Source organism: Abramis brama (assembly GCF_963993115.1).
Source record: "Abramis brama genome assembly, chromosome: 13".
Classification (NCBI taxonomy): Eukaryota; Metazoa; Chordata; class Actinopteri; order Cypriniformes; family Leuciscidae; genus Abramis; species Abramis brama.
Window position 1 is genome coordinate 13642559 of NC_139975.1, and position 71424 is coordinate 13713982.

The 71424-nt window shown below is 37.9% G+C and overlaps 5 protein-coding genes across 8 annotated transcripts in view; 2 read left to right on the plus strand and 3 right to left on the minus strand.

The window, feature by feature from the left end:
- Positions 1 to 5089: 5089 nt before the first annotated feature.
- On the minus strand, positions 5090 to 25551 carry bcorl1 (BCL6 corepressor-like 1). Of its 3 annotated transcripts, none has more exons than XM_084132786.1 (12): positions 25375 to 25551; positions 18303 to 18387; positions 15624 to 18188; positions 13292 to 13427; positions 11213 to 11656; positions 10135 to 10343; positions 9602 to 9871; positions 8943 to 9109; positions 8330 to 8475; positions 8150 to 8227; positions 6915 to 7089; positions 5090 to 6842 (listed from the first exon to the last, which is right to left on the minus strand). In XM_084132786.1, the coding sequence occupies exons 2-12, from the start codon at positions 18306 to 18308 to the stop codon at positions 6530 to 6532; spliced, it is 4509 nt and encodes a 1502-aa protein (XP_083988912.1). In that variant the 5' UTR covers positions 18309 to 18387; positions 25375 to 25551; the 3' UTR covers positions 5090 to 6529. The 3 variants fall into 3 exon arrangements, with proteins under 3 accessions (XP_083988912.1, XP_083988913.1, XP_083988911.1); XM_084132787.1 differs by lacking the exon at positions 25375 to 25551 and adding an exon at positions 22316 to 22429; XM_084132785.1 differs by lacking the exon at positions 25375 to 25551 and adding an exon at positions 22187 to 22412.
- A 6538-nt stretch (positions 25552 to 32089) lies between these two features.
- cstf2 (cleavage stimulation factor, 3' pre-RNA, subunit 2) lies at positions 32090 to 42396 on the plus strand. Of its 2 annotated transcripts, XM_084133270.1 has the most exons (15): positions 32090 to 32246; positions 32596 to 32674; positions 32765 to 32934; positions 33052 to 33188; positions 34321 to 34440; positions 34631 to 34753; positions 36827 to 36929; positions 37016 to 37078; positions 38478 to 38537; positions 39330 to 39474; positions 40130 to 40287; positions 40431 to 40555; positions 41667 to 41705; positions 41911 to 42049; positions 42219 to 42396. In XM_084133270.1, exons 1-14 carry the CDS (start codon positions 32162 to 32164, stop codon positions 42031 to 42033), a joined length of 1530 nt encoding a protein of 509 aa, XP_083989396.1. In that variant the 5' UTR covers positions 32090 to 32161; the 3' UTR covers positions 42034 to 42049; positions 42219 to 42396. The 2 variants fall into 2 exon arrangements, with proteins under 2 accessions (XP_083989396.1, XP_083989397.1); XM_084133271.1 differs by lacking the exon at positions 38478 to 38537.
- Positions 42397 to 42398: 2 nt separating this feature from the next.
- On the minus strand, positions 42399 to 47297 carry nox1 (NADPH oxidase 1). Its single transcript, XM_084133269.1, has 13 exons — positions 47142 to 47297; positions 46936 to 47031; positions 46696 to 46806; positions 46527 to 46611; positions 45742 to 45893; positions 44974 to 45155; positions 44755 to 44881; positions 44572 to 44664; positions 44211 to 44452; positions 43715 to 43877; positions 43424 to 43570; positions 43180 to 43304; positions 42399 to 43088 (listed from the first exon to the last, which is right to left on the minus strand). The coding sequence occupies exons 1-13, from the start codon at positions 47184 to 47186 to the stop codon at positions 42962 to 42964; spliced, it is 1695 nt and encodes a 564-aa protein (XP_083989395.1). The 5' UTR covers positions 47187 to 47297; the 3' UTR covers positions 42399 to 42961.
- A 604-nt stretch (positions 47298 to 47901) lies between these two features.
- xkrx (XK related X-linked) lies at positions 47902 to 56855 on the minus strand. The gene is made up of 4 exons (XM_084133272.1): positions 56715 to 56855; positions 56129 to 56638; positions 50373 to 50638; positions 47902 to 49482 (listed from the first exon to the last, which is right to left on the minus strand). Exons 2-4 carry the CDS (start codon positions 56479 to 56481, stop codon positions 48680 to 48682), a joined length of 1422 nt encoding a protein of 473 aa, XP_083989398.1. The 5' UTR covers positions 56482 to 56638; positions 56715 to 56855; the 3' UTR covers positions 47902 to 48679.
- A 9750-nt stretch (positions 56856 to 66605) lies between these two features.
- arl13a (ADP-ribosylation factor-like 13A) overlaps positions 66606 to 71424 on the plus strand; it is a 6567-nt gene continuing 1748 nt past the window's right edge. Inside the window, exons 1-8 of the mRNA XM_084133616.1 lie at positions 66606 to 66713; positions 67844 to 67957; positions 69210 to 69280; positions 69378 to 69627; positions 70191 to 70296; positions 70507 to 70712; positions 71192 to 71288; positions 71376 to 71424. The exon at positions 71376 to 71424 is cut by the window's right edge and continues 219 nt beyond it. Coding sequence (XP_083989742.1) covers positions 66694 to 66713; positions 67844 to 67957; positions 69210 to 69280; positions 69378 to 69627; positions 70191 to 70296; positions 70507 to 70712; positions 71192 to 71288; positions 71376 to 71424 — 913 coding nt within the window. The 5' untranslated portion in view covers positions 66606 to 66693. The remainder of the gene's footprint in view (positions 66714 to 67843; positions 67958 to 69209; positions 69281 to 69377; positions 69628 to 70190; positions 70297 to 70506; positions 70713 to 71191; positions 71289 to 71375) is intronic.

The window sequence follows — 71424 nt, forward strand, 5'->3', positions numbered from 1 at the left end:
ACATAAACAAGGAGTGTTATTAATGTCTAATAATATGTCTAATATGTATGTGCTTACTTATTTTTATTTTATAGATGAAATATTTCCACACACAAAAAAACTGCCCCTTAGTTGTTAGTTTCCACAACAAACATTTTTACCAAGGAGTTAACAGTGTCAATATGGAGCGTATTTGAGATGAAATGAGAGATTTGTAAAGAAAAGAAAAGAAACTCAAGTTAAATACACTAGTTATTATGCATCATTTCCAAACAAGCTCTAATTTTGTGAACGTATGCAAAGAGTATGAAAATAATATTGTGGATTTAGGATGAATATCTAGGATGCTAGGTTTGAAATCTGCTATTTTTATAGCATAATTGAGGAAACACCTGTGTGTTGCACCGAACCTTGTGAACTGGCAGTGTGAAAGTTTGCACGTGGCCACACTATTCAAGTGTGTGATCTGTGCGTGATCAGTGTGATCTTGATTTGCAAGGGCCACATGTCATGATGTTTGAATGACATTCTATACTTAACATCCAGGAATATTTGTCCCTGGCAGAGATGAGTCATTTAAGAATAGCAACAGATTATCGAGCCATGCTAGCAAGGCTATAAATAATTATAAAGAATGGAATTAGCACTGATCAGTGACAGTATTGCTCAGTCATTACTCAGCATGTCTGGAGAGTTAAACTAATACAAGGTCAGCTCTACAAACATCAGATACATAAGAACAGAGTGTTCCTAAGTGAATAGATCTCTGTGCATTGCTTTAAAATACTGTAAACCCTGATGAAACTGAATTTGGGTTAATCAGGGCAAGGAGAAAGGGTATCTTAATTAACATGTAAGCAGTGCCCGCTCAGGTTGTCTGGCATCTCTAACTGTTGCTGTGTCTCTATAAAAGCAGAATGCTAAAAGGGAAGTTCCCTGGTGGTGTTTGAGAGAAGCAAAGCTGGCAGGACCGCCTCTTTGTGGGAGAGCTCTTACATAATCTCCGTTTGAACAAAGACGAAAACTTCTTGTCCCTCTGTACGCAGATATTTAAGATGGGAGGATAAACCACTGATGTAATCAAGAGACTTTTAGACTTTAGTGTTGGTCAGTTTCAAGGTTTATCTGATGAGTATAGCTTTACCATTAGCTCACTCCAGTAGAGTTTAGCTAATTATATTTAGTCAATGCATTTAGTCAAAGACATGTGCATTATTTTATCATTTTAATAAATAATACTGTATTAGGGGGGGAAATGGCTGGTTTGAAACCTTTTTCCTTTTGTTACGTTATTTTTAACACTGCAGTTACTTCCATATGGCCGCATGTGCATATCTAACTGTCAGTATGTCTTGTCAAGACGTGCCCTAGATTTAGACCAATCACGGTTTAGCTCCAAAAGGGCCAGCCAATGACAGGTAGTAGATCTTGTGGGTTTGGTGAAGGAGTGGCTCTGAAATCTGAGTCCACATATGATGCAATTGCGCCTGTAAGAGAAAAAGACATGACTGGTCATTTTGGTTAATTCTAACACATTTAATCCATAAATGGATTTAATACCATGTCAATAAGCCAAGGTTTGGAACGATAAAGTGGTAGTCTGTTTTATAATAACTATGTGTCACCAGTGAACTGTAGTAACCTCCAGTAGTTAATTTGCTTTGCTTTGTAAAGCAATCCCTTAAGGTTTGCATGCATGTTTTTGTTAACTAAAACTATTAAAAATAATTTTAGGTAACTGAAATAAAGCTGAAATGAAATAAAATATAAATATGAGAAATGAGAAAATTAGAAACTTAAACTTAAATTTTTTTTTTATGGAATATTGTAGAGTTTATTATAAATGATTTATCCGTGCACATCATTATTTTTAAAAACAAAAAAACAAAAACATGTACCTTCTTAATCTTTAATCAAAATAACCCTTGCAGCAACATCTCTTCTCTGATGACGAGTATTCTGGCGCGAGGGCGGGACAACGTGTCTCTCACATGACATCAAAGCAATAGCAAACTACAATGATCCAACAATCCAATCAAACTGATGGACAAAAAAAGACTATGGGCTTGTTCGACTTCATACAGCGCTGCGCAGGCCCATCAGTGTCTGACTTGAGGCAGTGCATGCCGGCTAGAAATTTTGTTTGATTTGAGACAGCGCCGACGGCACGACTGTGACGTATGGCATCAAAGTACAGTGATTCAAGAGCAGACGGTTGACTCAGCCGCCGCAGCTTCTCAAGCGCCGCACAAGCTCTGATGACCGCATGACAACGATCACGTGTTTTCGTGATTCTAACACCTTCAGTTCCACTAATGCTCACATATCTGCATTTTTTATAACAATAAAAGCTCTTTTTATGTTGTATTGTGTCATGTTTATCAAAATAAAACTGATAAAAAACGTGGCCCCACTTCATTGGTAGACTATTTAAATAGAATATAGACCTTATGCACCAGAGAAACGAGGGCGCTGCCATCTTTAGAATATTGTCTTTGAACTTCCGGTTTTGCGGTCGCTCTGTATATTTCTATGCTGTCCAGGAGTAATTAGCTTTTGAAGTGGATTTACGTAATTTAAAGTTAACGAAAGTTGTCATGAGGATTGTAATGTTTAAAGCAGATGTCTTAACAAATGTCAGTAGACCGGGAAGATTTTAAAACGAGTCGTTCATTCATAAATACGCAAGATCGCTGTGAAAATAAAGACCGGAAGACAAAAGACAATGAGTGCAGCGCTGAAAAGGGGCGGGGCTACATAAGGTCTATAGTAGAACTTTATTCTTGTACAAACAGATGCTGTATCAAGCAGTAGGCCTACATAAAGAATTGAATGAAAACGTATCTGAAACTTCTGTGTATTTGATAATAATTGCATTTATTCCACTTCAGCTGTGATAAAGTATGCAGACAGCGCAAGCGTCACTATGGGAAGCAGAAAGTGTCCGACTTCACATCTCCGTTTTCAGCTCTTCGCCCGATGGGTTACATCCTGCAGCAGACGATTTCGAATGCACCTTTCGTCTGGACGTCCAGCAAGGAGGAGTGAATGTAATTTGAGCCTAATGGGTGGAGCTAGAATATCCACACCCTAACCCTACCCACAACTCTATCCCTCCTGTCCATTAGACGTTCAGGGAGGTGGAGCTGGACGTCATTTGACACTGACTGCAGTGAGCACCACTTAAAGTTGAACACACCAAACAGCACAACTTCCTGAATGGACGTTTCGTTGTCCATGAGGCGCCGATACAGAGATACAGTCGAGGTGTTAATTGAAGCATGTCGTCATTGGTTGCATCCTGCTTTAATTCGGTCTCAGCCTGTCCCCAACGGCATCCTTAACTTATCTTCCTCATAATGACTCTCTCCCACACACCTCACCGCTGTACCGTGCTGCAATTTCTATTCGCTCTTTTGCATATAAATGGCCCCCAGCCACTCAGCATTCTCTTCCATCCCACTGCTTCAATTCAGCACCAGGCAACCAAACGAACCGACAGCTGAGAGTCGATGCAGTTGCGCATGTTATTTAGCATTTTCTAGCTAAACTGTGTTTTTTAATGTGAATATAAAGAAGCATTGAGACATTCCAAACTAACCGACTCATAGGCTGAGAAATATATGTGGGTGAACGAAGTTATTTTATGGAGGATTGACTTGAAACTTTGGCATTCGACTTAATTTGTGATTCATTTAGGCATGCTGCGACTGCGTTAGCCTATCTGTTAACTCTCGGATATAAAACGTAGATATAGCGTAAGAGAGGTATATTTTAGGACTGTTTTATTGTTTAATTACTTTTTACAACATTAAGGCATGTGTCCCTACTGCAGAAAAAGCCTGACTCAGGAATGATCTGACTCCCTCACCTCAGCATAACCCGGTCTCCTGAGGCCATAGTCTACGCAGACAACTCTCATTTCTAAATGCTGTCTCGTCTCTTTCCCCATACAGTCCACTAGTTTCTCAACAAATTGATTGTCCTTTCCTCCGAAAACCAGCATCACCTACTTTGACTGACCTTTTACCGCAGCGAACTGCCCTCCAAACCGTTGAATTGGATGATAGGCAACTTTATAGAAACCGATTTTTTTTTTTTTTTTTTTTAAGAATTTTTTTGCTCAAATAGACTGCATTTATTAAATCAAAATACAGTAAAACATTGTGAATATTAGCCTGTAATTTTAAATAACTGTTTCTCCTTATCTTTTAAAATGTAATTTATTCCTGTGATGGCAAAGCTGGATTTTTCAGCATGATCATTAGGCTACTCCAGTCTTCAAAGTCACACGATCCTTCAGAAATCATTCTAATATGCTGATCTGGTGCTCAAGAAACATTTCTAATTATTCTCAATGTTGAAAACAGTTGCGCTGCTTAGTATTTTTGTGGAAACCGTGATTCATTTATTTTAGGTGATGATTCAGAGAATTCAAATGATTAAAATGTGGTGTTTTTATTTGAAATATAAATATTTTGTAGCCTTACAACTGTCTTTAATATCGCTTTTGATCAATTCAATGCATACATGCTGAATAAAATTAATTCCTTTGAAGAAACGGTCCCCAAAAACGTAGTGTAGGCTATATCGTGTTAAAATGTGTAAATATATAGCTTCTTTCATAGTCATGTAATAATTTAAACGATTTCATTAAACAAAATCAATTAAAAATAAATTAATCTTCTTCAGTTTGAAACGTGCACTTTGATTCCCCTCTCAGATCATAGCGCATTTAAAGTAATGTTGTTAGTATCTAGTGCCCCCTTGAGGACAGTGCTCATTTTGATATCGATATTTTCTTTTCCAAAATGATTAAATGACATTTTAATGGTTGGCGACTTAATTTCTAATATGCAGTGTGGGTAAAATCTATATGAATGATTTTTATTAATATAGATTAATACAGAATTTGATTGTAAAAAGCTGAACATCACTTCTGATTTTTATTAATACATTCAATTACTGAACTTTGTCATCTTTAATCATATTGCTCTTAAATCATAAAGCAAAAACGTATTTAATGCTGTCGTTACAGTGGGCTTACTATAAGTAAGTGTGGAAACTTCACCTTATCCAGTGTTACAAACACACAGCAGATCACAAGCAAGACTTGACAATCATGCTTTATTCTGGTTGATTTCTTAAAAAAAAAAAGAATCAAATAAACAGCTCTCCTCTTTGAACAGAGATCACTGAAGCAATATGCCTTCTTTAATCAAAACCCAAGTACTTTCTTCATGTCTCGCGGTATTTCCATAAGTAGTGAAACTAAACTCTATCTTTACATCTCTGTCTCTTCATTTAAATATTTATTGGTTTCAGTTCAAACAAAACTTCATTGATTGTCAACACAAAATCTAGCTTAGCACCAGTACAATAAAACTGTACTTTAGCCTGTTAAAATACTGTTCGCAGTGTGGGAAAACAAAACAACCTCAGGATAAAGGGATCATTATTTGTACACTGTCAAATAAAGCACCAACCATACAAAGCAATTTTCATATATCATTTGTCTGATACACACAAAAAAAGGTCAAATATATTAATGACTATTAAATTAAGCACAAACAACAATCAGTGTAAATAAAACACACCACGCGCCACAAAGCACGCTGGAATCTGGTACACCAGGAAAACCTTGGAGAGGACCCCTTCCAGAAGCACTGGAAAGCAGTTCGAGACGGAATCTAGAAAAACAGCTCTAGAAAAACCTTTAAAAAAAACACACTCCACAGGCTCTTTTTTTGTTTACCACTTAATTGTCAAGGTTGATATCGGCTGATATCTTAAAATAATTAAACCAGTGGATAAAACCAACAGCTCATCAACCTGCCGATTTCCAAAGCAAAAACGAAGCGACGTCAGATGTCACAGGAACACAATCCGGTGCCTGCTACGACACAAACCAAATAAAGAGAAGGTGTAATGATCCTGGCAGAGCTGCAGTGGTGCTGAGGTAAAGAGGGCCGGGGATGAGGAACATATGCTGTAGGTTAGGGGGCTTCTTGGAGCCGAGAGAGGCTTGATGGTTTACACAGGAACCATCTGGCCCAAAGGCATTCCTGCCGCTGTTAGCTTGACGTAAGCCTCTTAGCAACACACATTTAGTTTACCAAGATAAAAAAAGACTTGGATTACCACTCCTTCTAAAGGACAGTCAATAATGAGCGAACATAAAAACATGTTAACGATAAGTTACAACCAGTTGCGTTCACCCTGATGTCAAGATATACATATATATTTACTTATACATATAGGTTTATTTAAAAAAAAAAAAAAAAAAAGATTGAATACTGAAAAAACAAAACCCTACAGAAGGAACCTGAAAGTTGCTTCCCAGTGGAGTCCGTCCCCAGCCTTTCTCCCTGGGGTGAGGGCATGGAAAAGTCGCTCCCTAGGGCCCCTTTCTGTGAGAAGAGTGTCTGTGAGGAAATAGGACCTTTCTGGCTGATTCTGAACATACAAAGTGCTGGTACTGGTAACAGGCCACCGGTTGCAATGGACCTCACACGACTGCGGACGGCACCTCGCTGTAGGGCAGGAGTCGCTATCGACTGCAGGGTCTGGTGTTGACCTCTGAACTGTCGTCCTCATCATCTTGAAGGATCTGTATGGTGGAGCCTAGCAGCCCCTGTAACTCTGGCACGCAGCGCACCAGCTCCACCGTCTCCTCTCCGTCTTCGTCGTCGCCCGGCTGGAGCTCGTCCGAAGCGCTGCATGTTTGACTGACGGAGATCTGCTTCCACAGCTCTGCCTGAGCGATGCTGGCCACCTCGAACTGAGGGTATCGAGCCCGGAAAATGCGTGCCGACATCTTCAGCCGCTTCAGCACGTCTGCCAGCAAGAACCAGTTACAAAAACTGTGGAGAGGAAACAAACAGATTAGGTGTTGTCATGATCATGTTTAAAAAAATATTTCCGCTGCCACTTACCCCTGCGTTAGTGATACTTGGACATGGTAGCAGGGTAGGAGGGGCTCGGAGGAAAACTCGAACAGAAGACAGTCAGTGTCAGCGTCTCTCTCGTTCACCTGCTCGCTCAAGCTGTCCCCGCCTTCTTCCTCAGGCTGAGACAACAGGAAGTCCCAGCAAGGTTCCTTTTCGGTCTCTGTATAAGTTTACAAACAAATAGAGACAGAAGTCAACCTCTAGTTACAAGACCTCACCACAGCGTGTTTACAGTGCTTCTGCTACCCTCAAGTGGGCAGCTATGTCACTGAATCCTTGGATCACTGCCAGCTTGAATTAGGGGACGCTTGGACAATCGATTGTGCTTACTTGGTACACCACCATCATTGAGTGATTTGGAGTAAAGAGTATTAAAAAATTAAATATAATGATGTCTGAGACCATATTAAAATCTGGGATCCAAAATTGAAACACTAAAATTACATTTATTTATTTTTTCTTGGTATTATGTAATGTGAATAAGAAATATTTAATATGCTGCATTATTCATAGGTACTAATCAAAACTATTGTTGGACATGAACAAAATAGGTCAGATTTTCTTGCTTCTATTCTCAAATCATCAGAGCGATGCCAGTTAAAGCCAATACTGAACCAAACTGATGTTCATTTTTCAAATAAACTTTACTTACATTTTTATGCTGCTGATGGAAACAAAAAAATATTTTTGCAATTTAAATCACAAAAATGAAAATTTCACGGGTGGTCTCTGACTTTAAATCCACTACACATTACCATTCAAAAATACAATTTAATTCAAAAAGATTTTTTTAATTGTTTTTGAAAGAAGTCTCTCATGCTCGCCAAGGCTGCATTTATTTGATCACAAATACAGTAAACATAATACAAAAATACAGTTTAATGTTTTATATTTTAAAACTATTTATTCCTGTGATGCAAAGCTGTATTTTCCGCATCACTGATTCCTTCAGGAATCATATTAACATGCTGATATGGTGCTCAAGAATCTTTTCTTATGTTGTAAACAATGCTGATTAATATTTTAGTGGAAACCATGATAAAAAAAACATTTCAGGTTCTTGAACAGAATGTTCAAAAGAAAAGCATTTATTTGCAATAGAACATTTTTCTAACAATCTAAGTTGCTGAATAAAAATACTAATTTCTTTCTTTCTTTTTTTTTTTTACTTACTAACCCCAAACTTTTGAACGGTAGTGTATTTAACTTTAATTTCTTACCAAATACAGAGCTACTGTAGAAATCCCAGTGTAGACTAGGATCTTGGTCTGCTCGTCCCTCTAAATCAGAGAAGTACTCTGTGGATAAACAATCACAAAGACAGTTTAAATCTAAACAATGTTCCAGAAGGATTTTAGGGATCATTTTGCAAAAAAAATTTGAAAATGAAGCGGTTTTACCTTTGAGGAACGTTTTCATCCCGGGACTCTGGGCTAGTTTAACTGCGGTCTGACCAGAGTAGGTTGCCAGTGTGGGATCTGCTCCATGATTTAACAGCATCCAGACTGCTGCCAGATTATCAGCTGCTACAGCATCATGAATTGGGCTACAAAGGTTTGAAAGACGTGTCAGTACCTAATATACTAAATTCCCTATCTAAAATTACGCTTATTGTTACTGCAGATGGGCTGCAATGATGAAAAAAGCATGGAAAAGCAAACTCGGACATCTCTTAAAGGAAGTGGTAGGAGGAAGCATAGTTTCATACAGTATGGTAATTGGATACAGTTTGTTGGACACATTGTAGCTGTGGGTGGACAAATATAATCTTAGTTTGTAGAGTCTGATTCTAAAAATACATCTCCCAAATCTAACATGGCCCATTAGCTACCTAGCTCAAAACTGTCATTATACAATTAAAAAAGAAGTAGCCCTAAGCGGTTTACAGGGCTGAACTGAATTTGGTGCCTTTTAGTGGCATTAGGTACTTTTAATGAATATTTCAAGTAATAAATAAAGCGCTGAATCTAACTGTATCATCCCATCATATCCTGACTGTAACCTGCTGCTCACCGCGTTCCGTCCTGTGCGCTGCAGTTAACATCTGCGCCGTGCTTCAGCAGCACCTGTACAATGTGCGTCCAACCACGTGCACAGGCCTCATGCAGTGCCGTGTATCCCGCATTGTCACGGCGGTTCACCTCTCGCACATCCTTTTCCAAGCAATATAAAACCACATCCTGAAAATAAACATTTATATAAATAATGAGCAATTGATCCAACATTGATATTTTTAGGGCTGTTAAGCAAATTATTTACATAAGTGTTTCCAAAACTGTGGTTTGTGAGGGACCTGCAAGGGGTTTATGAACTGATGAAAAGCTAAATTAAAATAAAAACAATTACTAAAAAGGTAAATGTGTTTACCTGCATGACATACGTGACCATTAACCGACATCAGCGAACAGTCAACGTGCAAATATGTTGTTAAATTACTGAAATATTAACTTAAAATATCAAGGGGTATTTAAGGAAAAGAATTTAGGTTAAGGGGTTCGGCTCACAAAAAATAGTCAATATAAATTTTGTTATTGTGAATTTAATATAATGAATTGAATCACACTGGATTAACTTTTTTAATGACTGGAACTTTTCTGTAATTTACAATAAATATGAATATATTTAATAATTAACATTACAATGTCAGCTAACAACCAAAAGGGTTGCTTTACCTGGTAACCTAATCTAGCAGCTCTCTGTAACAGCGTCTCTCCTGCATTCTTATTCACAATCAATCGACGGACTTCTGGAGGCACTGGACGGCTTGGAGTAGATTCAGGGATTCCTGTTTTCCCAGCTAATCCTTTTTTACCAGAGAGTGGAGAGTTTGACTGCTTGGGAGAAGCATAAGAAAGAGTTGGGGTTTTCTTGGCGGCTGGACTGTCCTCATCTGGCATGAGGGGCCCTGTGCGTTTGCCCAAGCTGCCTTTCTTAGTCTTGAGCTGAAACAAAGACATAAAGACAAAGAGAGTCATGCATGAGGGATGTGACATTGTGGGGAGGGCGACTGTTACATGGTCCCAATAAAAACAGCTGTTGTAGGAAAGTGCTTTAGTGACTCAAAATGCCACTAGGGGGCAGCATAAGACTAATTGAAAATAGGTATATACCTTTGCAGTGAAAAAGAGCCCTTAATATCACAATTTTCCGTTTAATTGCTCTAGTTTAAAAATGCTTGAAAGTTTGATAAGATGCTTCAGCTAACCTTTTTCTGCTCGTCTGTGTCACATAAGTGTTTACTTTTGAACTTCCTCTTCCCTGAGGGTTTGTCATTAGGATGTGTGGCGGGAGGACTCTCTTGAGGTCGTGCCAAGCCAGAACGTGTGAATTGGGTCCGCCTAGGGCTGATGTCTGGACTGGGCACTTCGCTGGTCAGCGTGGCACTGAGACAAGGGTACACGCCCATCTTCTCATCTGCAATGGCATAGACTGACATTTCAGCACCAAACTTTTTATTACATCATTCCTTAAGCAGTGGCATATATCCGAGTGAACCGGCTTCTCGAATGAGTAAAAAAAGCCAGGGCGGGAATTGATTTTGTCCATCGGGAATTGATTGGATCGTTGTCAATTGCTATTGCTGAGATCTCATGTGAGTGACAGGTTGCTGGAGAGGAGAGGTTTTTGTCCCACCCTCGTGCTGGTGAACACATCATCAGAGCAGAGATGTCATTGTAAGGGGAAGTGGGCGGTATATTTATTAAATATTATGTGGGCACATGAATGAAAAAATGTGGATGTGCAAGGGGAAAAAAAATTCTAAAACATTCCAATATTTCATAAAAAACAAGAATTGTCCATTTTTATTTTATGGGAACTTTAAATAAATTGCTTTCAATAATAAGCAATTATCAAAAATAGACTTCTGCTAAATAACCAAAACATGCCTACCTCAGCCCTATTCAAACAGGACAATTATTTTCCTGAGGAGGTCAGGTAAATTTGTAATTCACTGACATACAGACCTTTGGTAACGCCCACATTCAGACATTGGACACTCCTATTTTAGTAATAGCAACACCGATCTTATTCCCAGTACGTGAAATTCACAAACATCTTCACATTGAATAACAGTCAATAATTGTAACTAAAAGGTTTTTTTGAAAGTTTGAATCATGCTAGATATTGCTCCCCAATGGAAAATGTATTTGACATTTTAATTATGCTACCCTCAACTACAGCCCATGGACTAAATATCAAGACCAGGCAGGGAAATTACAGAATGACGTTCTCAGCAAAATGTTCATCAAGCCTCAGACATCTTTACTCAATAGTGGCCTTACCATTTTCCACGCCCAGCTTCTCCTCCTCTCCATCTGCCACCTTATCCTTCTCTGTGATGTATTCCCCGTTCTGATATTTACGATTCTTGCAGCGTTTCCTTTTCTTTATTGAAGAGGTGTCTCCACCCTCAGTGGGCCTGTCCTTGTCCGCATCCACCTCCTCAGGCAGAGGATTGATTCGAGGCCTGCCGCGCGGCCGGCGGACTGGTACAGTAGGGGGTGGTGTAGAGGGGGGATCGAGAGGGGGAGGTGTAGGTGGAGTAGCGAAGCTCCAGTCTCGGAGCAACGCTTCATCAGTCCGTCTGCGCCCTCGCCTCAGCCGTGGAGAGGCCTCCTCCTGGGAGTCTGATTCCTTACTAGGCCAGCCTGGACTGCTGAAAGAGCCCGAATCTCTGTCAACCTGAGGACTTCTGCATGGACTCCTCTCTGAATCGGTGATAAACCCTGGTGACAATTCACAATTATCCATGAGAAATACTTTGGTATCTGAAAAACCATCCCACTGTCTTAAATATGACAAAAAAGCAAAAACATCTTGTCAAAGTATTAAATCACCCCAAAATTTTGATTCAGTCATTTCTTACTCACTCTAGTCATTTCAAACCTGTATGTTGTTATAATGTGAAGGAATCTTTTACACAGGTCTTTTCCATACATGTTTACAGTCACAGCTTTTGTTAAGCTTTAAAAAACTACAATACAAAAAACAAAACACACCAATTTTTACACTAGTTGTTGACTGTATCCAGATCTTATGCAGCAGTTAGAAAGTAAAACTTGATCAGTGCATTAATCGTTCTTTTGAGCTGGTTCTTGTCAATGATCTAGTTCATTGGTTCCCAACCAGAGTTCACAGGGGGGGCGCGGGAGCGGATATGCTTTGAGGTGAATAAAGATGCATAAATGTTCCACTAATAATTTTATATAAAAATATTTTTTCAAAGGTTTTAAAAAATCATATGGTTACAATGCCGATTTCAATTACAATTTCGTTATTTCAAATGTAGGCGCGCTGCGCGTGGCAAGCGCGCTCATAATGTAAGAGACGCCGGCGCGACCACAACATTGCCCAACATCAAATGGCAAACATAATGCAAGCGGAACGAAACTGCTCGTTATTGTGTGGTTGAAGGACCGTTTATCAGTTTGGACCAGTGCAGCGCGAGCCGATCGTGATCATGCGACACTGTTACTACACAGCGCTAATAAGAGATCCAGTAAAGAAAGCATTTGAATTCGCCACTGAAGTAATAACATCGCTGCGAGATCTAGTGAGAAACATTCACATTTCTCCGTTATTAACGGATCAAACAGCGCTGACGTGGAAACCTGGAAGAAACATTGTGCCATGAATGTACTATCCAGTATCCACAGATCAGCAACATTCACCATGGATTTCCTGTAGTAACACTAACTGCACCTATGGAAGTTTGGCAGGAATAGTAGGCTATAATGCTTTCAAGTAACATTAAGTCGGTTTTATTTTTACATTATGAATACAATTGCTGCCCTCAAATGTTAATCTGAAATAAAATAAACCAATTGTTTATAACTACTACAATATTACATTTAATTTTTTCCAAGGAGCTGTTTTGTTTTATATGCTCATAAGAAGAGTGAATTATAGCTCTAGAATTGCTCAAAGTTAAAAAATATCATACTTTATGATGTTAGCTTTAATATAAAAAAAAAAAGAATAAAAAAAGTGTATCATATCGGGGGGGGGGGGTCACGGATTGTTAAATATGTACATAGGGGGGGCCCCAAGGAAAAAGGTTGGGAACCACTGATCTAGTTGAGCCAGCTCACAAATCGGGCTGAACAATTTATTCTCAAATTAGGGTTCACCTTAGTGACTCTTATCATGGTTTTTTTTTTTTTTTTTTTTTGGTCTCTTTTGTCACTTAACAGCCAGGGTCACTATGACCCATCACTGTAAGAAAAAGTGACCCTGCTTAAAAATATCATTTTCTTTTAATACAGAAGATAGGCCTAGGTATGGAAAGACATAAGAGTGAGTAAATGATGACGAGGTGCCCCATGGGTGAACTACCCTTTAACTACGAGCTGGGTCAGTACCTATTTTGTTTGAGTCCGAGTGTTCCATATTAGCTGGACAGATTTTCCCTTTGCGAGTCTTTCCCCCTACTTTGGGGGCTGCGCCTATTCCATCTTGCAGCACATTTTTTCCAACTCCAGGCAATGCATCTTTCTTCTGATAAAGTACAACACAATGGTTTAAAAAAAAAATCATAAAGCATTTCGTCTGTCAATAACACATGCATATTTGTAATTTAGATAAATGGCTATTTAAACAAAGCAAAAATGTAAAATGTAATTGTCTTTAAACCCATCACTGGCTCATAATGGTAATGCTATCATCTCTCACCAAGCGCTTTCACAGGGCTTAGACACATGCAGCTCATTTGCCCAGCAGAACACGCGTCACTAGGCTACTCCCGCAATAATCTCACGAGAACTATTCTAATTTCCCTCCAGAATTCCCAAAAAATGTTCTGTGATCTAGCTGAATTGTGTAGGTCTAAATTTGGGGGGAAAAATGATTTGGATTGAGGTAAAATATTGTTTTAAAAAAATGTTCAAAAAACATACAGAATTATTTTAGATGATTATGCTTGTGAACTATACACAATCAATATTGTTACTATCCACGATACATATCGTTGCATTTTTGTATTGCGATAGGCCTATATTGTGACACGATATATTACGATATGTTACACCCCTAATTGTATCAGAACACATATTATGAAACACAGTTTCAAACAAAGTATAACCACAAAACTTTAACATTGTATGATAAAATTGCTTACTAAACTCCAGTTGTGACCATATACCACAGACTGTCTACATGGGGAAAAAAACACCCATAGGAATTACATTGTAACTCATGATGAGAATAACACCCGAGTACTAAAAGGACAATTTAGACAGATCAAATGAAAAAAAGAATCATTAATATAAACTCTTATAATTAACTAAACCACAAGCTTCCTATTTCTGTTTTAAAATCCTCTAAGATGTCTTGTCAACTCTAAAAGCCATTTACACCAAGAACAATAACTACAAAGATTACAATAACCATAACTATATTAGCGTTCACACCAGCGGGCGATATAGTTCTGTTTATTAGAAGCATGCGTTGGAGTTTTGTCATCTGCCACTTTAAATGCTGGTGCTCTTAAAACAGAATGGATTTTGATTGGTGATTCCAACTATATAATTGTGGTGTGGATTTCACTATTTGTTTGAACTATATCTTTATCGTTATAGTTGTTGTTCTTGACGTGAACAGGTCTTAAGAAAAAACTGACTGACAAATCAAGATGATTTTGTTAATACAGACTAACTTACTTTTAACCCAAAACAGTCCTAAAGGAGAGTTGACTAAACGTTTTACTATGAAGGGTCAAAAGATCTAATTTGACCGGAGGGCCATGGGCTGAAATAAATGTTGCATTATATCAAACTTAATTATTTTAACAATTTCAAATTTACTTATATTCTCTACATTTCAATGCAAAGATAAAACAAAAATGTTAAAACAAAGATCAAAAATGTAATTTCTTTGAATATTATATAGATTTTTCCTATCCCCTGCATGGGGTCTGAGGAGCATGATGATATATACAGACAGAATGTTCAAATGTGGCTCATCCAATCATAATTTTGAATCAAAACAATCACTTTAATATTAGTCTTTTGTTTTGAACTCAAATGTTAATTAAAGTTCTTTTTCATTGACACAGTTTGCATCTTTTCCATCAAAGTCCAAATAAAATGAGAAAATAATCAAATGAGATAAAGCACATTTCATTTTTCAAGTATTTAATTTACTGGATGATAAACAGACGTTATCACATGTTTTTAAACCATTCTTGGCTGAATGTCAAGCAGAAATGATTATTTTGTCATATACTTTTCTTGAGACAAAATCACTTATGCTGTGATATCAGATTAGACTGAATTAAGGGGATGGTTCACCCAAAGATGAAAATCTGGTCACTCACCCTCATGTTGTTCCAAACCTGTATGAATTTAATACACAAAAGAAGGTATTTTGAAGAATATGGGCAACCAAACAGTTAATTGACTTCCATTGTATGGGAAAAAAATCCTATGGAAGTCAATGGGGCACATCAACTGTTTGGATACAGACATACTTCAAAATATCTTCATTTGTGTTCAGCAGAAGAAAGAAATTCATAGAGGCTAAGAGGGTGAGTAAATTATGACATATGACAGAATTTAAATTTTTGAGTGACCTATCCCTTTAAAGGAAAATTTTAACGTAATCAGTCATGGCTTATGCAATTGTTGGAGATATATTACACACACTAGCTATAATAAAAAATGAACCACTAAATGTTCAGAGTAAAATAAATCTTACCTTTTTATGGTAGGGGCCTTGCTTGACTGATGGTCTGTCTTTATCTTTTTGCTTTTTAGTTACTGTAATAGTCTTTTTTTGCGCTTCAGAAGGTGTCTTCTCCTTGGCAGGCTTTTTCAGCTTCTTCTGTTTGGTGGTGGATACTTTGCCTTTGGAAGGTATCTCCTCTTTGGCTCCATTCATTTTTGCCTGTCCTTCTGCTTCTACAGTCTGGCTGGGAAGGAGGGAAAAGGCTTTTCCTTCTACCTTAACATGAGAAGAAGCCTTCCTCTCTGATGCTTTCTCCTCTTTTGTCGTCTCATCCTCTAACTGTTGAGACAATTTCCTTTTAAAACTGGGAGCAGTCCTTTTACTAGGGGTACTAGATTTATTTTTTTGTCTACCATCAGACACTGGATTTTCTGTCTCTTTTGCCTTTTTTTCTCGTCCCTTATCCTTGGTCACAGGAGCGGTTGTGATCTCCGGTCTGCTCAGAGCTGCTGTAGCATCTGTTTGTGGAGAGGTTCTGTCTGACTTGTTGACCTGTTCTTCTATGGCCCTAAATGGAGGAGAACCAGTTGTAAGAGTCTGCTGCAACGTGGAGTCCTGACACCTGTTCTGCACGCTGGCTACCTCAGGCCTCTTGGATCCCACACAAGACAGATTACAGTAGTTCTCACCAGTAAGTGCAGTGGTCTCAAGAGTTTTCTGCTTCACTATCGACTCCAGGTTGGACAGGGGGGATTTGGCCTTCTCCCAGTTTTCATCCTCTACTTTAGTTGGGCTTAAATGGGAGTTATGGAACAGGGCTCTCTCACAACCAAGGGTGGTCTTAGTCTTTGGGGCCTGAGTCTGACTTGGCCTCTTCTGCAGAGATGATCCTTGGGAAAGAACACAAGGTGGTTGCCACAAGGATTTAACTGGAGGTGTAAACAGGGTCCCTTCTTTTCCACCAACAGACTTCCGGTGGGGCTGTGAATTTGCTGTAGTAGATAATTGGGTGGATAAAAAACCTTGTTGAGTACCTGTCGAGAGCTTGCCTCCCTTATTATGCTTATCCTTATTAACAGCAAATGCTGCTTTCCTCTCTATACAAACTGGCTGTTCTCCTTGGTCAATGATGGAGATGGTTTCCTGTTTAGCAAATGTCTGAAAATCTTCAACAAAAGCAGCACTTTTCCCATCTTTGCTACGTAAAGTAGATGCTAGAATGGGGCTTGCCACTCCAACATATGTACCAGGGAGATTGTTTAAGGAACCAGGAGATGAGGCTTTGGCCCAGGAAGCGTTGGGTTCCAAAGCATGGTGATTAGTTAGTTTTGAAGATGATTTTTGTGTTGCACCATTTCTATGGGTGTCATATGTACTGGATGACCCAAAAGAAGCAGAATTAACTTTTTTAGAACCAGCAACGTTTTTCTGATGAGAGTCAGCAGAATGCTGTTCCGTGGCCAATGATGGGTGGTTCTGGGTATCTTTAATGTTTTTTTGTCGCTTGGACTTTGCAGACAGATCAAGGGGCACATCCCTTGACTCAACGGGGCAGGAAACATTATGCTCCTCTGGAGTGGACAGAGTTTTTGGTTTCAGATACGTTAAAGAGGTCTTTTCAGCACCTCGGTACGTCGAACCTTTTTCTACAAGGCTAAGCAGCCGACTTTGAGTGGTGATATTTGCCAGAGCTGGGCTGCAGCAGATGGCAGCAGTGGGAGAAATAGTATAATGGGTTTGTGGAGCCGAGCCCTGTGTGGCTTGCTGTACTGGAAGGGCTAGAGCTGGGGCTGCTACAGAAGACATTGTGGCTTTATGCTCAGATCCACCTTGAAAGCCCTTGGACAAAGAGTCACACCTGACTTTGGATAATGAAGTCTGAGGCTTCTTCTCAGCACCGGGTCCTCTCCCAACAGAAAAGTGATACGGGTATGTTTTAAGCATAGGTGTCGTGCTCGAACAAGAGCTTTGAGCTGGGCAGTCCTTTTGAAACTGGCTAGCAGTGGCTTCTCGCAGTGCTGCAATCTGACCTAACCCTGGTGGCAGTGTGATCTTACAGAGAGGAGAAGAAAAATTTGAAGGGGGAAGGAAAGCAACAGGCTGGCCGGGTTTAAACAGCGTGGAGCACTGGAACCCTAAAGGAACGCTTATCACAGGCTGGGTGGGTGCTGGTGCGTTAGTCTTCTTGTTTAGGTTTATACTAGAATGAACAGAGTTCACAGGGTCCTCTGTAGTGACCTTTTTACCACAAGGCCACTGATGAGTCGAGTAGATACCAGCACTGTCAACCTTGCCTTTGGAAACCTCAGTCCGATCAGGCAACGGTGTGCTCACAGGATCAGTGCTAAACACATTGCTGTGGGGTTGAACTTGGGGACAATGATTTGAATTGCTGGATTCTGAGCAGACGTCTGGCGTTTTACAGTCTGTGGTCACCCTCAGCTTGTTCCGCTGACTTTGAGGTATGTCACCTCTAAGTTCAAGAGGCAGTGTCTGCTGTGGATTCCCCACCATGCTCTCAGACACGTGGGTAGGGGCACTGCTCTCTCTGCTCACCGTCCCTCCATCCCCTACATTCATTGGTGAGGGATCCACCTGAGCAAAGAAACAGGGAAGAAAGTTTGACTTAGGGGGAAAGTGAATTATTTTTATTTTTTTTAATCACGAAAGAGACAAGAGGGGAGACTACAACAATGAAATATATGTTACCTGCATAGGCGTTTTCTCAACACATTACTCAGTGTGTGTGGACGAGTGACTCTTTATGGGATTCTCCTCTGGGTAGTTTGCAGTTCTGTAGTAGAATTAGATCATTAAAAAAAAAAAAAAAAAACAGCTTTAAAATGTGCACAAATTGAGTATGTAAAATTATTTCAAATGAAAAGTTACAATTTGGAACATAAAAATAATAAAGATATTTTAATTGTTTAACGTTAATAGCCTTAAATCTTTTTAAAATAAAGGTAAATCATTCATTGATCAGTCAATAATCTGCTATTGGACAACACTCAAACCTTTCAAATGATGAAAGTTAATATTTGTCATAACAAATCTGTTTGCTTCATCAAACAGAAAAAGCATAGCTAAGCCATACTGTTGATTTTTCACTCATTTCCACTTCATTAATTTTTTAATATACCTATAACTGATTGCAGAGGATAAATGTTGTGTAGTTCAGCCAAGGTCAACTCAGACCTCATTAACTAAAGCAAATGTAAAATATAGATCACTGCACTCTCTACATTACACATTGGAAACAGGGATTTGAACTAAGAGGCAACTAAAATCTTGTTAGCACATTCATTAAAAATGGTTTATTTGGTTATACTTTCCCCTAACATTCTTACAACTGTTACACCCTGTTAGTAGTGCAGAACTACATGTATCATGCACATTACGGTGTTTGGTGTTTTAAGCCCCCAACGGCGCCTTCCAGGCAGCGAGGGGATGGGTAGGTTTAAGGTTGAGGGTAGGGTTAGCTGCCTCTAAGGAGCCATTGGGGGCTTAAAACACCATCGAGCGCACATTACTGTCAAGAACTTTCTAATTATTTTGAGAGATACGAAATATTTCTAATTATCCTTCCCATTTGTCAGAAATAAAATCAAAGCAAACAACTCCGCTCACAATTACTAAATAAACACTAACACTTCTAGAATTTTAACAAAAGATGGACATGGATTAGGCTATAGCTTTAATGTTTTAAATCTCTTTCCCTGTAATCTGACAAAAATGACACTCTAACCAGTGACACAACGTCAGTTCTCTTGTTACAGTCAGTGGATATGAGACAGGCTGGAAACTTCCTGTGAGTAACAGAGGTTTCCTTAGTCAAGATGTCACAATTTCCTTAAGACCACGGCTTGAGTAGGAATAGATATTAAACTTAAAGCATTCAGATTTAAATAATGGATTTGAAAAGAATACAATGATCTCTGAACTGTATACCAGCGATTTACATTTTGAATTTTAAGTTTGCAAATGCATGGTCATAGGAGATGAAAAATGCTGAGTTTGACCCATGACTCTCTCTGAGATTGTGAGCAAATCAATTTCAAGTACACAAGAGTGCATAAACACCAAAAACTCAGTTGAACAGAGAAGAGTAAAAACCTCAACTCCCACAGCTGAAGGGACAGTTTTTACTGCAACAACATCCTCTTAACCCACATTGCATGTGGTCAAAGTCTGCATCCTCTAATTCCCCCCTTTTTTTAAAGAAGCAGAGCACCCTACTGATCAGATCCCAAACCCTCACACAGCTCAATGGAGGGGAATGGTCGAGTGCACGACAGGCCACAAATGCCAGGGGTTGAGGATAAAGGATGCAGGGCCATGCAATAGTTGATGCAGGTTTTACTGCCTGATTACCTCAGTGAGACAAACTGCAGTAGATCAAGACAACATCAACAGTGCAGATAGAACAGAGCAACCATTAATGTGATGCTGTGCCTAACACGGGCGCTTTACTCTTTACAGGCATTAGATAAAGGCGAAGCAACTCATGTCCAGTCACAGAGTGTGCATTACTAAAATGTTTATAATGAGGTGGTCAAGCTGTGATTTAATCTGATTCTAACAGTGCTGTGTGTAGGGCCTTGCAAAACTCCTGTCAGAGCCCAACAGTTCAAATCAATTCATCACACAATTCAAATTCATTTCAGTAACCTTTTTAGTTATGCATAATTAGTGTATAGGGATTTTTAAATAATTTTGAAAAATGTGGTGGTAGATTTCGATTTCTGTGTCACATAATAGCTTTTCAAGTGATCATAATTATTTGTCTCTGACAAAACGGTTTATTCTGGTTTTACTAAATATAAATGCAATGCAATATAGAGCAGAGCATAAAATGAAAAAAACTTAAAACTCACTATAGAAATGTCCATGACTTTTACTCATTGTAATGACTATGTTCGCCAAGAAACATCAATTTTAAAATGTCTTTTTTGTATTTCCATGCAGGTGGTAATCAAACCGAATGTTCCGAGCTCGAAATTAAGTTACACCTTGTTGCATTCGAGACGAAATCATCCAAATCTATCTCTCAAGGTTATGTTCTTAACTGAAAAGAATAAAAAATACATGAATAAGACTGGATATTACTTAGGAAGATCAAACGACATACATAACCGCCACAAATAACCAAATCTGAACAGCCTTGTCTCATATGCAAACAATATGAACACCGTAAACTCGCATCAGAATGCAGGTGAGCGCAGCAGCAGCACCACCTTGACGATACAAGTGACAGCTGTCTTAAAATATGAACTGCTTATCTTTCTGTCTTAAAATGAGATCCAACTGATGTCGGTTCGCTTAAAGTGTCTGTATGGCATAACCAAGCCGTATAGGCCTTTAGCAAAAGTCTGATAATTGGAAAGTTTATGATGTGTTATATGCGTGATTATATCTGCTAAAGATAGAACCGATCATTTTCGTTGAGACATTTTTCATCTCGAGGCATCTCAATTATTGAAAACACAGGATCAGTGGGAGCGGGAGCCCGTGTTTTCTTTAGCCCTCGTTCTTTTGAATGGGGTTACCAGCTCAATGATAAACGGAGACGAGGAAATAAGCATCGTCTCTCCTCTCTAGACTGGAGCTCAGCAGACTCGCGGTCTCCCGGTCAGTCCGTCGGAGCTCCGCAGCCCGGAGCTTATAGATGCACAAAGGATGATGCAGAAAAGCAGTCGATGATCAGCCAATGTCACGTATCCACAGCCAGCTAAATATTAGGACAGAGCATCGTCCTAAAACAGACCAAAATGTTTGTTTCTCTGGCAAACCCACTCGCTCGTTCTAGTGGAGCTACTAAAAAACCGTATCACACAATACAAGAGACTCTCAGGTGACACGAAGCGCCTCGCGTGCTGAAATGGGAGTCAGTGATAAATAACGCCGCTGTTTAAACACAAAAACAACAAAATGTTGGTCCCGCGAGCTGGGATTAGCCGAAAAAGACGTTTCCTTCGGACAGAGAATCGAAAGCCTACACAGTTCGTGTGGCCACAATGTAGCCCAACTAACCGACGTTCGTACTGGCCGAATCCTGTCAAACTATAAAGTGACCGTTGGTTTTTCGCTAAGCGCGAGCCGAGCTATGACGTCTGAATTAGAACTCGACAAAAAAAATACACGGGCAGAGAAATGTCACGCGCACATTTAGGTTGGATGATATATCCTTCACGAGGAAACATCGTACTTTGGTTGTCTCTCTCCACATTGCCCTCGAAAGAGTGTTTGGAAACTAATAGGGTCACCGAGTTTTCCATTCGCTCCTTATTATTATCGTCACTTGTGCTGCGTGACACGCGGGGAGAGCGTTATTTAGTACGGAGCAAGGTGTACGAAACTGAAGGAGCGATTTTCAGATCCCTGCGCAGCGAAGTCTCCCCTCTAACAACTCGGTCTGCATTACTCTGCCACCGTACGACATGAAATGTTTCCATAGCGAAGCAGCTCCAACAATCAAAGTGTTATGACATGCCACAGCCCCAGAACCGACTCCTTCGTCTATACAACCCTGAATAATTCCAAAAGGCAATTAGCGAGCCAAATAACGATGTCAGATTGTACAAACGTGCACCAACCCGTTTGACCGACATTTGGAAGATGTTTGCGCATCAAGATAAGGGCTTTAATCCGGTCTTCCGTTCTTGTCTCTCGCAGTTCACTAATCTCGACGATTTTCGGTTCTGAAAGTCCGGGGGGGTTCGTACCGTATCTCTCTGTCTCTGGTCTGGTGGGAGAGAGAGAGGGGCAGATGGAGCCGAGCTCGTGTGGGAGTTGTAGTGCTCCGACATCCACGCCCTGACCGCGTTCGCCCTAAGAAGGGAGGAGCGAGGACTGCAGGTCCCAGCATGCACCGCGAGAATCCAGCCGCTCAAGGGGAAAGGGGATCGCAACGGTGCGCTAAACTGCAAACCATACCCGAGTAACAAAGTGAAAATGCCCCCTCTCTCTCAATTAAACCGTTGCTCTCGGACGCAACACGCGAGGGTCGCGGAGTAGCACGTGCATGTTTGTATAATCTCGTTTTCAGATTCGCACACGTGGGCCGTCACAAAAAGAGTTGAGACAAACATTGCAGCGGAATTAATAAAAACCCTCCTGAGTCTCGAACTATTCCAGTAGAGCCACGAGACTGATGTCTACTACCGGACACCCACCCAGGGAACGATCATCAATAGTAGAGGCACATGAAAATCCACACTGATGTTTTTATTTATATTTTCAACCTAAATGAAACGAGAAACCTTTTTTTTTTTTTTTTGTTAAAACATGCTGCGCAATACATGAAGAGCTTTTACACACAAGTTAAATTAAAACGCTAACATGAGGCCTAACCAAATCTATTTTAGGTGAACAGGAATCATGCTTAAAGAATTAAAACTGGGATCCTCAGGTGGATTTACCCTTCTTAACTTCTAAAAAAGCCCACCACTGAACTTAACATTTTAGGGGGGGGTTTTAGTTTTTTGCCAGGTGACAACTAGCATCAGCTGTTGCAAAATATCTCTGGAGCTTCACTTTATGTTTCAACTGTGCTGGACTGTTACTTAGCCTACTCTTCAGTTGCTGTTGAACAAAATATATTGTTATTTTTATTGAAACATCTGCAAATCCATATAGCTGAGCAATTTCCCTCATTTGAAGGCTAAATCGTGTCAATAAGATCATAAAGTTTTTCTGTCTGAGTATTGCAAACAAGACCTGGAAAAACACAAAAACTACCTTGACATAACATCATAAGATTTGGTGCAGCTCATTACAATGGCTATCTATTTTGACATTCAAACAGGAGGAATTCAAAATTTATTTCGCATTATTATGCCATTCTTTAATAATTCATGTTTTATGAAGTGTTTGGAAACAAGAAAACTGGTCATATTTGTTTTCTTGTAAGAATATGATGATAACTAAATAATACAAACATACAATTCTCCTGTGGGTCTATAAAGTCTGTTCTCGCCATATTTTTTTAATTGGGTGAATGATTTTTTTTTCAGCCTGTCATGCTTATCTCGAAATAATCAGTCGCTTTTTCAGCAGCGAGACACAAACAATCTGGGGTTCTCGTCCTTATCAAGACAAGACAATGGACATGATGATAGCTAAATCAGGTCCATCAGCTGCATGGCTTCTTTGATCTCAGGTTTAACAAGCAACCCTTACTTTTCAGCCTCAGACACTGTGCATTGTAAACATGTAAGCCAAACACTCTTTATTACATCCTAACAGCCTGCTATATTCAACATTATTTGCACAATCGCTTATTCACAATATTCACTTTTTTTTAATGCACCAACATCATGAACCTGCAAACACCAGTATACCACAATTTGACCTTATCTACCACCAAACGAAACAGTAACATCTCTCCAACAGGTTGAAGCATCTCAAGATTAAGCAAGATTAAGCATCTCAAGCATCTTAGATTATCTCTTCATTATTTGTGGTACAACTTTTTTTCTGTTTTAGCCTGATCTTCTGTAACTCACAATGACCATTTAGACATCATGCTCAGCAACCACTGTATATCTCAAGACCAGTGTCACTGTCCCTGTCCCATTCAGCCATTTCTTCAAATGAAGTCTTAAGGAGCAGAGCAGCACAAGATTACACACTGACAGCATTGTGTATTCTTATAAATTAGGGGACGCTCATACTTTTGATGATTAGGCTTTTATTCCGACAGTAAAATGACACTGCATCATCATCATCATCGGACGACATGCAATAGCCTATCACACAAATTTCCCGTTTTGTCCCTCCTGAAAAACAGCTAAACAGAAATTTAACATCTTTGAGCCGGTGACCTATTTTTGTCATAACTGCTCCGATGCAAACTGACCCCGTATAGACTGCGCTGAGAGCATCACGTCTTCTCAAGGCTCTTACACTGATGCTGCCGTAAAAATACAGGGTATTAACTGTGACTGCAACATACGAGGAAAACAATCATATCAGACAGACAGTCACTGCATTATTAAAAGCTAAAATATCACAAACAAGACGAACGTGCCACATGCTCCTCTACACGTGAACCCATCTATCTATCTATCTATCTATCTATCTATCTCTACATGAAGGCTGACACATTATTACGGTAAGAAAGGAGATTCTGGAAAGTTTGACTTGATAGTGTCAAATCGCCACCATTATCTGCTTTAAACAGGCCTGGGGTGGCTGCAAATGAGCGTCACCGCTTGGGCAACATTTACAACTTAGTTTCAAAATACAATTAAAAAGAACTTGCACGGGAAATGACAACAGAAAGGCCGTGCAACAGTGCAAACTGAGGCGTCTGACTGACCGGTGTATGCTCCACTGCATGATGACTCTGAGGTAGCCTAATGTCGCAAGGGTGGAAGAGAGCACATGAAGTGGGCAGGTTGAGGGGATGCAAACGATATCCAAACTTATTGCACCGTGAAATTTTGCGCGATGCATCACTTTCCTAGGCCGTAACGCACGTAATGACATTGGCTCTTGTGATCGCGTGCGGCCGGTCGGTCAGTTTAGGACACAACATTATCCATATATTTGCAAATGTTGCCGCATTTTGTCTTTGCACTGTATTAATACATCCAACCGTTTCACATAGTTAGATCTCGTCATGACAGGATGTTAGGACTTTGATGTACTCATGTACAAGTGCAAAGTTTAGAGAGTTGACTGTCGCCCTCCATTGCGTTGTGCAATGCCCCCTTTAATGCCCCCTCGCTCGCCAGTATAGCGCCTTTGTTATTAATCGCATGGAATCGCGCCGCCTTACCTTAACGGCCCCAAACTGTTTTCCTATGCATCTGAACTTGACGTATACATCCAAATGCAAGAGAAAGTGTCTGTGCCTGTTGTTTTCGTTACCGTCCGATAGTATGATTCAGAGGAGGATTTAACACTGTGAATTTTGGGTTTCTCCTCGCGATCTTCCCTCATCGCCGCAGCAGCTGGAGAGGAAAATCGCGCACGCTGGGTCCTAAAGCCGGCTGCGTTCCCACAGGTGACCAGGCTCCGTTGCCGCGTGCACTGGTTAAAAGGCACGCTCTCCTTCCTCCGAAGTCCTACCTGGTCGGAGCTCGTGCAGATAGGTGAACAGACTGAGCTACACGGCTAGACTAGATTTTGGGGTTATACTGCGTACGATTTTCATGTGCATCTATTTGTAAAATAATGAAGGCTTTCATGTTTGGTCCCTTTTGTTCGTTTAACGGATGTGGTATTGTGGACTGGACCAACGGGTCCCAGACTGTCAGGGGCCTCCAGCTGAGCTATGTAGAAATAAAAAAGATACACAGACAATGTGAAATAAAGAAAGAAATTTGTTCCCTTTATTGCAGCTTTGTTGTTATCATGGTTTTGTTGTCTCTTTTGTAATATTATAGACATTTTGCAGCTTTATTTTCTCACATTTGCAGTGTAATTTTACATTATTTGTAAATTGCATCTTGCAACTGCAACAAGAGGGGGCTTCCACAGAGATTTGATTTAATGGAAGGGGCGTTTCCTCCGAGGAGGCAAGGGAGACATTTAGAATTTTGAATGAGAAAATAATCCATAATACAAAAATAAAGCAATGCATATATTACAAAATGTGATGTATAAATCACTTGTTTTTCTAAAGTAACACTGTCCAACAGCGACACAGGTAAAGTTACAGCAGGACACCACCTCTCTCTTGCCTCCCCTGAGCCCATTGAGTTTTAACAGACCCCCTAAAAAGTGGGGTGGGTTTGATGGGGGTTAATTGAGAATGAATGGGGAAAGTCAGGTGAGAGGATCGTAATGCCTCCATTGCGCTGTGATTGGATATGATTGGTTCGTGGGATAAACGCTGCCTCTTGTTTTCGTGCAAATCGGTCTGAATGAACAAAATTATGTCCTTAATGGAAAGTTAAAAAGTAGCCTAAGTAAACAACTCTGCCACTTAGATATAACTGCTTTATGCCACGTCAAAATCAAACTTGAAATGGCCTGTATGTGATGAAATGAATATGATGACTGTTTTTTTTTAGTGAGCAATCAGCTTGGTGAAATTAAAGGTAGGCTACATCTTTGTGTCTGTGACCAGTTCACTGAGCTTGATGACTAATAAAAATTAACTTGACTATTAAAAAGTACAGTTGAACATCGGTTCACAAATAAAATATATTGTTTAAATTATTACTGCTTTTAATTATTATATTGGAATACATGTAAAAATGCTTAAATAAAACTTGATGAGATTTATACTTGGTTTTGATAAAAAGAACATTAGTTGATGAATACAAAATAGAATTGTATTTGGTGTCTCTTTTTTAATGTAATGTTTATTCAATCAGGAAAATGTGACAACATTAAAGGGGTGGTTGATTATGATTTCACTTTTCTAACTTTAATTAGTGTGTAATGTTGCTGTTTGAGCATAAACACCATCTGCAAAGTTCAAAGCAAAGGGAGATATTTGCTTTTAAAGAAATTGCTTTTTAAGGACTACAACAAACGGCTGGTAGGGACTACACGACATTCCTCCTGGGTTAGTGACATCACTAACCCTAAAATTTACATAAACCCCGCCCCCGGGAACATGATTTATAGATGATCAAGACAGAATATGCTAGAAGATAAGCAACATAAATTCACCAAATAACCATTCAGAAATGTTGTCTACATGTTGTCACTTCTTCTTGAGTCTCTCCATCATTGTCTGAATCCGGTTTGAACATAAAAGGCTAAAAGTTTTAGAAATTTTCAGCCTGTGTGAGGTAAAAGGACACAAGCTCCGCCCGCTGTGCTGGGAGCAGCAGCTCATTTGCATTTAAAGGAACAGACACAAAAACTATGCGTTTTTGCTCACCCTCAAAAAGTGACAATTTTAACATGCTATATAAAAATATCTGTGGGTATTTTGAGCTAAAACTTCACATACACACTCTGGGGACATCAAATACTTATTTTACATCTTGTGAAAAGGGCATTATACCACCCCTTTAAGTGTAACTGGGACTTGAATTTACATTTGATTTATATTTAAAAAAGAAACTGTGAGGACTTGGCCTCCTTATTTCAGAATACCACTGCAGGCCACTGAACTTTACCTGCTATGCTGAAGAGGTTATACTGATATAAACCCCAGTGCCAATTAAAACAATTCTGTTATTTATTTATAATTAACAAAGGGAGGTGGGAGGGCAATTACTGACTAATTGTCAAATTTTGTCCTTGTGCATTTAAGAGTGCATTATCTTGGCGTTTCGACTGTGCTGTAAAATCAAGAGAGCATGCATGGTCTTATAGGGAGTGAAACCAAGGAGAAAACTTTTTGTAAATTACATGGGCATGTGGTAAAAAATGCTGGGTTGTTTCAACAACCAGCATTTTCTAAAGTGTAATTGCTTATCTTTCAGAAACTGAGAGGCGTTAAAGAATTCAAACACAAAATTAAAGAAAATGCCTTGACTGAGTGTCTGTCTTTGGCAGTTCTTCACTGTTCCTTCACTCTGGTCTACCAAGCTTTCCAATCTTTATGCAATGCCGTCAGTGCCACAATACGTTCACAGTAGGGGTGTAACGACACCCTCATGTCACGATTCAATATATATCACGATACTGAATTCACAATGCGATATTATTGCGATACTCCAAGACATGATAAAAGGTTAACAAAAATGTACTGTTGATTAAAATGCTAAATTTGATATTACATGGGTGTAAATGAATATGCTTCGACTGATAACCCAATGCACAGGACAATTGTGACACCAGAATAAAAATAGTCATGATTCTGAAGCTGGAAATACAGAATTATTTTAGACGAATATGCTCTATCCCTGACTAGATATATTTAAAATAATGTAGGCCACTTTTTACTGGTAACAGAAGACATTTGGCATTATCAGGACACAAATATTCCCCCACTGCATTATTATACATTATATTCAACATTATGTAGTAGTTTAATGTAGTATTGACACTAAAACTCTAATAACTTGATTTTATTCTCACACAGTAATTTTTATTTTAGGTGCACACAATACATATTGTCACTCACTATCCACGATACATGTTGCATTTTTGTATTGCGATATATTGTGACATGATATATTGTTACACCCCTACTTCACACACATTTATTTATTTATTTTTTACAACCTGAACAAAAGTACAACTACAGCCCTTGTCAACTCTTATTTCACACAGAAAAGCCAAAATAACAGAAGTCAACAGAAATTCACAAGAAAGGTTAATGAGGAACTGTCATGTGATTTTAATTAAAAAGTGCATCAAGCTTTATGCACCCATTTTGCCTGAAGCAATGTAATAAAGAGAATATATTGAGATGTTTGCATATTAACCCCACAATGTCTCTGAAAAATACATCATCTGAATATTTTGATATTAACTGATATTTTCACTTATTGATTCATCCCGCCAGATAGATAGATAGATAGATAGAGACCTTTAGGCTCTGTTAAATGCGATGTAGGGGCGTAATCCGGGCAGTTTGTCGGCCTGTCTGTTTTGTGTTGCTCTCACGAGCAGAACGTTTACAAGTGGTTCCATAGTGTAGTGGTTATCACGTCTGCTTTACACGCAGAAGGTCCTGGGTTCGAGCCCCAGTGGAACCAAGCATTTTTCGTGTTACAGAATGCAGAAATTTGCCTCTCTGAGTTTGAACGACGTCGCGACACTTCTATAAGCACAGCGTAGTGTTTCCTGGTCAACTGTGGTTCCGAACAACAACAAGGGCTGCAAATTCCAGGCTGTTTGAATAAGGCCGGTGGAACTCAAGAGTGCTATAAACAAATAAGTAAATAATATTCGTATAATTTGGTGGAAAATGAATCAAATCGCAACGCCATCAGCTCAACTGTAAATACAATCCTTTGGTAATGACGGCGGCATTACTAGCGGAGTGCTAGCGTGAAGTGAAGAATAGTGTTTGTGCGACCCCTACTGTTAACTTTAATGATAACCCAGCATCACACATATGTGCTTGATTGCCTTTCCTACACATTCAGCCACCAATTAAAGTAGACTTAATGCAACTTGGCCCAGTGCTACACTTATAACTGAGCTTACAGGGCATGGTGCTAGCTAGCAATGCCATTATCAAAGATTGTAATTCCAGGGAAAAACACAAACTGATAAAATATAGGCTAAGATGCTTTGGATAAAAGTGTCAGCCAAGCCTCTATTTAAATTTTCAACAGAGCGAGACACGTTTTTTTTGTTTATTGTACAAGGAAAACCAGGAAATCTTTATTTTTTTATATGCTTAAATATTTAAACATATTTAAGCATGTTTAAAATTGTTTAGAAGTGAACATAAATAGCCTTGCTAAATTGTTACACTCAGCTCTAAAATATGTTATCTGCTGAAAATCTCTAATGACCACTGGGGGGAAATGGCTGAAAATAAATCATTAATTGGTGGAGATGATTGTTTAATTCTGAATGCACAGGCAAATGAACATTCACTTACATTAATATAAATACATGTTTATTTTATTAGTTGCCTATTAGTAATGACATAAAATGAACATGAAGCTAATACTGAATATTTGTAATGCCAAAATTTAGTTTGTTCAAATGACCTTGAATATGTGACCATTTCCAGACTAATCAAATTGCAACTAACAAAAAGCTTAAGGATTTCTGGCAAGCGAGGCCTGTCTTATTCTAGACCTATTTTATGCCTAAAATTAAGCTAAAGTAAATAATCTAATACATAGAGATATCACTTCTGGAAAGAGGTTACTCTAATCCACATTTGTAAGCATTACTGTTGTCATAAATGTATATATAATATCAAATTTCCACTCTCTATAATGATCAGCAAAATAAACGCTGAACAACAGACCATTTCTGCCTTTCATTTGTAGTTTGTAGAAGAGAGAGGGCATAAGACTGTCTTCACTGAATAGATTTACTGAAATATATTTAAATATAGCTTATCATGTCATTGCAATTTCTTGATTTAATGTCAGTGTTGGAGCTGTCCAAGGTTCTGAAGGAACATATTACATGATTTACAGTAAATAATAAACAAAACAACATGGTCTTGATTAATTGATCTTTTATAAGATAAAAGAAATAAAAAACAGCTGATTCTACTGATTAACTATACTGTGTGAACACACAAAACACAAGACCCTCAAAGGCTGTCTGATGCTCACACTCGAATGCCTAATTTTACAGAATTGCAAGAACAATTCAAAATCCTTCTGTGATCGCATGTAGTGTGATTCTTTTTTCATTTCACAAACAATATTTAATGGAGAGTTTTGACTAGTTCAGATTTATTTAATTGATATTTCTTTTTACAAAAAAAGCCAAATAAAATAGATTCTTTATTCCAGTGCCTCTCTGGATACATGCCATGGTTCACAGGGGGCCTCAGTAACCATCGAAAGGGGCCACAGGATGTATCGGAGGGAAAGTTCAACCACAAAATGAAAATTTTGACATCATTTACTCATCCTCATGTTGTTTCAAACCCATTTGCCTGACTTCTTTTGTGGAACACAAAAGGAGACGTTTTGAATTTTGTTTTGAATTTCTGCTATTTCATTACACTGAAAGTAGGAACCAAGGGCTATCAGGCTGCAAAAAGGATACAAAAGTATTATAAAAAGCATTATTAAGAGACAACTCATGCACTATATTCCAAGTCTTATAAAACTGTACAAATCAAGAACTGACAACATTTAGAAAAATCCATAACTTTTTAGTTCCTTAATATTTTAATTTATAGCTTATTTGTAGTAGTTATTTGTAGTTTTATAAGGCCTATATATTGTTCTAAAGCAGCTTTGCAGACAAAAGAAAAAGAAAAAGAAAAAGAAAAAGACAAAGACAAAGACAAAGAAAAATAGTGCCAAAAAACAACCCCTCAGTTAAGCTAAAGGCTTGAGAAAAATCTTCCTAATATATTTAGGTTGATAAATACACATGCACTACTGAGCTCTCACTGTGTCAATTTGTTTAATTTGCTGTCAAAACAATTGTCTGTGAAAAACATTTGTACTGGGACATTATGTGGTGTTTCTCACACTGAAGAGATAAGCCTATTATTCATGTAGTGTTTTCTTTAAAAGGTCTTGGTGTTCTGCATCCGATGAACCTGTGGAATCAAGAATCGTCTGTTTCATATTGTGTTTTTATTCACTAAAAATGTAACAATTCTTTAACAGGTCAAAAAAAATTAAAAAAAATCTCAAAATGTAGGTAATATTAGAAGACCCACACCCATAGAGGGACATCACAATTTCTATTTTAAGAAAAATGTAAAAAAAAATCGGATCAATTGAATTCATGTTAGTGTGGGCTAAATTCCATAAACATAAATATATTCTATAAATAAATAAAACAACATAAAATAAAAGTATTTTGTTTGAATTATAATTTTGTATATAATTTTGTTGTGCAGTGAAAGAAAAACGCGCTTGCTCGGACTCTTATTTTGAAATATCAATGTACCATTTGTGTAGCGCCATCTATGTGTTCCCCACACGGTTTCCGGCTTCTCATCGGTCTATTCTGATGCTTTGGTCGTGTTTACTGTGATTTTATCATTGAACATGGCGAATTTAGCACTTGCCGCCGCAGCAGCCGCAGCCGCTGCCAGGGATCCTGCCGTGGACCGCTCGTTGCGTTCGGTTTTCGGTATGTGTGAAAAGATTGGATTAGTTTGTTTTGCTATGTACCATTCTGTTTCATTAGCCGCTAAGCTAAACCTCACTAAACTACAATCTGACTGTTTGCTAAACTCTGACTGTTTGCTAAACAATTTTTTGCATACATGTTCACATACACATCATTAGTTGTAAAACTACTGCAGATTTCTAACGGTCCCTCTACTAAGTTTTGCACTGGACGTAATGATTTAATGGTGTAAGTGATAAAAAGTGATAAAACAAATTGATGAGCTCCTAAACAGATGCGGCAACAGTACATCAGTGTGCATGTGCAACATGATTTCTTATTTCCATATTTGTTTGTTTTTTGGTAACAGTGGGAAACATCCCATATGAGGCCACAGAGGAGCAACTGAAAGACATCTTCTCAGAGGTTGGACTTGTCGTCAGTTTTAGGTATGCACGATAAATGCTTGAAACAACGATATGCTCTGGTCACTTTGAGGAAACCTGGTGCTGATCTAGAATTTAAAAAACATCTTGCAGGTTGGTGTATGACAGAGAAACAGGTAAGCCAAAGGGATATGGCTTTTGTGAGTACCAGGATCAGGAGACGGCGCTCAGTGCCATGCGCAACCTGAACGGCAGAGAGTTCAGTGGCAGAGCCCTCCGCGTCGACAATGCTGCTAGTGAGAAGAATAAAGAGGAGCTCAAAAGTAAGTTTCAGTACTTTTTAAATGTAGTATTCCACCAAGTCACCAATCAAGTTTGATTTATAAATCTTGAGTAATAAAAATGGCTATTTTGTTTGAGCTGCATGCTTGTTTCCTCAGGTTTGGGTACTGGTGCCCCTATTATTGAGTCCCCTTATGGAGACGGCTGCACAACAGAAGAAGCCCCAGAGTCCATCAGCCGGGCAGTAGCCAGCCTGCCCCCTGAGCAGATGTTTGAGCTTATGAAACAGATGAAGGTGACTTTTGGAAAGTGGCCTGTTGAATTTAAAGGGCTCATATGGTGCTATTTTAAAATATCATTATTTTGTTTTTGTGTGTAATAGAAAAGGTTAACATGCTTTAATGTCTGCCTGAGACGTGCTGATTTCTCCAAAGCCCCTCGTTACTAAAAGCTCATAGTGCTTTGATTGGCCAGCAGACCCAGTGCGTTGTGATTGGCCAAACACCTCAAGCGTGTGTCGGAAATGTAACGTCGCCATAATCCCAAGCTTCAGCTTCCAAGGCGTTAAGAAATTGTTAACATGCAGTTAATTATGTTGTTACCGTACCGTAGTTTTATCAGTTCGAGCCGAGTCAGATTCTGAAAATGCAGACGATCAACCCAATCGATCGAAAACAACTTTGCAAGCTTGACTTGAGCAGAACGTTTCACGGTGGTAAGTAGTATATTTGATAGTTGTATATAGCCGGCGTTGTACTGTCCCAGGTTCAGGAAGCTTTCCTCTGTAAAATGCTCTCCATGAAAACACTACAGTTTACTGAAGCGGCGCCTTTTTTTTTTCTCTTTTTTTTTTTTTTACATATGCCATTGTGTGGTCATTATGCTAATATTTCACATTGTGACGTAGTAGACGTTTAAGGAAGTAATATCTGTACTTGGCGTTTTGGATCTGTTAGATCCCTTTGTGGGAGACCAAAAACTTTGCAACTTTGCGGATCATATTCATGCACAAACAGATACATTACACACTAAAGGAAAACATTAAAAGTGATATTTCAGATCAAATGGGTCTAAAAATAGCTGGAGAAAGCAAGTTACTTAAATGAATAGTTTACCCAAGAATGAACATTCTGTCATCATTTACTCATGCCATTCTAACCTTATTAGACTTTTGTTCATCTTCAGAACACAAATATTTTTAATGAAGTCTGAGAGATCCATTCCAGCAAAACTTTGACGTTTCAGAAAGTTCATGAAGATATCAATAAACATTGATCAACACAGATTAAAAAAATATTACTATGAACTAACCCATTATCTGCTATTTATTATGTATTTAATTTTATTGTTCCAAGTAATCTGATTTAAAATGAATTGTTGTTTTGAAGTGATTGTTAGAATTCTGATCCTGTTTTTTGCTTGTACAGCTCTGTGTGCAGAACAGTCCCCAGGAGGCCAGGAACATGCTCTTGCAGAACCCTCAGCTAGCTTATGCCTTGCTGCAGGCTCAGGTGGTCATGAGGATTGTGGATCCTGAAATCGCTCTGGTAAGATCATTAAAGTGAAGTGCTACATAGAAGAATGGAAAGTGTCTTAGTACATGGATTGGACAGACTTGGGAATGTCTTAATAACCTTCATAAATAAGCACTCTTATAAATATCAAGGATTTTGAAAGTGTTTTTAACCAAATGTTTAGTATGTGGCATTTTAAACTATATAAGATCATCTCTTACAGAAAATGCTTCACCGTCCGGCTGTGGTTCAGCCCATAAACCCGAGCCCTCAGCCTGGGCCGGTGCCGGTACCTAACCAGCCCCTACCTCAGCCCAATGTCCCTGTCTCTCAGCCACAACCAATGGTCAGTATTACATCTTTTATCGCTTTCTGAACACTTGTATCACGAGATGCATTAAATCATAGTGCTTGTCTGTTATGATACACTACCATTCAAAGTTTGGGGGTTTTAATGCTTTAAAAAAAAAGAAGGTTATTATGCTCATCAAGGTTGCATTTTAATCAAAAGTAAAAATAGTAATATTGTGCAATATTTTGAATGTTAAAAATGTCAATACTGTCAAATGCATCCCTGCTGAATAAAAGTCTTGCTGGCCCCAACTTTTGAATCTTTTTGTGCTTTTACATGGACAGTCTTTCACTGATTATGCTTAGTATGCCAACGATTTGTTAGGGCATGTACATGTTATAACAATTTAAAGCTGCAGTCTGTAACTTTTGGCCCTCTAGTGGTTAATAAACAGAAATGCATGTGTCTTGTGGAAGAACGTTGTAGCCGGAGCTACTTCTCTCTGTTTATGTCTATGATGAGTCACGCAGGTACTGGGCTACTCCGCAGCGGTTCGACTACGACCCGAACCAGTCTAAAATAGTCAGAATATAGACACTTATAATTATAAGTGTACTTATACATATTATAAGGTAGGGCTGCACGATAATGGCTAAAATGATAATCACGATTATTTTGCTCAAAATTATAATCGCGATTAATTAATCACGATTATTCTCATTTGACAAACTACAGAGAAAGAGAAGAGACAGTTAACGGTTTTGCACGAGTATTTGCGCGAAATCCGAGCAGATTTGGTTTACACGAATTTCACCAGCAAAGTGAGTAAACATAATAACATGCCAAATTGGCCAGTGATTTGACAGCGATACCCGCCAAAGTTAATTTTTAGCCGCATTTGGTGGGTGTTAATTTCAAACCATCAGACTTCATTTAACCAACTACAACTTCCTCAGACAGCAAATCAAAATCAAATGGCATGATTTAACGTTAGATGAGCGCTTTGTGATGCGTCTTCACATTAGATCTTCTAAGCGACACATTTCGGTTGAAAATGAGACAAAGTAAAGATCCAGATCGCTCAGTAAATTCATACTGCAAAGAAAAATAGTCTACTTGTTGATACACACTGAAAACGGGCAGTGGCTGTCGTTTTCAACTGATTCACAACACATCATGAAAACTGGTAAAAACTTAAACTTCAAAAAATAGAACAGCGAAACACATTTAGAAACAGATTTAGTCACACAAACAGCACAAGTGGCTTGTGAAGAAATAGACTGGCTGTGTAACAATTTCATGCAAACAGAATATCGCTGTGTAGATCAGTGCTTTTTCCGCATTGTAGCCAGATTGCACTGACTAAGTAAAACACGGGGAATAAAATATAAGAGAACAGCTCTGTTTGGGTAATTTGGGAGATTTAAGCTATTCAGATCTGGCAACCACAAACATCAATGCTAGTGGGGACTTGTTTACAATGCAAGATAATGCAAATGTCTAATAAAAAAGCGTTTTTAAGAATAAAAAACGAGCGGGCAAATATCGCGCCGATTTTTTTAATTAATCGAGAGAGGCAGATATCGTTATCGCGATTAAAATACGATTAATCGTGCAGCCCTATTATAAGGTATATAAGTGTACCTTAGTGATTCAGGATAAGACAAAAACACGGTTTGGAAAATGGATTCATGATGTACTCATTATATAATTTCTGTAAATTTTGAACACACAAAAAAGTTAAGAACTGCAGCTTTAAATAAAACCAAATAAATGCACTTGGATATTTTCCTCCTGAAACTCAGTTTTGCTTGGCATTTACTTTGAGAGAAATAAAAAGTCTTACTGTTATTTTGATGTAAAGACTGAAAACATTTCAAAATCTCAAGTTAGTGTTTTTATTCCATTGTGATTTAAATAGTTTTCAGCATTTGTTCTACATAAAAAAAAATAAAAAAAAAATAAAAAAAATTCTTCATTGTCAGATATGCTCTGTAGTCTTTCAGTGAACGAAAAAAGCTCATGGTTGATATTTGAAAAAGTTTCTGTTGGGTTCATGGACAGTTAAGCCGTTCTCTTCAATCATGGCACTAATGAGTAATTTTCTATTGATCCTGTGACTCACAGCCAGGTATGCATGTGAACGGAGCCCCTCAAATGATGCAGCCTCCACAGATGGGGGGTGGAGTACCTGGACCAATGCCAGGACAGGGACCCATGGGACCAGCTGGTAAGCCCAGTTGTCCTTGCAGTACTTTGGCGCTTGTGTATCTGTGTGCATAGATAGCAGTTTACCTCTGCTCCCTCCCTCTACAGGTGGAATGCAGCCTCAGATAGGGATCCCTCCTGGAGGCCCTGTGCCCATGGATAGGGGACCAGGTACTCATTTTAGGCATTACCAGTGCATTACTCATTTAGGATATTATAAGTCATAGTGAGAAAATTATCACATCGCTACATGATTTCTTTGTACCTCCTGAACACCATTACCAAACCTGTCCACAAGAAAGCAGTATTGGGCAAGCTTTCATGTAGATATTTAATTTTCATTCTCATCTCTTCAAGGTGAAGTGTGTGATTTCTACGTTGTTGGTTTCACCTAATGGAGTTACAAAAACAGTTTTATCAAAAATTCTATTTTCAATTGGTCAAAGTCCTGTACCAAACTCTCAACATTTGGTTGAGTCAGTGTTGGGTCTTAAATATTTGAATTGCACTAAAGTGATTAAAATTGGGAAATTACACACTTCACCTTCATAATCACCATTTTAAGATGATTGCCATCAGCCGATGACTGTGCATGATAGACAAAAGTGGAATTTCCTGCTTACGTCAGATCCAAAATTAAAGACTGTATGGTCACCGTGATTTTGCCAAGTAAGACATGATCCTGGATCAACATATTTTGTTGATCCTGGAATAACATTCCTGTCCCAAAATGTTGTCCTTACCCTATCCTTAACCCTATACCTAACCCTACCCATAACTTTTCCCTAAAATCAGAGGGAAATGATAGGTGAATAACACTGATGTTGAAGGCACCTCACCCTGATTCTAAGCCTAAACTTGTCATAAACTGTAAACTTGTCCCTCAAATCTGATTGGTTGATTGGAAAGTTGTTCCAGGATCAACAAAGATGTTGGTCCAGGAACATGTGGTACTTGGTGAAATCACGTTCACCATATCGATCTATGTGTACTTAAAAAAAAAAAAAAAGTTTTTTAATTTAACCCATTTTATATATATATAGATAAGCTTTTTTGTGTGTGTGTGTATGCTGCCATTAAAAAATTGGGGGTCAGTAATTCTTTTTTTTTGTTTTTTTTGTTTATTTGTCAAGGATGCATTAAATGAATAAAAACTGGGGGGGGGGGAATGCCACAAAAATATTAAGCAGCACTTATAAATGTGTTTAGTAAGAGGAAATGTTTCTTGAACACCAAATCAGTGATACTGAATACTGGAGTAATGGCTGCTGAAAATTCACAGGAATAAGTTGCATTTTAAAATATAAATATTTGATTTTTGGTCAAATAGTTGCATCCTTGGTGAACAAAAGAGACTTCTTTAAAAAAAAGAAGATTTTATATAAGACATCGATCTTGATTTCTTGATATTTATACAGTATCTGCATTAGCCAATTAAAAACCCATATCGACCCCTACTTTAACCCATGTCCATAAACATCAGTACAAGCATCCCTGGGTAATATCAGTAAGTGCTACCGTGCGCTGTCTCAGTTCTCTCTCCTGTTCTCTTCACTTAATGCTGACCCAGGAACCCTTCAGGACTCTTCTGTGGGAGCAGCTGGGCAGGCTGCTATCGAGCGGCCTCAAGGTATTATGGGTATAACTCTGGTCTGCTCAAAACAGGGCTGTCAAGACTGTCACCTGCTCGTTATCTTACCCCTATGTGCACCTTTTGGAGTCCGCTCCTTCTCTCGGCATACCCCTAAACACCACGTCTGAATTGACAGCAGTGTGTGAACTTTGTGGCAGTTTGCAATTAATAAAGTGCAACTTCCAATCATGTCAAGGAGAGAGAATGACTCAAAAACATTGTGAAAAGCAATAATTTTTGATTAAAACCTGTTCATAAATAGTGTTGAAACATAGGTGTGCCTTGTTTTGTCTCTGAAACAAAAGTGCTTGACGCATTTTTACTTTTAAGTGTCCGAATCCAAAACCTAAACAATGAAGTCTTGTTACCTAATGGAATGTGCCAGTGTAGCAGAATAGAGCTGAGCATTTATGTGTTTTACTTTCTAAAGATGTTGAAACCCTCTGTTATCAAAGTCACTGTGACAGGTGAAACAGTATCCTTTTGTTTGTGAAATGGAACCTTTTTTGTTTCCTTTAGTTTAATTTCCTTGACACTCGAGGAAATGCCCTGGTGTATCATAACGGTGTCATACCTTGGAAATTTGTGTTTAACAATACAACAACATTATTCTTTTTTTTTTTCCTTTTTTCATAAAAGGACATGCCCATGTTTTGAAATGTTTGTGTAGTGCACTTTGTCACTAGTTTCTTTCATCATTTTGATTCTGTAGACAGTTCTCTTTTAGAGTCTTGTCAGAGTTACAAAGCATGCACTTTTCTTTAAATCATAATTGTTCTTTCTTTTCAGTGCCAATAGTAGACCCACGTGCCCCAATGCGAGGGGCCCCGCAAGGCCCTCCAGGGATCCCACCCAGAGGCCTTCTCGGTGATGGTCCAAACGACCCGCGAGGTGGATCTTTGGTCAATGTTACTGGAGACGTGGTGGAGCCAGGGTAATGCCTACTAAAAACTGTTGCAGTGACATTCAGAATAGATGATCACAGGTCATTAGTTTTGTTAGCTTAATTTTTTCCCCCTTTATGCATTTGCTATTAACCCTATAAAGTCTGAAAAATGAAATAATAATCAGGTAAATAAAATATAATGGAAAAAATAATTATCATTTAAAGTCATTGTTTATAGAACAATGAAAATTATTAGTTTGAGGTTAGGTTTTTTTAATTGTTTTTGAAAGTAGTCTTATGGTCACCAAGGCTGCATTTACTGTACATACTGTACAGCACTGTTGTGCTGATTTGGTGCTCAAGAAACATTTCTTCTTATAATGCTAAAAACAGTTGTGCTGCTTAATATTTTTGTGGAAATCGTGATACATTTTGTTTCAGGATTTTTTGAGTAGACGGATCAAAAGAACCACATTTATTTGAAATGGAAATCTTTGTAACATTAATATCTTTACGGTCTCTTTAAATCAATTTAATGCGTCCTTGCTTTCTTTAAAAATAAAAAATAAAAACTCAGCCTAAACTATTGAATGGTAGTGTACATCAGACTTTTATGCCAATTTATTGACCACTAAATCTTTTTTATTGCTTTTTCAGTCTAAGTTAACGAAAGCTTATTATTTTGCTTATTGTTCGCGTACAGGCGTGGTTACATTGGAGGCCCTCCGCAACATCAGGGGCCGCCCATGCACATGGCTCCCCCAGACATGCGAGGCCCTCATGACATGAGAGGAGGACCCATGATGGGAGAACCTAGAGGCCCTATGATGGACCAGCGTGGTCCACCCATGGAGGCAAGAGGTACTTGAAGATGTGGTTTCACTTCATTTGTTGACTTGGTTTGTATATCTGTAATACTGGTTTTGCTCCTTACTGAAAGAAAACTCTGACTGAAGGATTTCTCTTACAAATAAGATTTTTAGACATTTTCTTAATTCCTCAAGGTCGTGATCCAAGAGCTGTTGATGCTCGGGGTCCGATATCTGGCCAGAGGGTTCCTGTTGCTGGTGGAATGCAGGGTCCTCCCCCCCACGGCATGGGACAAAGTGCACCTCCAGCAGTGAGACCAGTAAGATTTTCACACTCCTATAGTTTGCTTTTTCTCAAACATTTTAATACTTAAAATTTAATCAGCCTTGTGAGGGACCCCCTTCCTAAAATATAAAGGCAGCTATGTGTTCAAGTCAAAAGAACCTGTGTTTGTTGTACTAAACGTGATTATTTAAGGAAAGCAGGTTTGCAAAATGTATTCGCTTTTATTTGCCATTGTACTAAAGAAAAAAACAAATGATTAAAAATGAACTGGAAACTATTTACTGTGTATTAGGTTATAAGCTTTTTTTCCATTCAGTATTAAATTATTAGAGAAACATTGTATTGAGTTCATATTTATATGAATATGACTTTTAACTATAAATATAGTTTTACAGCAGCTTTACAGAAAATAGTACTATACACAATTATTAAGAAAACCAAAGTTCTTAAAAAGATGCAAATAAAACAAAAAGGATTTTTATCAAATGTACACTTCCATTCAAAAGTTTGGGGTGTCTCATGTTCACCAATGCTGCATTTATTTGATGAGAAATACAGTGTAAAACTGTAATGTTGTGAAATATTATTACAATTCAAAATGACTTTTCTATTTTAATATATTTTAAAATGTAATTTATTCCTGTGATGGCAAAGCTGAATTTTCAACAGCCATTACTCCAGTCTTCAATGTCACATGATCCTTCAGAAATCATTCTAACATGCTGATTTGCTGCTCAGGAAACATTTCTTATTATTTATATTATTAATGTTGAAAAAAAAAAAAGTTGTGCTGCTAAATGTTTGTGAAAACAATTATACTTTTTTTTTTTTTTCAGGAATCTTTGATTTAATATAAAGTACATAAGAACAGCATTTATATCAAATATATACTTTTGCTGTCACTTTTAAGCAATTTAATATCTTCTTGCTGAATAAAAATATTAATTGTTTCAAAAAAGTCTGTCTGACCCCAAACTGTTGAATGGTTTTCATTGCAAAGGAAAAATAATGTTTTTCCCAAAAAATCATGTTCCATTCAATTCTCCACTGACCCCCTTTGCAGCCCCTCTCTCAGAGAGCAGTATTCAGCTTGCAGGACTTAATTCAAATATCTGCATGTTTTAATTCTGTCTGTCTTTTAACAGGGTCCTACGTCAGATGTGTCATCACAAGACCACGAGAAGGTGGGTAATTTCATTTTATTTTTTTCACACCTTTTTCAGATCTGCATCCTTAAGTGTTTCACTGACCAGATTTTCCAGAATTACTTGTTGATATGTTGATTTAAAAGTTCACAGGTTAACCACGCTTCAGTTTGAATCTTTCTTTATGTAACAAGGTTTCGGTCACGTAGATACTAATCTATGTGCTGTGTTTCCACATTCCCAGGCTGCCTTGATTATGCAGGTCTTGCAGCTGACCCCAGAACAGATCGCCATGTTGCCACCAGAACAGAGACAGAGTATCCTGATCCTGAAGGAGCAGATTCAGAAGACAGCAGGCGCACCCTGAAGACTCCTATTGTGATGTGAGCGCTTTTGTTTCTTTCTCATCTGTCCTAAAACAGCTTATTATGATAATTACAGGCTCTGTGACAAAGTGGAACATGTTTTTTTTGTTATGTAACAGAATGAGACATGGTTAATTTGGGTAAGTGCAAGTGTGAAAATCTGACTCTACAACTCATGTGATTACAGGACCATGCGCATCCCATCGGACAACCCATCACCAAGAGTTCCACATCTGTAACTTCATTGTTGTTTTTGTTTTCTAGTGATATTTTCTTATTTTAAGTGAAATCAGTTGTTTAGTGATAGTAGTGGTTCACAATTTACTGTTAATGAAAAAAATAAAGAACTGGATTTTGAAAAACAACTGGAAATTATTTTTTTTATAAAAACAGTCTTGAACAAAGAATATATAATATTTATAATGTACAGTATTTAAAAAAAAAAAAAACTCTTGTATGATTACACAACCAGTGACTTACCAAATGTGACGTGTTAGATCAGATAATGTGTGATTTCTTTTTCACTTTCAAAAGGAGCAAAAATTTCCAAAAGCTCAGTACCTTTTCAGTAGCTTCTTGCCATGCTAATTTTAGAGCTGTGCACATATTTACACAAGGAGACATTTATAAACACAATACATTCTGGTGTAGGTCTTATTTCCCTAATTCTTGGTGATTCATTTCTAACCAGGAACCTGAAAAAAATAAATACAATGAGTGGACTTTTGACCCAGACATGAAATTAGTCCCTTCCAGCAAGTTGTTCACTTTCTAGCAGGAAGGTTGTCACTTTTCGCGTAGTCTCACAATAACAGAGAATCACTTAGATGGAAAGATTTGATAAATATCAAATCATGATACTGCTGAAGAACACAATCCCTAGTGCACAAGTCTTTCAAGAGAATTAAGTTTCCTGTAAAATATATTTCCTCAGAAGTTCTCTTTGTTGAAGTAAAACTTGGTTCTCCGTGGATCCACGTCCGAATACTTGGCACATTTCTTCTCCAAGACCTCCGCTAAGGCTTGTGGGCCACACAAGAATGTTCCAACCACAGACCTGTTGATATTTAAAATAAAATGTTAGTGTTGGGATATTTTATGAGCATCATATGTAGGAAGCAATAACATGATAGAGTTTTAAAACGTACGATGGGTTCTCTTGCCGAACTTGCTCAAATTCTCTATCCCAGTTCGGTCGGCCATAGTGAGTCTTCTGCTTTAAGCCGGTGATGATATCTGTATCCTTATCGAAATGCACCATTGCATGGTCTGCCTGTAAACACAAGATTAGATGTTCTATGACATGCGCACATTACTCATACTTCAATTAAGGTCATCTTACTTTTCATATTACAGTGGGTTTTTTTTTTTTGGGTTTTTTTTTGTACGTACATGACTCTGGTCCCATCCGGTGAGATAGAGCTTATATGTGAGGAAGTCCCTCATTCCTCGTTCCTCCATTTCTTTCTCAAGGACTTGTAGGAGATCTGCAAACCACTCAAAGGCATGTGTCTCCCTACAGAGCCAGTAGAAGTAAATCTAAACACAAAAGTCAGAAATGGTAAGGAAACTTTGACTTTGTTATCTAGGGCATAAATACCTTTGTAATATAACAGCAACAACAGGAGTTATTGTACTTGACCTTTGGACTGACTAACTTATTTAAGTCCCAAATGTTCTTACCCTCTTTGTTCGTAGTTTGGGGTTGGCGTCTTTAAACTTGTACCAGATGGACTTCAGGATAGAGGCAAATGGGGTCACTCCAATCCCAGCACCCACCAGCATGCTGACCTCGTAATCAAATACATCCTCGCTCGCGGTTCCAAACGGACCGTCCACACCCATCCTGACACAAAAATAAAAGATTTTGTTTTCACGCTTCACCAAGAAATCAAAATGGAAAATTCTTGGAATATTATGAATATGAAAATTTATGGAATAGTCAGTGTTATTGACAATATTTTTGGAAATCTGTGTGCCCTCATAATTGTTGATCAAAATAACTTCCCCCTCCCCCGCCCTACATTCTTACTTGTTTCACTCAGACATACAATAGGTAAGAAAAGGCTATCGCAACTTCTGTTTCATGCATATTTTAAAGTTGAAATTAAACTGCAATTTTAAGATTGCATGAATATGTTGTGCCAAGAGAATAAGTAAAATGGCAAAGAGTACATACTTAGGTCCTTGCCCACCCTCTGGTAGGTTTTCGACCATTTTGATGAGCTGTTCAGTCCAGTCTCCAACTGAGCGGATGTGCACACTAAAGAAGTCTTCCTCCGGGGCTGATGTCATGGTGAATGGGTGCCACTCCAACTGAGAGATGGCTGGGCAATTGAGGAACACATACTGGCCGACTTCCATCTTGAATCCAGACTTAACCAGCTGTAGTTCCAACACCTTGGATGGGCGGATTACAATCTAGTATACAAGCATGAATACAGTTTCTGATTAAAGAGCAATCGTGATGGGGTTCAGATCTACTATATAGATCAGAACTATATATTTGTAGTTTTGTCAAAACGTTCATGACAACACACCTTTCTATAACTGACAGGCTGCATGTAGCGAATGAAACGTAGCAGCCGCTCACAAAGGTAAATGATCATCGGTCCAATCACCCACATCCAGGTCTGCAACAGAGGATTCAGCAAATTGAAATCAGCAACCACCAAAAATAAATCTATCATAGGCTTGTGCACTGTAAATTTGACAACTTTTACCTGAGGAAACCCTCCAGCAAACTGTGGGATTGGACATGCAGGTATTTTCCCCCAGACCTCTGGCTGGTCTTCGCAGAAGGAATTATTGTGAGGTGGATCGGTCTCTTGCTGACTTCGCACAATTCGTCTAGTCATAAACCAAACCACATGTTTACTTGCTGTTAATAATCTACTATAAATCAGTTTTAAAATTGGGCTCAACCAGTAAATAGTCCTTACCCTGCACCGTGGAAAACCAAGCCAGCAAAGAAAATGATGAAGAGGTGATGTGTGTACCAAAAGACCTCAAAGTAGCTCCTGCGAATGACTTCCATAGAGGAAGTGATAATAAGGATGAGGGCAAGAGTTATGACGACACCTGTGAGACCCGCGATAGTGGTGAATACAAAAATCGTTGGAGTCTGGAGAAGAAGGAAACAAGATTAGAGCAGGCATATCACACCTCAGAAAAAATACAGTATAGAGCTCAGTTGTGATGTACCGTTCATAAGTTTGGGGTTGGTAAGTGTTTTTTTTTAAATGTTTTTGAAAGAAGTAAAAAAAAAAACCAAGGCTGCATTTATTTGATCAAAAATACATTAAAATTAGTAATATTGTGAAATATTATGTTTTAATATATTTTAAAATGTAATTTATTCCTGTGATGGCAAAACTGAATTTTCAGCAGGCACATGATCTTTCAGAAATAATTATGATAGGCTGAATAAACATTACTTTTTATAATTAGCACAGTTAAAACTGGTTTTGCTGCTTAATATTTTAGCGGAAACATGATGCCTTTTTTCCAGCATTTGATGAAGAGAAAGTTAAAAAGAACAGCATTTATTTGAAATAGAAATCTTTTTAAACATTATAAATGCCAACTGTCACTTTTGATCAATTTGATGCATCCTTGCTGAGAAAAGAAATCTTATTGAGCCCCAAATTTTTGAATGGTAGTGTATATCAAAAACCTTAATAAAAGCAACGAAAAGTACAGCAACTCACCGTAGAAGTGGAGCGAATGGGATTAAGGTAAGTAGTATTTAATTCATGGGAGTCGTCAAGCATGGACAGATTCCCGGCGAGAGGCCCATATCGACCATCTAAGCTGTTGCTGTACCACTCCACGTTAAGCAAATGAGCGACAGTGTGAACCGCTGCATTAAAGAAGCATTTCATAAGGTCAAAATCAGATACCATGTCAAAATAAAAATGTAAAAACATAAAAGTGTCTGTTACAACAATTCTAATTTTTGTTCATTAAAATAGTTTACTGGCAAATCTGAATTTAAGTTGAAAATATGATTAAGTTCAATATGATTTATATATCCATGCAGAACCCCCTCGAGTAAGTTGTTTAATAGAACTTGAAATACAGCATTTTGGACTAAAACTTCTTTGGATGTTTCTTTTTTTAGTTTTTTCTTTCTTTCTTTTCTGATCTGTCTTTTCACATTGAATACTACAGTCAGCTTCTTAGAAAATCAAAACTTGGTCAATGTTTATCCAGATTTGGCCTAGAAGAATAACACTACCTGCAATGCTATAGGGTTATCTGGGTGAAATACTCAGACTACCTCTCAGACTGTGATTGATGTGTTATTTATAATGAGAAAATGTTTGATTATGTATCCTGTTGCATCAGAGCATGATAAAAAAAAAAAAAATGCCAGTGTGAATGTTTTGAATAGCTATCGCACATGTGAGCTCTTTCTTGTAATTCAGGTGAAAGCCTAGCCTACTTTATGCACAACAACTTCCTATTAAGTTTTCAAGGAAAAGTTGTTTACCTGTCATTAGGGCAATCATGTAAGCAACCAATTTGTGGAAAGTCAGGTTTTTGTCCAGCTGTTTTCTCACTGTTCGTCCACAGCACTAAAAATGGACATGAGGGCAAATACTTACAGAGGGTCCCATATACTATCTCAAACACAAAGGTACAAGTGTGCAGCAACTCACCATGAAAGAGCCACGGATAAGAGACAGCAGGTTGCGGCAAACTGGCAGAAGAATCAGCATGCAGTTGAAGTTGAGTACAGCAGCTGGAGCTCTGGCCCAGGGCAGTGCAGACTAAAAGAAACAGTCCCTTAATACTTTCTCTCTTTTTACTACATAAAAAGATGTTATTAAATACACCATTTACTTCCTATTTTCTCTTAGAGAATGCTTTGAAAAATGCTTCTTTTCTGTCAAACTTACCCCTAAAAGTTCACGAGTGTATTCAAATTGTGGACCCTGATCATAGAATAAGTAGAAGTGGACAAACAGAAAGATGTTGATGGCCATCCACACCACCTACAAATACAGATCATAAATATCTTAAGATACAATTTTAACATAAGGTTTATAGTTAACTGCATTATCATTTTTTTATACAAATAGCAAGAAAAACAATGCCTAAATACCACGATGAAAGCGCTCAGCCCGTGATTGATTATCCAGTTGACCATCTTTACTCTCTAGCGCTGCATACACGAATGAACAACACTCCTTGCAGATGAGTGCTATATTACTCACCTGTCCCGTTCAGGACGCCGCCCTCTAGTCCTCATTAACCAGGAAATAGGCTGTGAAATTTTTTTTTGTCGCATTGCATGTATGAAGAAATTCCCGAGAGGAAGCTACCTGAACGTGTCTGCGTCTTGGTATTTGACTGGAAACGGTTACATAAAAATAGGCTCGGCCGTTACACAATGTCAGCTAATTTTTTTCCACACAAGACAAAAGAAGGAAATAAAGAATAAAGAACGTGTCACACTTAGGCTTATGTAAATAAATTTCTTACAAAGATTTGTTTTGTTTTTTTTTAGTTTGGCGTTCAGACATTTTACTTTTACGTTTTACTTTATTATGCTCAGTCATTATTCTCATTACTATTTGTATTACGATAAAAAAAATAAAAAAAAGTAATACAAAGTTTTAATATTATAAACAGCACAACAAACACCATTATATTATATAGGCAAAATATTTGACCATTTACATAATGCATAACATTTAGTCTAGGCTAGTGTATATTTTCAGTGTTAGGCTACAACATAAGCTATGTACATTTTTTCTTTCTTTTGATTTTCAATTGAAATATGACCCTGATATATTCAGTTTCATATTTCAGGTTTCATATGATTCACCTGAAAATTGTATTTATGAAATTATCAGGCATGATTCAAATATTCAATGCATCTTTATTCATATATTCCAGTTCAGTACTTAAGAGGCACATATTTCAGGCAAACACAGGCAAAAAATATTTCCATACAAAATAAACAAACAGACCTTTTTGCCAGTGGAAAATTAAGAATATTAGTCTATTCAGGCACAAAATGACAACATCACACAATATTAAGGCAAATGAGAGTTCAATTACCAACATTAAAGAAGGCTCTCCAAATCTAAAGGTTTAATAAAGCACAGGGCTGATGAGGCAAACCTAAGAAAAGTTCAGAAGGCTCTTTGGCTAGTTGAGTCACAGTTTCCTGGAAAAGGTTAGTACAGCAGTTACCAAAATGTTACCATTTTAATTCCTCCAAAATTGGCTCATTTCCCACACACCTGGCCATTCAGCTCCCTAATGAAAGCTGCCTTTGTGAATCATCACAGCATAACTCAACCGAAGGCATTCTTTGGTCTTCAATGGCCAACAAGAAGAAATGGGTCAGTCTATGGTCAGCGCTCTACAATTAATAAATGATGAGCTACCATCGCCACGTAAACGTAATATGGTTATCATGCTCTACACCTCCTTTTTTGGAGGACAGCTCCAAATGGCGTAAAACAAAATTCCTAAAGCTTTTAGGACCATATAAAATCAATTGTTCCTTCACTAAGTACAGTAGATATAGCATAGTTCATCATCTCGAAATAATACTCCTGAGTCAGGATATGTGCAAATACGCCTAGCATGGCCCCAAACAGCGCTACAATAACAAACAGCCAACTTAATTCATGCTGCCTCCATGATATCATCCACAATATCGGTTTCTCTATCTGTCAGGTGGTTAGTGAGGTCAGGAGGTGCATGTTCCTGAAGACCTTCTGCATTGTCTGCAGGCAGCTCGAATTGCTTTTTCTTCCAGCAGCACGCACAACGTAGACAGTCCTCGACGTTGTAGTGGAAGAGTCTGCGGCACGGATGGCAGAACTGATGGAAGACCAGCATGAAGATCACAGCCAGGCTGTAGCACACGATAAGCTGCACCACCAGCAGTGGTGTGCACACGTATACGTAGAAGTCGGACTTGAAGTAGTACCACAAGACGATAAGGGTAAAATTCTCCATAAAGCGAAAAGTGTAGTAAATTGCCAAGCATCTCCAGCGGGGCTGTTTCTCCACCAGGTCGTGGTCGGCCAGGTCCAGTTGCACGGCAGACCAGCAGAAAATATTAATGCAGGCATAGAGGAACGTGATCATGCAGAGCACCACGGTGGTGCCCAGCTTGCTGAAGTTCATCTCAATGTTCTCAGGCAGTGACGCCCTCCTGACCCAGAACTCAACCCATGGTTGGAAGAAGAAGATCAACAGGTTGGTCAGGCCCACCAGGACCACCCAGAACGTGAGCGCTGAGCTGAAAAGCACCAAGGTGGTGATCCGCGTGGCGATCTCTAACCCTCGCCAGAGGATCATGCACAGGTAGGCGGTAGGTTTCATTCGCACTTTGTAGTCATCGTACTTGATCTGTATGGCCAGAACGCTGCAAACTAAAGCCCCGTATACGATTGATATCAAGGAAATGATCATCAGGGCAACTGTAAACACAAATAGGATGAGCATTAGTGTAAACAATATCCTAAACAGTTTCCATTTGTTGACTTTAGTTAACTACTAAACATGAACTAACAATGAAAATACTTCTAAAGCATTTATTAATCTTAGTTGTGTTAATTTCAACATTTAATGCATCTGTTAATATTATTTAATGGACATTTGTATATTTATGAACTAATGTTATTGTTAAAAGATTATCACACAGCTCTCTGAAATGTTTGATTCTGATTGGTCAATCGCGACGTTTCAAGGTCAGTTATTCTCCGATAAAGACTGTTGTTAATAGCAACGCTGTATAATGGCCACTTATATGGGTATTTTAGGCCAGCTCTTCTTTCATGTCTCTGTTTTTCTTGGTGGAAACTTCCTATTTTCAACTGAAATCAATCTTTTGTGTCTACTTATTTACTTATGTGGCAAGTAGCGGGATAATGTACATCAAACTGGTTGTTAATCGCAAAATAAACCCAGACAGGGAGATCAGGATTGGGATTTATTTTGCGATAACAACCAGTTTGATGTACATTATCCCGCTTATTACACGGCTGGATGTACATTATCCCTTTATTATCCCTTATTTAACTAATGGGAACTTTTTGTGCAGAGGGTAGCACTTTATTTTACAGTGTCCTTGTTACACGTGTTACATGTAGTAATTATAGCAATAACTAGTTACCCCAACTATAAACCAACGAATCCTAAACCAAACCCTCATCCTAACCCTTACCCAATAGCAAGTTCATGTAGTTAATTATTATTACTCAGTACTTAAATGAATAATTACACTGCAACACAGACACAGTAAAATAAAGTGTAACTGTTAAGTGTTACCAATATTACAATTGGAATCTGGTAAATAAATGAAACTCACGGCGTGGGGGAAGGATGTATTTCTCCTGAATGGTAGCGTAGAGCTGTAGAGTGAGCTGAGGAGTGGAGCCTAGGAAGGCCTGGATGACAGCTGTGCGCTTGAAGGCATTGCGGTGGACAGCTAGCTTGCGCTCAGAGTGTCCGATCTCACATTCGAGGGCTGAGCCTAAGCCTCTGCCATGCTTTAGCTTGATCTTTCTTGAAATCGTAACATATGGTTCCTCCTTTTTACCCGCCTGACAGTAAACAATAAGAGCTTCAATGCACCTGTTCAAAGAAAGGAAAAAGGAATCAGTCAGATACTGGAAATAAAAAAAGCAGATTCTGCTGTTTACAATGGATTTTAAGGATATGGCTACTGATTTATATACAACATATATTTACCAATTTGAACAAACACAGCAGAATTTTACTACTCATACACTTAGTTTCCACAAGGTGGCAGCATTATCTTAGAGATAAACCATTTCAAACCAGTTTATCAGCTTGGCTGAAATAAGAGAAACATGTTGCTGGGTAAAAACTACACAACAGTGGTGTATGCATGTCCGGCTTGAGTACAACATTAAACCCTTAATTTGAATAAACTATTGCCTTTAAACTTTAATCAAATTGAATTAAAAAAAAAAAAAAAACTTTTACTCAGCCAGGGCACCTTAAATTGTTTACAAGTGACAGTAAAGACATTTATAATGTAACAAAATATTTATATTTCAAATAAATTCTGTTCTTTTAAAACTGCTATTCACCAAAGAATACTGAAGAAGAAAAAATGTATCATGGTTTCCATCTAAATAAATGTACTGACCCTAAACTTTTGAACTAGTGTGTATGTATAGGCTAATCAACTTTATACAACTGATTTGCTCTGTTTCTAGTCCCCAATAGGCTGCATGAACACAAAAACATTGTGTAAATGGCTGTGTGTACAAAAAATAAATAAAACCATTTAATAATATTTTTGTGTCTTCATATGAATTAATTGATTGTGATTTACAATATAAATATACAGTACTACAGTACACAAAACATAACAATATTATTCTTCCAGTGATAATTTACACAAAAATTTAAACCTGTATGAATTAATTTTGTTTGGTGAAACATAAAAGAAGATATTTTGAGAAATGCCTCAGTGTGGGTTTTTTTTTTTTCTCCATACAAGATGGGAAACAAAACTGTTTAGTTACTAACATTCTTCAAAATATCTTCTTTCGTGTTCCACGGAATAATGTTCCAGTAATATTGTACAGGTTTGGAACGACACGACTAAAAGATGTTAGAATTAATTTTTTTGGGTGAACTATCCCTTTAAGAGTCAAATCAAATCAAATCAAGTATATTTGTATAGCGCTTTTCACAATACAGATTGTATCAAAGCAGCTTCACAGTATTAAATTAAAATAAAATAATACAACAAGGTTTGTTTCTAGTGGAATTTATTGATTGATAGAATAAAATTTGGAGCAAGCCAAAGGCAACAGTGGCAAGGAACCGAAAAACTCCATCAGGTGACCTAATGGAGAAAAAAAAAAAACCTTGGGAGAACCCAGGCTCAGTCGGGGGCCAGTTCTCCTCTGGCGTTTATGAACTAGAGGTCGGATTTAACTGTAAGATTAAAAGTATTATATGAATGCCTGGCTGAAGAGATGCATCTTTAATCTAGTTTTAAACTGGGAGAGCGAGTCTGAGCAACGAACAGTATCAGGAAGACTATTTCAGAGTTTCGGAGCTAAATGTGAAAATGCTCTCCCTCCTTTGGTGGATCTGGATATCCTAGGTATGACCAAAAGCCTCGAATTTAGTGATCTTAAAGAGCGCTATGGATTATAGGGCGATAGAAGATCCGTTAAATAGACTGGAGCTAAGCCGTTTAGGGCTTTATAAGTCAGTAGCAATACCTTATAATTAATACGGAACTTTATAGGTAACCAATGTAGTGATGATAAAATCGGTGTTATATGATCATATTTTCTTGATCTAGTAAGAACTCTAGTGGCTGCATTTTGGACTAACTGTAGCTTGTTTATTGAGGATGCAGGACAACCAGCTAATAAAGCATTACAGTAATCTAGTCTTCGAGGTCATGAATGCATGAACTAACTTTTCTGCATCAGAAACTGATAGCATATTACGTAGCTTAGCAATGTTTCTAAGGTGGAAAAAGGCTATTTTTGTAAGAGTCACTCACACTGATTGTGTGATTAAATTGTGTGAAGTTGTCAAGTCTCTGTGTAGTTAGATGGCAGTTAGCACTACTTGTGCACGACTGCTGTATGCAACGTATCAGGTGACGGATCACGTGAGCTTCACCCTGCTCACAGTTGCCTCACCAAATGTCTCTCTTGCCCATGTTTCCTCAAATCTAACCCTTGCCCTAACTCAAAATGAAAATAAATGATTTCCGCTCATTTTATCACAGCTGAGTCACTGTGAAAGCCTCTCTTTTGCTGTAAAACGAGATGGATGATTTGAGCAAGAATTATAACACTTAGACACAGCATTGGGAAGAGGCTGTTTCAGTTTGCATAAGTGGCCATGTTTATTCGAAACATGTAAATAAAATTTACAACCCTAACACTTAATATTACATTTTTTGATTTTCAGTTTGTTCAACATGATGAAACCATTTAATCATCTTCCACCACCTCAGTCATTGCAGTAAAATTCATGAAAAGCACCTACAGATATATATCAAAAAAAAAAAAAAGAAGCTATTTAAGGCTTGTTACACTTTGGCATAATCTGATGCACAATCATGTGCACATCATGACATCTACAAAGTGCGGGTCACTTTTAATCTAATAAAGTGAGAGCTGTCTGCCATATTAGAATGCTAGGCCTGACTTGCACAGAGAAACAGGAGCCTGTTAAAAGGTTGTTATTCAGAGCTTGGCAAAATGATTACAATAAGGCAGCCTATGGTTTCTACGAGGCAACTACAAAGCCTGTTATTATATATGGAGATGATGAAGGTGGCTATTTTGATCTTGATATTTAATACTTGCTGGCAGATGCTTTTTTTTTTCATCAAAGGATACAGTACTATATCAGGATTCAATATGCAACATCTGTGATTGCAGCCCAAATTTGGCAAAACACAACAACCGTTCAAATATTTTATAATTATGCAGAATTGTATGACCAATACTAACAGGATAAAACGTTCACATGACATAAACACTAATTCATAAAGAAATTGTAAAACTAATCCATATTAATTGAGCGGTTTAGTCCAAATCTTCTGAAGAGACTCGATCGCTTTATGACAAACTTAATTTAGGGTTTTATTCGAAAGTCTTACGGGTTTGGAACGACATAAGGGTGAGTCATTAAAGAAATTTTGGGGCGAACTATCCCTTTAAGAGTCATTCTTCAAAAGATCTTTACTCAAGTAATACAATAAGATGTTTACTGTGAAACAGGATGATCTGAGTTTAGGAAGTTAAGACATTTCCTATTCAAGGGAATGTTTTTATGACATTGTGTTAGATATTTATAGAGCTGAGCCTGGCCTTCATCTGCTCTTTACAGTCTACTGACTGCTTCCCGATCTCAGCTCAGCACACCAAAGAAGGTGTCAGTCCACAACTTCGGCCTGAACACTGCATTCCTCTAGTATTTTTTCAGATTTGACAATAAGCGATGAAACAGCATGTTGCCTGTAATGTACAGTCAGTCATAGTATAATATTTTATATAAATAAATAAACCTAAAAATGATAACCATTTCTAATTTCAATTTCAATTTGATCTAAAGCTCTTGCAGACCTGAAAGACTGAATGCCAAACCACATGCCTTTTCTTTGGCAAGAAATGATCTGCTAAGCAAAAGCAAATTTTTAATATAAACAATTTAATTTGGTGGTTGTTAAGAGAGTTGTAAATACACATTTTAAATACATAAAAAGCAAGTGTAGTGCCCTGCCGAGAGTATAAATCTATTGCTTACACCAGACACAAGACTTGACATTGATTTCTACTGTACAGTCAACAGTCTATAAAAAGATATTTAAATATGATTTGACACCGGTCACAACCTATATAGTATCTGTCCTTGTGGGATCAGCCACATAATCCTAAATTACAGTGTTGTTTAGACAGTAGAATAACTGAAGGAAGACAGAGAAATGACGCACACCCTAAAAATTCCAACCAATAAGATTAAATCTCGCTGGGAACTTTTGGTTTTACTCTCATTCACCTTGTAAACAAGACTAAACACATTTTGAAATTTGAAACGCACGGATGCCTGAAGCAATGGGAGTGGCCTGCTGTATCTGAAAGGTGTTTTGGGTGACTTCCATATTTCTGATAGTCTGTATTTGATTTCTATTGTACTGTTTGAATGTTCTTATACTATTGAATTCTTGCGCTAGTATAAACAATGTGATAACCTTCTTTGAAAATATCACAGTATGGCAGTAAACTATTCAATTAAACATTGATTCATTTGTAAATATCTCAGGTTCTTAAAGAAAAAAAAATCTCTCCAAACTAAAGCTGAAAACTATACAGGGAACCCTCATTTAGTAGAATAATATTAAAGGTTACAATTTATAACATTAACATAACCTATTATATTCAATTGCTTTTTCAAAAAAAAAAAAAAAAAAAAAAACCTCTTGCTGACCCCAAACAATAGTGATTATAGATACTACATAATGAGGTCCAAAGTACTGTTCCTATATGAGATCTAGGGATGCACCGATACCGATAGCTACCAGTACTCGGGTGTCGGTCCGATACTGTGCTCATGTACTCGTACTCGTAAAACTACCCCGATACAACCGCACCTGATACCACTTTAAGGGGCCATTCACATATCGAGTCTAAAAACGCGTGGCTTTCTCCTTCTTTCCACAAGTGCTTGCGCTCCTGTGGCGTCTGTCGTTACTATGCAACCATGAACATAGCCCGCGCCTATAATTTGATTATCCAAGTTGTATATTTACTTTGTTACAGTCAGAAAGTGAAAAACATCTGATGAAAATAAAACACTGTTAGAAGAACTGTATGCTATTATTAAGTACTCATATCGGTACTTGGTATCGGCAAGTACCCAGATGCAAGTACTTGTACTTGTACTTGGTCTGAAAAAAGTAGTGTGGTAAGCAGAAAAAATGTGGTATCGGTGCATCCCTAATGAGATCCCAAAAATTACTTTTGGGGAGCCCAAATATTGGTTTGACATGTTTACATTAGTGTTGACATTTAAGATTGTATTGTTTTTAATTGTTTAATGTATAAGTATAGATGAAAGCCTACAATTGTCACAAAAGCTCAATGAGTGTTCAATGAACTATCTTGTACAATAACAGTAATTCATGGCCAATAATGGAGGGAACACTCAATAGCTTTTTTTGTAGCCAATAGTGTAACAATATATCGTGTCACATATCACAATACAAAAAAAGCAACAATATGTATCGTGGATAGTGACAATATGGGTATAGTTACACCCACAAATGTAATAGGCTACCAAATTTTGCATTTTAATCAACATTTTTTGTTAACCTTTTACTGTATGTCTTGAACTATCGCAATAATATCGTATCGAGAGTTCAGTGTCGTGATATCGAATCGTGACATGAGGGTCTCGTTACACCCCTAGTATCCAAGTGTTTCAAGTGAAACTGACTTTTTAAAAATAAACATAGGCCTACCACGATATATGTATGTATGTATGCATGTATGCGTTTATCAATATTGTGGTCATGTGATCATCAAGTGACATCATCTCTCACACTCATCATACCTTATGATAGGCCCCATCTGAAGCAGATGCATGAAGAGCACAAGGGGTCGGTCTCTCCCCAAGTCCCGGTGCACGAAGGTCAGCGTGAGCTGGGTCAGCACCGACGGAACCAGCATGAATGTAATAGTCAGTCCCATCCACACCACGTTCTCGGTGTCATGGTACCTGCTGCTGAGTACAGAGGCACATATAAACTCCGCGCAGTACAGGACCGTGGCCCACAGCACGCTGAAGGGTGGCTGGACGTTACTGTGGCTGATCACCATCACGACACCGTTCTCACTCTTGTTCGCGGCGGGCTGCTGCGCCACCACCTCCGTTATGTCATGCTCGCTCGGCTTGTTGTTTTCCATCTTTGCCACTTCTCGTGTGCTTTATATGTCTCGATCCTCGCAGCGTTAGTGTCATTGTTCATGAAACGTCATCGTGGATGTTTCGTATCTCAAATGACCGTCTGCGTGGTCCATTTATGTGAACTCGGCTCATATGCACATTGCCACATATGCAGTGCTGGGAAGGAAAGTAACATTAGTACCTATATAGTATAACGTTAGTGATCTTCTGTGTTTTAAAGCATGCTACGTACCGATCTAGACATTACGATGCCCTCAACATCGATTAATTAAACTGTCAGACTATTTCCATTTCGAAGAGAGACTTTCAACGGAATTGTCTCTGATCGGAGAGCCAGGTGTGTCCCGAAATGCAGTGAGTGACTGAAAGCCTGCGCTGTTATTATTGCTGCTGGATTCCCACAGGTCCTAGTGCACACGGATGCGGTTAAAAGCCAACTGAAGTACCTGGAAACGCGCAGCATTATTCAATGTGTTGACGTGTTGACAGGAAGACAGGGCGGGACATATCGAAAAGCTTCTCCCCTTTTTAAAAAAATAGCCAATAGTATTTATTTTATATCACAGCTCAGCCAGAGCCGTTGAGCTCGGTAGCCTAAAGCCGCAGTGTCCTGCTCTCTAACCGTCCCATAAGAAATTTTACCATGATGTACTATAGTACATACCATGGTATACCATAGTAGTACCATGGTAGTACCATGGTACCATACATATAACCATGGTACATACTATATAGTACTTCAGATATTATCATGGTACCATGGTACATTGCATGGTACTGTAGATGTTACTATGGTACATAGTATGGTACCTCAGATTTACCATGGTACCTACCATGGTACATACCATAGTACCTCAGATATAACCATGGTAAATACTTTATAGTACTTCAGATATTATCATGGTACCATGATAATATCTGAAGTACTATATACTGTATATACTGTACAGTATGTTACTATGGTACATAGTATGGTACCTCAGATTTACCATGGTACATGCCCTAGTACCTCAGATATAACCATGGTACATTCTGCCGTACAGATATTACCATGGTACATACTACCTCAGATATAACCATGGTACCTCAAATATTACCATGGTACTTTGCATGGTCGCATGGTACAGACATCTTTTTACTTTAAGCCTGGGGTAAGAGGAATTAACACTTTAGGCTTATACTTTAGCAAAAATAAAAATAACTAATGAATAATAACTAAGCCAAATATTTTTATTTTATTTTAATTATTATTGTGAGTGACTGCAGCAGCAGTAGTGTTTCTCCTTCTAATCTCCTATGACTTTAAAATATAGCATTCTGTGCATAAATCAGATGGGTCAGATAGGTTTTCTTGTATGCACAGACTCGATCATATGATCCTTTCTGTGCTATCGAGCAGACTGTGCACGTTCGTGTGAAACCAGACTTCATTCGCCCCAATGGAAAGCATATTTACACTGTCTAAATCGTTATTTATCCCATATAGTGCACTCTGTGCCATTCACCAGGTAGAAAATAGTAAATGTGTGAACAAGTGACCGATTCCAGCCACAGTTTCAGCGTATATTTATGATGTAGGGGGCGATTCTATAGAGCATTTGATTGGACAGAAAATCTGATGAAAAGCTGAAGTGCAGAGTGATGTCATCAAAAACATTGATCCATTGGCGGAAGTGAGAGACTGTAAGTTTTGAATGGTTATCTTCTAAATGCGAATTTTGTCATTGTTTTGGAGCACACTAACTTATAGATGACAGTAAGGCTAACATATTCATACTAAAAGCAACACACACAAAAAAGATTTCATGGGGACTTTAAACAAATTATTTGTGCAGTGCATTGCATACATCTAATGTTAGGCTATATTCTGTACGCCTTCTTTTTCTTTTCACTGCAAAAGAGAGGGCAAACTGATGGCAGCAAATTAAGAAACGTGAATTTAATTTAGATTGAAAACTTAGGAGAATTATGTTCTCTTTATTGGGTGGTGTCTCTTCAAGACATCTGATGGCTCTTCAACCATAGCTCCTCACCCTTGAAACCAGGTGCAACCCTTTGGTGCAGATAGGCCCAACCAAATTCCAAAAATATAAATACAATTATTTTGTTCTGAGGCCTGTTGCACGAAGCTAGTTGAACAAACTCTGAGTTTCAGAGTAGTCTGTCAGAGTAATTGACAAATCCATATGAAGGTTCAAAGGGCTCACAATGCTCAGTATAAACTTTTTCTGTCAACTCTGGTTTAATCCAGAGTTTGCGATTATCTCTGAAAGTGTGACACGTGCGGAAAACAGCCTATCACACGCAACATGGAGAGCGTCAGTTTGATTCACTTGTGAGAGAGCCACACAATTCACTTCTCTGAGAAGAGATCATTATATATATAAAAAAAATCATTAAATGAAATGCATTTACATGGCAGGAATAAACTGCTGCTGCAGCGAGTTTGAGAAGACAGCGGAAAGTTCTAAGACTATTCTGGAAAATCTGACTATTTCAAAGCAAGAGAATCAAACAAATAGGCCTTTATATAGTTTCACAAAGAGCTCAAAAGAATACACGTAAGCTTAATCAGTTTAAAAGTTTATATATTAAAGCTTGTTTCATATATATGCTGCTCAAAAAAATGATGTTCCATTCAATTATCACAGTGTATGGCCTGTTGCTCAAAGTCGTTTTCAGTTTCTACAGATTAAGATTTTGAGCAAACTCTGGTTTTTCAGGTTCAAGAAGGTGGATTGGTTTTTAGTGGGTTTCATTGCTATATGGTAATTTGGCTAAAACAGGTTTTATTTTGGGTTAGAGATCGTGGACCAAAACTTGACCAATCAGCTGTGAGTAATATGCAATAAAGCCAATCCCCCTGTATTTCTCACTCCAAATTTAAAGCAGTTTATAGTGACAAAATCTTTTGTTGCAAATTATTTATATTATATGATTTATAATTATGGATAATTCATATAATATATTCATACAATTATTATATTAATTGACAATATTAAATAATAAACAATATTAATAAACAATTTTAAACTTTGCTTTTAAATTAAAATAAATATAATACATCCCTTAATATAAAAATATTTAAAACAGAATAAACAGTGTATTCTGTTGAGCTCTTTGTGAAACTCATAGACTGTAAAAAAAGATGTGCGACTCAGTGGTTCCCTTACTGCTGTTAGGTACCGGGATGAAATCCTCAGAGCCATTGTCAGACTGTATGCCAGTGCATTGGGCCCTGTTCATCCTGGTGCATGATAATGCCTGGTCTCATGTGGCCAGAGTGTGTGTAGGCAGTTTTTAGATGACGAAGGCATTGATGCCATTGACTGGCCCTCACATTCACCAGACCTGATCTAAAATTCTTTCACTCTAAACTGCTTTAATTTGGAGCGAAAGATACAGGGGAAGTGGCTTTATTGCATCAGAACATGGGTAGTCTCGCTTTAACCAGACCTTCAGACTGACGGCAGAAGGTCTGGAATCTGGATTATAGTGTGCCATATGCATCAGATGTTCAGCCAACAGTGTGTGCGACGTCTGAGGCTGAGACTAGAACATGGGTAGCAAATGAAACCGGCTTCAGGCAACAGGCCACTTGTCTAGTGTATTCAAGGGACAATGGCAAAAGAGTCATGGGGATTCTGTAACCAGAAAACCCCCACACAGTGCTATGTCAGTTTCTGTCAGTCCTGCACTCAGAACATTCACATACCACTGTGCGTCTCTTCACTGTCAGGTATTGTGAACACATTGTGCTGATAGAACACACATTATAGTTGTTTGTGCTACTACATGTAAACAGACTAGTTTATTTTATTCTTTAAAACACACAACTGCTGTTATGTAATTGTTGTATGCTAAACTTAGGTTAAAGTTAGGTTGTAGATCCTATGCATTCTAGTGTCTTGTGTAAAATTGAAAACTGGAATTGTCCAGCAATTTAAAGTTAGATGTGTGACTATGTTGAATTTGTTTGTCTCGTACATGGAACTGTTTACCGTATAGCTGCAGTAAAACCATGTACAGGAGCACAGAATTGCTATGGCTACAATGTGATTCACAATTGCATAATCATTTATTATCATCACATGGGTCCCTAATAAACGAATAGTTGAAAGTATGGGATACCCAGAATAATCAATTACCTCAATTAAAACATAACTAATATTTATGGTTAGTTCCTATTTAGAAACACAGTCTAAATTTAAATTGAAAAATTTGACGGTTGGTTCATTGCTTCTTTTTTTTCTAAATCTAAATGTTAGCATAGAGATTTTTATTCAGTGTGTTGGTTGGTGTCTTCACTACTTGAGGAGAAATGCACAGTAGTGCTGTTGTTGTTGCTCTGCAGTCCCACCCCCACAGATTCATTGTCCCAGACTGAACAAGCCACGATCAGTGAACAAATGCATATGGCCTGCTCTGACTCCGATCCACACCCGTCATGCTCACAAATGCCCAGTGAATCATAAGATAATGCAGAGATTAGTGAAATACATGAGCTTGTGTAACTGCACCTTAGATAATATGGTATGTGCAGCTGTCCAGCTTGTGATTCAATCGGGAGCAGGACTGGCTACATGGTCACTGAGCTGTTTCCATTTGTGTCATAGCCAGCTGATGGGGGCTGTGCCTGCGTTCATGTCTCTGCATGAGTTTAGTCAGCAGATGAAGTAAGCGCTTGCCAGTAATCAGATCAGATTACATAGGAGAAAAGAGGATGTTGCTTTTGTTTTGTTTTGGCAATGGCCTCACATCCGGTTTTACATGGAAGTTCTTCAGTAATTTTATCTTTCAGAGATGTGGATGCATGCCTTAAGTATTTTGTAGTCAAGTCAACTGGAGTGCTTTATACAATACAGGTTGTTTCAAAGCAGCTTTACAGTAATAGACATAAATATAGCTGCAAGCAGCAATTATCAGGGCGAAGCGCAAGAACACGATAAGACATGCCAAGATGGCGTGTCAGACCTACTGCAGCAAGGAGCAATTAAAGACATTTTAAGATGATTTTAAATATCAGTCACTAATAATATGATTTAATGGATTATCACTTTTGATCAATAGGTGGCGCAATTACAAAATGTATGTGGTGTGGTCAGAGTGAGGTGACAATTACACATACAAAGTTTGGTGTCAATATGTCAAGGCATTGCAGAGATAAAGCCTGAATAGTCATTTTGGCATCATGCCTCAACTTTGGTGCTATATGCTGTATACGAAAATGTTTTTGTCTGTCGACACGAAATCCATAACTTTTAGTCTGGAGATGATACTATTCGATTTTGGTGAAAATCAGACAAACGGTCTAGGAGTTTTTATTTTTTATAGGAAAAAGTAGGTATTGAATGAAAATCAAGATGGCGGACAGGAAGTTCGGCCAAATATGGCAAACTTGGTAATATGTTCTCGGTGTGACCCAAGAGATCTATTAAGACCAGTTTCATTGCAATAGGCGAATTTATTTCAAATTCATTAGCATTTTTGGAAATTTCATTATAACTTTTGACCAAAAGGGGGCGATGTCTCAATCTTTTGAGTACTTTCAGGGCATGGTGCTGATGAGCATAATGAGTTTCGTATTGTTACACCAATGCATTCGTTAAGTATAGCATTTTATATCACAATACTGTATTGAAGTCAATGGCAATTTCATGTTTTGTTCTATTATAGCGCCAACAATAGGCCAAATCCCACCATTTTTTATGTGTCCTCAGAGTGAGACCATACATGTGTGTGTCAAATTTGGTGAAAATATATACATTTATATGTATAATCACATAAAAAATTACCCACACCTGACTTTGTTTGCATTTTCTTGCCACTTACTATTAATATTTTGACATTTGGGCTTTAGCGTTTTAGCCAACAACCTATGTTTCCAAACTTCCTATGGTGGTTTCGTCTCAATCGGTCTAATGGTTTTGAAGATATTGCCAAATGTTTTTTAAGCGCTAAATCACAACACTATACAAACTTTAAGACGAAACCTAGCATGTTTGGTATCGTTGGACTCAGCAAGGATTCAGGAATCTAAGGAGACTCCCGTGAAAATCAGTCAACCACACCTAGAGTTATAAGCATTTGAAAATAAAATTTTACCACTAGGTGGTGCTGGTTCGAAACTTCTCAGGCTCCTTCAGGGCATCTTAATGATGAACCATATCGAGCTTCATAACGATACGTTAATGTTCATAAAATACAACACCCCTACTCTTTTACGAGAAGTGCCATGGGATTTTTAATGATCACAGAGAGTCAGGACCTCGGTTTTACGTCTCATCTGAAGGATGGTGCTTTTTGACAGTATAGTGTCCCCGTCACTACACTGGGGCGTTAGGACCGACACAGACCACAGGGTGAGCATCCCCTACTGGCCTCACTAACACCTCTTCCAGCAGCAACCTGGTTTTCTCAGGAGATCTCCCATCCAGGTACTAACCAGGCTCAGCGCTGCTTAGCTTCAGTGGACAACCAGTCTTGGGCTACAGGGTGATATGGCTGCTGGCTTGAGCTAAGGAATCAGAGGAAAAATGAATTTAGTTTCTAGCCCTTACGGTTCAAAAGTTATTAGCATAAACATGAGTGAAACTTTGGACAGTTGGTGGTGCTAGAGGGATTGAGTTGGAGACTCCAAATTTGCTATGGCGACAGTTCAGACTGTCCTCTATCAGTGTGCCAAATTTCATAACTTTCCCGCAAGCAGGTCTATGGGCTGCCATACACTTCCATGGCGGAAGAAGAAGAATAATAGGAACGCCAACGATTTTAATAGGTGCATATGCACTTTCAGTGCTTGGCCCCTAATGATCAATAATGCAAACAGAGTTCAATTCTGCTGTAAAGCAGCAAAGAAGACTGTGTCATCGTTCAGCTGAAGTCAGTTCAGCATTAATTTGTTCAATAACTGTGAAAAAATAATCAAGTGGAATGAGTTCAATTCAGCTGTAAAGCAGCTCTGGGGATACTAATGATGTCATTGTCCAGCTCAATTCGGTCCTCCTCCGATAGTGTCAGTGCAGTTAGATCAATAATATTGCTGAATATTAAGTGTAGTTTTGATTAATAGATAATAAATGACTAAACAGAAATATAAATGTCTTGAATTGAAGTTTAAAGACCTCTGGTGGTCAAAAGTATATCATACACCTCAGGAAATGCTGCAGTTTATCAGACCCTCCCAGTGACTCTATCAGATGTAAACACTGTGTTCTCAACTGTTATTCTAGAATTCTTAGAAAATAAAAAGCAGCTGATAAAACAGTGCAGAGCAGATAATCTTTACTAACGCCTATGGCACATATTTGTACATTCAAATTAAGTTGATTTAGATAAAGTTTGAGATTCAATGCAGTTTGTTTATTGTACTTAAAACAACCTTTAACTTGAAATCTTGTGACAGTCAGGCACAGACAAAGTTTTTTTTTTTATTATCATAATTACAGTCTACCAGATATGAATTAAGGGCAGGAAAGACAGTCATGGTGTGGTTACTGAAACTTTGACCTGAAATTGACTGTCATATAATGCTGAAAGATATATACTGAATGTATACTTAACTGCATACAATGGCTCCAAAGTATTTTCCCCACTTAAACATGTATTGAATGTCATTGCATTAACAAAATATCAAAGATAAGAAAGTTTTCAAAACCATAGTTTAGAATTGAGACAAAGTATTGCTAATGGTTAATGTGACCTATGTGTTATACTCTTCTATGAACTATTATTTTTGGGTGAAATAAGGTTGTAGCGTCATATCTCTTTACATTTTTTTTTTTTACAGACAATCACAATAACTGATTTTGCATTGTTGCTTCAACACATGTTGACATGTAACAATAGTTTTGATTGGTCTGAGTTTTTTAATGGGGGCAGGGTGTTACATGAAGCTTGTCAGTGAAATTGTAAGGTAAGTGAGCCTGACATAGTAAATTTCATTAATCACTAATAAGGGTACTAAAGCAATTATAAGTAAGCTTATGAACAACGTTTTGACATGCTCTTTCAAATAAAACATTTTAGGTAGAAATAATAATAGTTAATAATAATTTGTTTACATTTATATAGCGCTTTTCGAGGTACTCAAAGCACTTTATATGGAAGGGGGAAATCTCCTCAACCACCACCAATGTACAGCATTCATCTGGATGATGCGACGGCAGCCATATTGTGCTAGAATGCTCACCACACACCAGCTTATTAGTGGAGAGGTACTAACCAGGCTCAGCCCTGCTTAGCTTCAGTTGGCAACCAGTCTTGGGTTACAGGGTGACATGGCTGCTGAAATAGAAATAGCATGTTAAGCTAAAATGGGCTGCATACACACACACACACACACACACACACACACACACACACACACACACACACACACACACACACAGACACACACACACACACACACACACACACACACACTTTTACACAGAAGTAACACAGAAATTGAGATGTTCTAATCTTTAACAAAATGTTTGACAAACACACATACATGCACACAAAAGACATTAATGCACAGAAACACACCTATACAACATGATCAGTTCATTTTTAATTGCATTTTTTAATTCAATATTTGTTCAACTTTCTATTAAATGAAATACATTCATGGTGTTGCTATGGCACGCTAAAGACAATAGTGTCAATTTACTGTTAGAAATAAAAGGATTTCAGCAGAAATTACCTGTGTTGTTCTCTTTTAGCTGAACAGCTGGCCCATTTTACCTGAATGTTGTGCCGTGGCTGAAGAAGGTTTCAAAAATATATAATTTATAAAAATATCATTAGAAAAATATCAACAGACCTTATTTCCCTGAAATATAATGATATTGATATCTAAATAAGTATTCCCAGGGAAAGCAAGAACTGATAAGAATGTAACTGTGTAGGCTACCTTGAAATGCAACGTAAGTCGCTTTGGATAAAAGTGTCTACCAAATGCATAAATGTAACTGTAAATGTAAATTTCAGGCATTTAACCAAAAAGGAGTGAAGTCAGCTAAAATGGGTCACGTTTTGGTAAATTAATTTACCAAAACGTGGCTGAAATAAGGTCTGTGGTTAAAACGAGCTCAAAATATGTTCACGTTTTATTCTACGACAGCTACAGCAGTAATACCCCAATCGTGATTTTTTTTTAAAAAAGAAGCTTTTTTACATGTCTTGAAAAATGCGTTTGCTAATGGGATGACAGAGGTTGTTGACATTAAACATCATCAGCCAAACAGGTATAGGCCTACTCATGCAGTCATACTCGCTAGTCTGCTTTTACAGCCTCCATGTGTTTATACTGGCAAACTATCTAACTCAAACCTTTTAGGGAATTATTATTTTTTTTTTAAATAAAGGCTAAAAGAGTTGTCGTAAGTTGATGGTGTTGACATTGACTTTATTACACCATGCAACGTGGTGTAATATTTTTTTTTTACTTCTGGTGATTTTATTTAGGCTTTAAAATTAATAAAAGTTGTGCTCATTTGTGAAGATCACGATGAACAAAATGTGTAAGAATTATTAACTGATCACAGAACTTTCTGCAAGCCTATGGAAAAATCCTATTGGTTTTTGTCGAGGGAACCAGGGGGATGATCACAACTTCCGGGAATATAAAAGAAATATAAAATATGTTACGTATCATGTATTTTATGTCTATGGCAGGGGAAGTTGATGTTTTTAATTATACAGTCACGTGAATAAAAAAAGTATTCTGCAGTATTCCATAAAAAAATAAATAAAAAAAAGTCAATTTTTATTTCATTGTGACTTTAACTCTGGATAAGCAGCAGCAATAATCTTCTGAAGTTGCAGAATTTGGATGCTTTATTTGCCAGAGGTGTGTAACAACAGTATGATGTCATTCTATGATGTTATAACGTAAATAATAATAGTAAATACAATATTTCTCATTTAACTCTAAGCAGATGTCTTATAGGCATCTCACAATTAACTAAAAATCGAAGTATTTGTTAGGATGTTTACATACAGTTGGCTTAAAATAACCTGGCTGACGACTACATTTAACCCAGTTAAAGAGAATGGCAGCTTGCCAGTATTTTCAACTTCTAGACCATATGATTGGTTGTAAGGATGTGATGGTGTTCCTTCCAAGCTCCTCCCACATGAGGTGACGGGATTAGAAGAATAAGTAGAGCCTGATTAGTTTTTAGCAGCCTTGTGCAAAATGTCTCTGGACAGACAAACAAAAACGCATGGATTCTGACATACTACTGTGAGTAATGTGATGTGTATATATTTTTTTTGTTTAATAGCTTTATAAACCCTATGATATGTTCTAATTGTGTGTCTGCATATGTTCCTATACTCATCAATGCTGTTAACGATCATATGTGATCGTGCAGAGAAGGTAGACTGAATATAATATGGGTTTTTGTTTACAAATTTTTAAACACTCTGAAATTAAAAATGTTTTGGTTCTAGAATAAGTTTACACTGTATTTATAAATTAATCCACACTAATATGTTGATGTACTGTCTCTGTTGTCAAATGTGCCTTTTAGAACTGACAGTTGTAGCATCCTTAGTTATAGGTGTCAGTCAAATGTTTATATAGAAAATTTGTTTAAACTTATTTTTCGATTCCAGACATGCAGTGTAACTGATAGGTGGGCTGTTGTAGTACATGCTGCTTGGAAAAAGGGGTCATGTGTTCAGAATGAGAACAGCGTAATGGACTCAGACTATTCTTTAAAGGCTTACAGGGCTGAACAGATGTCCAGTGATGGACCAAGCACTAAGATAACAAACCTCCCTACATCTCAGACACCTGTGAATGTAATTAGACTACTGTGTGTTTACATGCAGCTGCTACAGTATGTGAATATAACCAGTTATCTTTGTATTCAAGAGTTCATTCTGCTAGTCGGCTCAAAAACAATGCCTAATCAGCTCTTTTGCTGTGTTGTGATCTCGTAAAGCCATGAAAATAAAGAATAAATGCTAAAATGCTTAAGTATGAAAAGATGGCTAGAAATAAGTTTTTGCTTTGTTTTTGTTTTTTTGGCTGTAAAATTAAGTGTATATGAAAGTATTTAATTAAAATTGTTTAATATTTACATAAACAAGCAAAACCAATATTCAAAATTATACAAAATATATTTTTAAAAACCAAAGTGAAAACAGCTCTTTCTCATAACAGATCCTATCTTTTATCATACTGCTTGATATCTTATTTTTAGGCCACTTTAAACATTACAGGTATTACAGCGTGGGTGACAGAAATTCAAAGTTACTAATGAATCCTTATTCTTGAGGTTAATGCTTGTGCGAGACACAACAGCTGAGGTTTACATGCATAAGGCGTTGGGTACATTGATTGAGTGTCCCGTTATCTGCTTTCAGGTACGAGTTAAGGAGACGATGGTGCTCTCCCTGGTTCTCTCCTCCTCAGGTCAACATGTTCAACCTCATGAGCAATTGCTGCAGCTGGTTCTCCAAACTCCAGCAACCCCTGAGGTACCAGTCATCAAAGCAAATCCTCTACAGTTTTATATGTTCGTTGTTGATCAGAAAGGGTTCTATATAGAACCTTAAAGTGTTCTTTCAGGTGCTTTATATAGAACATTTTAGGGGTTCCCATCATGGGATCATTTTATGGATTTTGCTTCAATTAATAATTCATTCATTCATTTTAATCAACTTTTATTAACTAAACCGCTCGTAAACACTAGAAAAGTTTTAAATAACCCTTTAAACATGGAAGAACTATGCGATAATTTAAAGTCCCCCTGTATAATTGTATCCCTTAAAACTCATCTTTGATCACCAAAATGACATATTTAAAGGTTTTTTCCTGTGAATTTTTTCTTCTTCATGCCTTAAAATAGCTTGAATGACTACACCCCTGCTTCAGTCAGTATATGTGGATCCAGGAATATGCAAATTAGTCCCCGCCTCCACTCAATCACACCAGCCCGGATTACCTGATCCACTCAATCAACTTTACTGTAGTAAACGCTACACAATGGCAAGTGGAAATACTGGTTGAATTCAGCCTTAATGTTTGAATCAGAAACTGATTCAGAAGAAGAGGAAGAGCGAATTATAGACAGGCTCGTCGACAAGCCGATGTATCAGAATGTGTTTTATGTATCGCTCTCTATGTCGGCCACATAACGGTAACTGATATTAGCCTTTGGCTTGACAATGTTATCAAACAGCTAATAATGTGTTGCTGATGTTACACAAACCATGTTCACGTTCGCCATCTCAGAATCACACAGCTGCCTTCAAAAAATCAGTATCCTTAGAAACACTTTGAACAACTTAGAACGTCAGTGGAGAAAGGCATATAGTTCATCATAACATTGTAATATACATCATATACATAATTCATCCGCTATATTGCTAAATGTAGCCTACTCGGTTTTTCATTTCAACAGAAAAATATACCGGGGGAACCTGGCTTCTCTTTAGACTCCCCTGCTTCATAGCGGTCATAGTTAATGATATGCTAAAGCCCGCCCGCACGTTGACGTGATTGGTTACAACATGTTTGTGACGAAGATAACAATGGTGTTGACTGATGAATTTGCTCATGGTTTGTCTTGAAGCACATTAAAAACACCACATAGACATATAAACAACATTAAAAACGTGATATTCCCCACAGGGGGTCTTTAAGACATTTCACCTTAGGCTATATAGAAAGAAGAACCTTAGGGTTTTATACAGAACTGAATTAACCTTGTTTAAAAAATGTTCACAGGAAGATCACAGTGCTAGTGGTTGGTTTGGACAAGGTTGGAAAAACATCTTGTGTCAGAGGGATGTTGAGAGGTAACTTTAATGAATGAAAATGTATATTAGAGAGAGATTTGTAGATACTAAATTGACTGCAATTTGTTGCATTTTAATGTTATGTGACTTTGTTCAGTGCCCCCTGGAGAAGTAGGCCCCACTCATGGATGTGTCCGCACTGAATTAAAGCTGGAGAACTACTTGGTTAACATACTGGATATGAGTGGGGCTCAAGAGGTTCGGGGGTCCTGGAGAGAGCATTACGGTGAAGCTCATGGCATCATCTTTGTGGTGGATTCCAGTGACAGACAACGAATGAAAGAGGTCAAAGAAGCTCTAGTGGACTTGCTGAAGCATCCAAGAGTAGCAGGAAAGCCTCTTCTTGTGTAAGATGCTCCTGTTTACAACTGCTATACTGATTGCCCCCTTTCTGAGCATAGATCTGAACTTAAATTTCTGTAATTCATGAATGTTCTTGGAATAAAAGACCAAAGCAGACCAAAAAGAGGCTTTTTAAAGAAGACACTCGGCAGATTATTGCAGATAGTCCACTTTAGACATTCTACTAACTTTAAGTAACTTTGGACATGTCAACTAGCAGTCATTACAGTATTATTAGACTGTCTGCTTAATACTTCTTAAAACAATTTATTTTGATGGTCCCCAACAGACATTCTATTGGCTAGAAGTAACTTTGCAAGTACATGTCAATTTTAAAATCTTATGTCAAAAGGTGCTGTTTCCATGGCAACACAATGTCCAGTTCCACAACGGAAAAAAGGCCAACGGCACTACAAAAAATTCAATTTTAAAATCAATATTAAAAAATCCATTTTAACAAGGTACTTAGGGCAATTGCTGCCCTAAGCCACATTCAGTGTCTAATCTGTGACTATTGGAATTTGCCTGCAGGCCAGTTTATTTTGGCCATCTCTATATCTCCTAACAGGCTGGCCAATAAACAGGACAAAATGAATGCTCTGCTGGGAAATGAACTCATTGAAATTCTCTCCCTTGAGAGGCTGGTCAACCAGAGCCGGTCCCTTTGCCATATTGTGAGTACCGTGGACCAATAAAAATAAAAATCTAACATATGCAAAAACATGTGATAAACAAAAAATAAAATGTGATGATTATGGAGTAGAGGAACTGATAATGTTCCTTTATTGTATTGTCAACTTGTAAATGTTAAAGGTTATGGCAACACCCTGACTGGTTACCAGTAGTTGTATTACCATATACTTTGAGCTGATCTTAATCTACAGGAGCCATGCTCTGCCTCAACGGACCTGCGTCGCTGGTCAGACAGAAAGACCCTGCGAGGCCTCAGATGGCTTCTGCGAGCCGTGTGCCTGGACTACCCAGACCTCTGTGCCCGCGTGATGAGAGATGGGAGGCGACCATTAGGGCCAGAAGAAAAGGAAAAGAGAGGAAAAATAGAGAAGAGCCGGAACAAATCTAAAGAGGAGAGGTGAGTGCTGCTTTATACACACATACACACACACACACACACACACACACACACACAACCTATTTGAATATATTTTCAATTTTAATATATTTTCAAATGTAATTTATTCCTGTTATGGCAAAGCTGAATTTTCAGCATCATTACTCCAGTCTTCAAAGTCACATGATCTTTCAGAAATCACTCTAATAATCTGATTTGCTGCTCTAAAAACATTTCTTATTATTATCAATGTTGAAAACACTTGTGCTGCTTAATATTTTTGTGAAAGCCGTGATACATTTTTTTCAGGATATTTTGATGAATAGAAACAGCATTTATTTGAAATAGAAAACCTTTGCTACAATATAAATGTTTAACGGTCACTTTTGATCAAATGAATTAAATTTTAAATCGTAAGGACCCAAAACTTTTTAACGGAAGTGAATTATATGCTAATTTGTGTACATATAATAATTAGATAAGATGTTCTTGTCTTGCAGAACACGGACAAGCAAAACAGATATCCGTCAAGAACATCACAGTGAAGCTGAGAGGAAAAATGGGACTCTGCAACCAATCACAAATATTCTAAATAAGGTTAAAAATCTTTATCATGGAAATTTTAACAAATCTATACTGTTATATAACTCAGTTCACTTATTGACTTACCTCTTGACATTTTAGGAGAACTCTTTAAAAAAGAAATTAGGCAAAAAGAAGAAAGTGAAGGTTA

Coding starts and splice junctions, on each gene's coding strand:
- bcorl1 (XM_084132786.1), bottom strand. Junction 11,657..13,291: donor CTCGGACTCAAACAAAATAG/GTACTGACCCAG, acceptor AATTGTCACCAG/GGTTTATCACCGATTCAGAG. Junction 7,090..8,149: donor CTACAGTAGCTCTGTATTTG/GTAAGAAATTAA, acceptor AAACTTATACAG/AGACCGAAAAGGAACCTTGC.
- cstf2 (XM_084133270.1), top strand. CDS start 32,162: ATGGCGAATTTAGCACTTGCCGCCGCAGCAGCCGCAGCCGCTGCCAGG. Junction 32,675..32,764: donor GGACTTGTCGTCAGTTTTAG/GTATGCACGATA, acceptor AACATCTTGCAG/GTTGGTGTATGACAGAGAAA. Junction 34,441..34,630: donor TGGATCCTGAAATCGCTCTG/GTAAGATCATTA, acceptor CATCTCTTACAG/AAAATGCTTCACCGTCCGGC.
- nox1 (XM_084133269.1), bottom strand. CDS start 47,186: ATGGTCAACTGGATAATCAATCACGGGCTGAGCGCTTTCATCGTG. Junction 46,612..46,695: donor TTATCCGTGGCTCTTTCATG/GTGAGTTGCTGC, acceptor GTCCATTTTTAG/TGCTGTGGACGAACAGTGAG. Junction 45,156..45,741: donor CCATTCGCTCCACTTCTACG/GTGAGTTGCTGT, acceptor CTTCTTCTCCAG/ACTCCAACGATTTTTGTATT.
- xkrx (XM_084133272.1), bottom strand. CDS start 56,481: ATGGAAAACAACAAGCCGAGCGAGCATGACATAACGGAGGTGGTGGCG. Junction 50,639..56,128: donor CAGATGGGGCCTATCATAAG/GTATGATGAGTG, acceptor TTCTTTGAACAG/GTGCATTGAAGCTCTTATTG. Junction 49,483..50,372: donor ATACATCCTTCCCCCACGCC/GTGAGTTTCATT, acceptor TTGTGTTTACAG/TTGCCCTGATGATCATTTCC.